Source organism: Schistocerca serialis, chromosome 9, assembly GCF_023864345.2.
Source record: "Schistocerca serialis cubense isolate TAMUIC-IGC-003099 chromosome 9, iqSchSeri2.2, whole genome shotgun sequence".
Taxonomy (NCBI): Eukaryota; Metazoa; Arthropoda; class Insecta; order Orthoptera; family Acrididae; genus Schistocerca; species Schistocerca serialis.
In genome coordinates, this window is record NC_064646.1 from 469,542,607 (window position 1) to 469,614,695 (window position 72,089).

Here is a 72,089-nt window from a genome sequence, read left to right on the forward strand (position 1 = left end):
ATTCACGGCTTCCCATCTCTAGTGGAATCTAGTGAGACCGTTATCGCACAGACAAACAAAGCGATCGAAATGAGGTAACGCCTGATAGGTATGCAACACGCTTAACGAACAGGTAACTGACGAAAGCTATCAGGAAAACTACAATAGTTCAGTTGCAATAGTCTATGTTGGGCCATGGTAGTTTTATAACTCTGCTCTGCACGCATCTACAAAACAACAGCGGGCGCGTTGCGTTCGAGAAGGAACGGCAACAGACTGACGACTTGCACCCGCCACTCGATTTCCTGAAACGGCACTCATATTTACCCAACAGGCCTGTAACTGTGTCATGAAAGATTTTGTAATGAAACGTTGAACCATTTAAGTTTCAGGAATTTATTCTCATTATAAAGTGCAAGTAATTATATACCAATATAAATAGTTTCACTTGTTTTTGTTGTCGTTGTTGTGGTCTTCATTCCAAAGACTCATTTAATGCAGCTCTCCACGCTACTCCATCCTGTGCAAGCCTCTTCACATCTGAATACCCAGTGCAACGTACATCCTTCTGAAGCTGCTTACTGCATTCATCTCTTGGTCTCCCTCTACGATCCCCGCCCCCCTTCCAATACTAAACTGGTGATGTCTCAGAACGTGTCCTAGTTAAATTGTGCTACAAATTTCTTGTCTCCCCAATTCTATTCAGTACCGCCTCATTAGTTACGTGATCTACCCACCTAATCTTAGAATTCTTCACTCGATAATGGGAATAAATTCCTGAAACACGTCGTGCTATGCACAAGAAGGAACGTAAGCAGCGCAGTGTTCTGCCATTAGATCTTTGCCTTACAGGCTTGCAACAAATACACTGGTTTCAGTATTTAAGAACGAAAGTAAATTTGATATGATCTGTTACAGCCAAGTAGCATAGCCCCGTGAAACTTTGACCATATATACAATGAATTGTTACAGTAGACTTAATAGAGTATAGTATAATATAGCATGGAAGCTAACTGAAAGAAACGGCATTATAATTCAAATGCATAACTAGAATGAGGTCATCGTGATTCCCCCGGGCGGTAGTGCATAGTCTCCAGTGTGCTCCCATGCTGTCCACGGGTTGGGAAGGAGTTGTTGCGGTGGGGCGATCCATTCCTGACCAGCTGGATAGTCGTCGATGCATGCGCCTCTCCAATGTGTCCCACACGTCCTCGATGCGATTTAAGTCGGGGGAACGGGCAGGTTCGCCAGTTCGCCGAATATCCTCTCGTTCCAACACCTCCTCCACCTGCGCTGTTCCAAGTGGTCGCGCATTGTCGTCCATAGAAAGAAGTCAAGCCGAGGCATCCCGGAAAGACGAACTTGGGGAAGGAGTACAGATTAACAATAACGTTGACCACTGAGATCTGGAGGTCAGTACGCCCATGTAACATTAAGCCTCCCCACACCGTGACACCTGTATCGTGCTCGATAGCGTTGAACGTACCCTATTCTGGCGAGAGGTTGGAACACAACAATGCACCCGGGAACATTGTCTTCCACTCCTGCCACTGGTGTTCGTTTGCTGCGTAAACTTTGGCTCTGAGCACTATGGGACTTAACTGCTGTGGTCATCAGTCCCCTAGAACTTAGAACCACTTAAACCTAACTAACCTAAGGACATCACACACATCCATGCCCGAGGCAGGATTCGAACCTGCGACCGTAGCGGTCGCGCGGTTCCAGACTGTAGCGCCTAGAACCGCTCGGCCACTCCGGCCGGCGCTGCGTAAACTGTGTTAATACCAAAGAGCCTGTCGTTGTTATGACTAATAAAATAAAAAAAAGTTATAAAAGATAGAATTATTACCAATATAATGAAAATGAGAAATAATGAAGAGTTCTGCCAAAATATACAGAAAATATCAGCATTAAGACAAGCGAAGGTTAGGGGCTGCTAAGTACGATAACGAGAGATGTTTCCTTCCTAACAATAATACTTCAAACAAAGGTAATTTTTATTCAGTTTTGTTACGCTACCATGCTCAAGGATCAATCAAGTCTTTAAGTACGAAGCTAGTTAGGGAGCGGCGCAGGTAGAAATCAAATGGCTCCGAGCACTATGCGACTCAACTTCTGAGGTCATAAGTCGCGTAGAACTTAGAACTAATTAAACCTAACTAACCTAAGGACACCACACACATCCATGCCCGAGGTAGGATTCGAACCTGCGACCGTAGCAGTCGCTCGGCTCCAGACTGTAGCCCCCAGAACCGCACGGCCACTTCGGCCGGCGGTAGAAATCAGACCTATGAACAGCGTACATGTCTAGTGGTATACTAGTCACTGGCTGTTGACATGCCAGTCCTGGCTTCTCAGCCCTTTTCTAGATGTGAAAGTTAGGGGACTACTCAAGTTCGTTAAGCCAGATGAGAAACAAGTTGCGACATTGAGAAACAAACCACCGAAACTTCTTTGATTCTAAAGCTTTGTTAAGCTGTAATGCGTAAGACTTCCTTTTTTTTTTTTTTTTTTTCATTGAAGTAAATGAGGGATTAGAACTGTCAGAACTGCAGCTTATCCAGCATCTTGCCGTCTGGTGTACACTGTGTCGGTCACTGTACTCTTCTGCAGTGGCTGCAAATCGAAACGTCTGGAGTTCGATCGCCGGTCTATACTACATTTTTCTTTTATCACGTGTCGTTTCTTTCACCTATAAAAATGATTTGAAATGGTTTGTGTATACGAAAAGCCATACTCCACTGTGGTTCGGCAACCATATTCAATTCCTGGTGCCCTCGTAACTGTCTGGGTAGCTCTGTTCAAAGCTCTTCTGTCCCACCTCTAATAAGAAACGTGCCTAATAAAATATTGTACTGTGATGTAGTGTCCTAGCAAACCTTCGGTTTGAGAACAGCTTTACTTTTTTTTTTACATTTTTCTGGTAGATCTATATGGCAGACAACTAGCTCTAAGAAAATCTTACTTCCTTCGTAGTCCGTTACTGCTAACGTAACCTGTGAATGAACTCAACTAGGTTCGAGGCTTTCGCTCTATTAAAGCGTAGGCCGCATATTTAACTCTTGCACTTTTTTCTTTACTTGTGTAGCCCACTGCAATTACAATTTACGCTCACGATATTTGTGAGGGTTTTAACAAGCGATAGTCCTACTCAGTGAGGAACGGGTATCTAGAGTCTACCGGTAGCGAAAACCACTGCTGAAAGCAGTGCGCCTGAAATGCAGGCAGCGTTGTATAGAGTCCTAAGAATGCTTCACGCTTAGTATGCTGTCACGCGATCTACCGTAACTAGCTTCTCACGTGACGTTATAAAAGGGAGCCTGTTAGCGATGCACACAGCAGTAATTACATTTCTTTCGGCAGGCAGACGGAGAACCTGTCAAACATGCATACGCGCTTAATGAACTCGCGCAGAACACGGCGCAGCTATCAACGCTGCTGGCTACTGGCGAAGGCAATTAGCGTTCTTTAATCAACGCCCCCTGCTCTGTTGCTTGCGGCACGTCCGACAACTGTGCCTGTCGACTTCGTTCAGTGGGCTGCCAAAAAGTCTGCCAAAATGTAACCAGTGTCTCCCGCGCCAAAATTACACACGAGATAGAGGATCGTAAACCCAGTACTTTGACATAAGGCACTGAAGGTTGGAAACTATTGACAAAAACGACTACCGGTACAGCTACGTAATACTCGAGGCTTTCGCGGCGTAATGACATATCACGAGGTTTCGCGATTGCTGACGTCATCCCGAAACACGATGACAATTAGTCACTTCTATACTTTCCAAGCAACCGTGTTGTGTGTGATGGAAGGTAAAATTATAAACGTCCCCCCTCCCCCCCCCCCCCCCCTCAGCCCCACTTGCCTGCTCCACTCGCAGATTGTGCGTGGGAAGAAGCTCCGTATCAGACTTAATTTCTTCATTTTATAGACCTAGTCATTTCAGGAGACGTATATGGAAGAAAGTGGTTAGCTGCCCGATTGCTCTTGGACCGCATGTTGTCGTAGACCTCTTCTTTATGCATGAGCCTCTCTTGGAGTATCCGCCACTAGACTTTTCGCACTTGCTATACCGATAGTTCATAGCATGGGGGTGTTATCTACTGAGGGATAAAATCAAACTTTTTTAGGCGTAGAAACAAGAGGGTTCGAGTGAGATTCGGTAGCGATACTAATTTATTTCAAAAAGATTTTGTCATTACTGTTTCATAAGACTGTAATAGTAGTCGCATTAGTTGCTAATAATTACATTTGATGAGATACTCGCATTAACGCATGTGACAATGTGGTGGCGCGAACGTATTAACAACACTTCCTCACATAGTCCACTTTGTACCATGAACCTGTGACAGTAAAATCGACACACACACTGAGGTGACGAGAGCCACGGGATACCTCCGAATATCGCGTCGCGCTTTCCTTTGCTGGCGTTGCGCGCGGCAGCATCTCGACGTGGCACGGACTAACAAGTCATTCGTAGTCCCCTCCAGCAATATTGTCATGCTGCCTCCACAGCCTTCCGTAATTCAGAAAGTGTTGCCCGTGCAGGATTTTGTGCACGAACTAACCTCTCGATTATGTCCCATGAATGTTCGACGGGATTCATGTCGAGCGATCTGGGTGGCCAAACCATTCGCTAAAATTGTCCAGAATGTTCTTCAAACCAATCGCGGACAATTGTGACCCGGTGACATGACGCCCTGTCACCATAAAAATTCAATCGTTCTTTGGGAACATAAAATCCATTAATGGCTGCAAATGGTCTCCAAGGAGCCGAACATAACCATTCCACGGAAACACAGCCTTCTCCTTCACGGAGCCACCAACACTTTGTGCAGGGCCTTTTTGACACCTTGGGTCCATGGCTTCGTTGTGTCTGCACCACACTCGAACCCTACCCCAGCTTTTACCAACTGAAATCTGATCTCATCTGATTAGGCCACGGTTTCCAGTCGTCTGGAATCCACCCCCACCCCCACCACCAGGTCGCAGTGCTCAGACACAAAGCATTGCCAGCCTCGACTCTTCCAGTTTCTTCCAATTCAGAAATAAGGTGTCCTCCAACGAAGTGCTTTACGAACAATGTAAGTATTGTGCACCCATTTTAACTTAGTTGATTTTAACGACGGGGAGAGCGGGGTGGCGTTCATGGGGGGAGGGGGGGGGGGGGGGAGGAAGCATGCCTCTGTAACAAGCGTCTGCCCTCACTCTGGATTGTCAGCTTTCTTTCTTCTGAGGAGGAGTTGTAAGTGACACTTACTATACACTGAAAACTGATCATCATTTTATAGGAAAAATGTTTCTAGAAATAAGCAGTACGAATCGTTTCACTGACTCAGTTTGTGATTCACTGACGCACATACAGCAACGAAATATAATTTAGTTTTAATTATTTTAAAAATAAAAGAAATTTTTTTCATTGTGAAGTTCAGTTAGGCGGTGACGAGGGGTGGGGTACCACCGAACATCTGGTTGCAGTTAGCGGTAATGGTCTCAGAATGGTTGGGAACACCTGTAGCCTTATTTTTTGACTAAAGTTCAGTCTTGATCACACTATTTATGTTTTAATGATATAGGTAACCGGTTTCGGTTCTTTTTACAAAACTGATCAGTTGACTGCGTAGCAGCGAGGAGAGCTCCGCCTACCATCCTAAGGGAGCCATGAGTCTGATGATGGTTTTGTAAAAAGAACCGAAACCGGTTACCTATATCATTAAAACATAAATAGTGTGATCACGACTGAACTTTAGTCAAAATATAATAATTAATTGATCACTGTTTTTCAAAAATGTTTACAAAAATTGCAAAAACCTGTAGCCTACTACACGACGAAAATGCACCACCCGTCTTTCGATCTTCTTGATCTTTTCTATTGATACCATTTGCTAAAAGCCCCAGCCAGACGAGCTAGACGAGCTAGACCCAAGAATCGATGGAACGAATGTTCTCTCGCAAACGGATGGCGATTCCTTGAGATTCTTGAAAACAATCACCATCACGTATCTGCGTGTTTTATGTGGTCATTCGACGTTAAGTCGCCCCCGACAGTCACCTGTAGGTATTTTACAGTAGTTACGTTTCCAATGACTTACTGCCAATAGTGTTATCGAATAGTAGTAACTCTCTTATTCTGTTTATACGCAAGAAGCTACATTTGTTTACGTTCAAGAGAAAAGGCCAGTCCCCGCACAAACTGCACATCCCCTGCAGGTCTTCCTGCAATTCGGTACAGTTTTCTAGCGTTTCTGCCATTCTGTAGATCGAAGCAGCGTCCGTAACACTCTCACGGAGTTTCTACTAAATCTTAACATTAGCGGCACTGTAATACTACCTGTGGACACTCCCGAAATTACTTTTACATCTGCGAATTTCTTCCATTTCTGTTTGCTAGAAAGTACCGAATTCAGTCACAGATTTGGTTCGACACTCGTAAGCTCGTACTCTCTTCACTGAACATCAGTACCGGGCTGTAGCGAATGCCAAGGAGCACGGCATCCGTCACATGACTTCCTTGTCTAGATCAGAGTTTTACATCTCTGCTTGCAGAATCCAAAGCAACTCTCCCAACTGCCGGGTCTGTCGTACATTGGCTACGAGTCTACCTCCTAGTTCCTCCTACGTTTCTTCCTACACCTCTCATTTCATGCAGTCCAACATAGAAAATTTAGAGGACCGAGATACGGCGAACTCGTCAGCTATGAGACACACCCGGCTTCCAATCCAGCAATAATTGTATCTGTAACGTCGATTAGTTGTAGAATTTTGGAACACGTATTATGTTCGAGTATAATGACTCTTCTTGAAACTAGAAATCTACTCTGTAGGAATCAGCATGGGTTTCGAAAAAGACGATCGTGTGAAACCCAGCTCGCGCTATTCGTCCACGAGACTCAGAGGGCCATAGACACGGGTTCCCAGGTACATGCCGTGTTTCCTGACTTCCGCAAGGCGTTCGATACAGTTCCCCACAGTCGTTTAATGAACAAAGTAAGAGCATATGGACTATCAGACCAATTGTGCGATTGGATTGAAGAGTTCCTAGATAACAGAACGCAGCATGTCATTCTCAATAGAAAGAAGTCTTTCGAAGTAAGAGTGATTTCAGGTGTATCGCAGGGGAGTGTCGTAGGACCGTTGCTATTCACAATATACATAAATGACCTTGTGGATGACATCGGAAGTTCACTGAGGCTTTTTGCGGATGATGCTGTGGTATATCGAGTGGTTGTAACAATGGAAAATTGTACTGAAATGCAGGAGGATCTGCAGCGAATTGACGCATGGTGCAGGGAATGGCAATTGAATCTCAATGTAGACAAGTGTAATGTGCTGCGAATACATAGAAAGAAAGATCCCATATCATTTAGCTACAATATAGCAGGTCAGCAACTGGAAGCAGTTAATTCCATAAATTATCTGGGAGTACGCATTAGGAGTCATTTAAAATGGAATGATCACATAAAGTTGATCTTCGGTAAAGCAGATGCCAGACAGATTCTTTGGAAGAATCCTAAGGAAATGCAATCCGAAAACAAAGGAAGTAGGTTACAGTACGCTTGTTCGCCCACTGCTTGAATACTGCTCAGCAGTGTGGGATCCGTAGCAGATAGGGTTGATAGATAGAGAAGATCCAACGGAGAGCAGCGCGCTTCGTTACAGGATCATTTAGTAATCGCGAAAGCGTTACGGTGTTACGGAGATGATAGATAAACTCCAGTGGAAGACTCTGCAGGAGCTCGGTACGGGCTTTTGTTGAAGTTTCGAGAACATACCTTCGCCGAGGAGTCAAGCAGTATATTGCTCCTTCCTACGTATATCTCGCGAAGAGATCATGAGGATAAAATCAAAGAGATTAGAGCCCACACAGAGGCATACCGACAATCCTTCTTTCCACGAACAATACCATACTGGAATAGAAGGGAGAACCGATAGAGGTACTCAAGGTACCCTCCGCCACACACCGTCAGGTGGCTTGCGGAGTATGGATGTAGATGTAGATGCTGTTCAGATGCCTACGACCTTTTATATCGAAGTGGGATTGTGAACAACAAATGTTTGCAATGACTATTGTAGCAGATCTCAGAAGAAAAGCAACTAATGCGCGTCTTTCGAACTACCTGGCAGCAATAAGATGAAATTAGTTCAACTTGTGGGCAGAGTAGCGTCGAATCGTTGCTGGTGATGAGGGATGAGAGCGGTTTATGCCTTACGAGTTTTCCATCACTCCAGCCACGGTTATTGCTGCGGTTCATGAATGAAGGAAGCCTCATGTGTGAAAACATTAGGAAATACTGCGCTGGATAATCGACTGACGGTATGTCACGTTCCAGGAGCGGCCTGCAAAAGTCGCGGCAAGCAGTGGCCCTCTCCTCTTCACCGCACTCTCTCTTGATGGACGCAGCAATGTATTGGCAATGCATCCGGGAACCTGCAGTATGTATCACGGAGAACCAGAGCATGTTTCTATGCTTTGGTAAAACGAACATGCTGAGAACTGATACGCAGATTCAGATGACAGTTTTCCTTTAGAATTACATTAATTTGACATTCGATACAATGTATTTTGTTACGTAATAATTAATATAATTTTCTTTCCTTCTACAATTATATTATTTCAGTATCAGATTTCTCGTTTGTTTTTGCCTTTAGATAGGACACAGTAGATATGACTGCAAATAAATAAAAGATAATAAAAAATTGACTGGATTTAAAAAAATTCGCGCCATTGCCTGCAGACGTTGTCCACCATGCGAGTGTAATTGTTGCACCAGTACGCTGCACACTGTTCTCCGATGTCTGGTTTTCAAGAGAATATTGTTGGACGATGATTCATGAATTTTCTCCCATACTAGCGAACACATGTCTGTAACACACGGAACTACGTCCAGTATCATCAATATGCAACCACATATTTTAATCGGTCGACTATTTGCTATACAGGACAGAGTAGCATGGAGAGCTGCATCAAACCAGTCTCAGGACTGAAGACCCCAACAACAACAACAACAACAATATACACTCCTGGAAATTGAAATAAGAACACCGTGAATTCATTGTCCCAGGAAGGGGAAACTTTATTGACACATTTCTGGGGTCAGATACATCACATGATCACACTGACAGAACCACAGGCGCATAGACACAGGCAACAGAGCATGCACAATGTCGGCACTAGTACAGTGTATATCCACCTTTCGCAGCAATGCAGGCTGCTATTCTCCCATGGAGACGATCGTAGAGATGCTGGATGTAGTCCTGTGGAACGGCTTGCCATGCCATTTCCACCTGGCGCCTCAGTTGGACCAGCGTTCGTGCTGGACGTGCAGACCGCGTGAGGCGACGCTTCATCCAGTCCCAAACATGCTCAATGGGGGACAGATCCGGAGATCTTGCTGGCCAGGGTAGTTGACTTACACCTTCTAGAGCACGTTGGGTGGCACGGGATACATGCGGACGTGCATTGTCCTGTTGGAACAGCAAGTTCCCTTGCCGGTCTAGGAATGGTAGAACGATGGGTTCGATGACGGTTTGGATGTACCGTGCACTACTCAGTGTCCCCTCGACGATCACCAGTGGTGTACGGCCAGTGTAGGAGATCGCTCCCCACACCATGATGCCGGGTGTTGGCCCTGTGTGCCTCGGTCGTATGCAGTCCTGATTGTGGCGCTCACCTGCACGGCGCCAAACACGCATACGACCATCATTGGTACCAAGGCAGAAGCGACTCTCATCGCTGAAGACGACACGTCTCCATTCGTCCCTCCATTCACGCCTGTCGCGACACCACTGGAGGCGGGCTGCACGATGTTGGGGCGTGAGCGGAAGACGGCCTAATGGTGTGCGGGACCGTAGCCCAGCTTCATGGAGACGGTTGCGAATGGTCCTCGCCGATACCCCAGGAGCAACAGTGTCCCTAATTTGCTGGGAAGTGGCGGTGCGGTCCCCTACGGCACTGCGTAGGATCCTACGGTCTTGGCGCGCATCCGTGCGTCGCTGCGGTCCGGTCCCAGGTCGACGGGCACGTGCACCTTCCGCCGACCACTGGCGACAACATCGATGTACTGTGGAGACCTCACGCCCCACGTGTTGAGCAATTCGGCGGTACGTCCACCCGGCCTCCCGCATGCCCACTATACGCCCTCGCTCAAAGTCCGTCAACTGCACATACGGTTCACGTCCACGCTGTCGCGGCATGCTACCAGTGTTAAAGACTGCGATGGAGCTCCGTATGCCACGGCAAACTGGCTGACACTGACGGCGGCGGTGCACAAATGCAGCGCAGCTAGCGCCATTCGACGGCCAACACCGCGGTTCCTGGTGTGTCCGCTGTGCCGTGCGTGTGATCATTGCTTGTACAGCCCTCTCGCAGTGTCCGGAGCAAGTATGGTGGGTCTGACACACCGGTGTCAATGTGTTCTTTTTTCCATTTCCAGGAGTGTATTTGCAATAAAGTACATTGGGATGAGTCAACGTTTGCGTGAATATCATTGCTGCATGTCCATACAATGTATGGAGATGGTGCTTTTACTGTTCTCATATTCAAGGATTTTCGTACGTTTTCCTTTTTTTGTTTTAAACCTATGTCTCATCTTCTCTTTGGTCGCGATTAGACCACTAGCATGTCAACAGGGACGATGAAATTAAATCTTCTGGACATGTTATCTGAAAATCTGGCGATAAAACAGCTGATCAAAGCTTGTTGCCGGATGAGCTATCTGAATTGCGCTGTCGTTCACGACACAAGCCAACTAAACTAGTCTTACTCCGGGTCAGAGTAAATTTGAGTTTTGATTCTGTGTATTTTCAGTTTGTGGTGAGGAGACTGAAGGTCGAATCTTTGATGATTTTTTTTATAAATGACGCACCTTCCCCTCTTTCGTTTGTCAAGGCGTTAAGGCGACTGCCAGAGCCGCCAAAAATAATTTCGAACGACTGACCGCATACTTTAAGATGGTCGCAAGGCGTCGGTAAAATGTAGTTTACTGGCTCCTGTCTTTTTGAAGGATGACAATCGGCGCTGTCACCACGGAACCGTCTCCTTTTTATGGGTACGTGGTGTATTAGTCCAAAGAGAAATTGTCCTTAATTTTGCGACGTCTCTTTCCAAAACACAGTATACAATTTATATTCGTCACTTTCTCTTATGGCTCGACACTTGTACCTACATTTACCGGTGACGCAACAAAAAAAAAAAAAACTAGTTGGGAAGCATAGTGACGAAGAGATGGTTACCCTACGTGACAATAACAAGAGTCAGCTTACTGGGTTCAAAGAAATAACACTTTTTATTCACATTCTGCCCGCTTAATCGAGTGAAAATCTCTCTTACAGTAACGAAGAAGGAAAAAACCACGCTGTTGAGAGAGTGAAACGTAAGCTCTGTAATTTGGAGCTGCAACCTCTTCTTGTACTAACCAAACATTTAAAACGAAAGAAGTCTGTATTTCAATACCCATGAAGGATGGGTATGACTGTAAAAAAAAAAGAAGAATCGCGAACTGCAGGAGTTAAATCACGGCTGTAATGTCCGCATCTCGTTGCTGCTAGCGTTGCTGCCTCTGGATCATGGGGTACCGGGTTCGATTCCCGGCCGGGTTAGGGATTTTTCTCTGTCCGGGGCTTGGATGTTTGTGTTGTCCTCATCATCATCATTTGTGAGAGTGACTGGGTTGGATTGTGAAAATAAAATGGAGTGGGTAAAAATTGGGACTTTGTACGGGCGCTTTTGACCGCGCAGTTGAGCGCTCCACAGGCTAGACATCACCATCGCGGTTGTGATTAGAGGGGGAGCCCAGAGGACACGAGTACGACGGGATCAGCTGGGGAAAAATACATGGCCAGGGGAAGGTGGAGGAGGGTGACGCCAGGCCAAAGATCGACTGCGGTTTGTGTGGCCAACCTAGTCAGTGTATTTCAGTAGTGTGGTGCGAGCCGCAGAGGTGATTCCTTCGTACGGCCTTACTCGGCTCAGTCCTCTAGTGGGTAGCCGATATGAATTAAGCCAACGTTCACCCTGCCCCATCTCTGTCTCCCAGTGGCGCCAGCTCAACACGTTGCTAAACCGCGTAGACGTTTAAAAGAACGGTTAACGTAATTTCTGAAGTTCGAACTATATATGTTTTCTTGGAAAGCAGGTTTGCCTCATGCCACATTACATCGAAATCAGGACCTATAAATTTTTCATTGCGCCACAATACGCCGATTCATGAACTCTTGAGCATGGCGAAAACAATTTTCAGATAACTTTTGTCGTTAACAAGATGTTGCGGGAACTGTACAAGTTGTCGTAAGATCCTTAGCGTCTAAAGGATAGCCTGCAGGCTCGTGATATCATAGCAAGACCATGTAACCTCCGTTATTGTTTTAGCAGGAAATTCAGAAGTCAAATAAACGTATAATTTTTTTTTTATATTTGCAGCCATTATGAATCAAGAGACAAGCTGCCAGGGGGCGTTGATTTAAATCAAAGTTGAAAATTTGTGCCGGACTGGATTTCGAACCGGTGTCTTCTGCTTACTAGGCAGATGGTCTGACCATTGCGCCAGGTGGACACAGTGGTCATCACAAGAGCATGGACTACCCTACCACGCCTCCCGTCATGACCCGAAGAACAGAGACAACAGATATGATTAAGGCGACGCTGGCCAGTGATCCCGTCAGTGGAGATACACACCATGCTCGAACTATTACGGGAATCGGAGAAACGCCGCGAGTAATCAGGATAATTGGCAGAGGGCACTACATCAAAAAAGGTTCAAATGGCTCTGACCACTATGGGACTCAACTGCTGAGGTCATTAGTCCCCTAGAACTTAGAACTAGTTAAACCTAACTAACCTAAGGACATCACAAACATCCATGCCCGAGGCAGGATTCGAACCTGCGACCGTAGCGGTCTTGCGGTTCCAGACTGCAGCGCCTTTAACCGCACGGCCACTTCGGCCGGCTGCACTACATCACTAGTGTGTGTGCTACAAGTTGAGAATGTGGGTCTGACGGGAGGCGTGCTAGGGTAGTCCGCGCAGTTGCAAAGACCACTGTGTCCAGCTGGCGCAGTGGTCAGCGCATCGCCCCTGTAAGCAGGAAACCCGGATTCGACTCCCGGTCTGGCACAAGTTTTCAACTTTCGCTATTGATTCAAATCAACGCCCACTGTCAGTTAGTATCTAGTTCCCTTGTGCCTTGATATCTCTATTTATAAAAATGAGATAAATTTTTATAAAAAAATGTTTTTCTTCGCGAAAATTGAGCTACTGCCAATTGCTTGTAGGTACAATGTCGTTTTAAAAACTGAAATACTCATTGTTGCAAGAACACGAATCTAAATCTTTTGTTCCATTTTTTTTAAATATACTTATTCATGGTAATGTTAATAAATCGTGTTCAATACGTTAACGACTTCAGTTCCATCCATTTCTTAAAAATATCATCAATCCATTAAATCATACAGGTATACAGAAAACTTCTACACAATTAAGTAATGAACCTAAGTGCTGCACCATAGGCTTCTAATTCCGAAATTTGTTCTGGCTGGGGGCGCCGTTCCACGGCCTTCCCACTGGACTGCTGCTACAACTGATCTAACTAGACACGTCCTGGCTTTACCGTGGTCCTTGCTACGTTTTCCACCAACTAATTTTCAATTTGTTATGACTTGCATCTTAATTGTACTGAGGTATGTGACGGGTCGAGTTAAATCATTAACGAGTCTAAAGTACCGGTAGATAGCTGGTGGATTTGCTTCCTATACAAAATGAACTGGTCGCAGAACACGGGCTTGGCGTCAGGCCAGACATACTCTTATCTCGAAGCTTCCGAAGAAATGTCGAATACGGAAAGACAGAGGAGCGAAAGAGCACGCCGTGGAGCCCGGCACGCCTGAGCGACCAGCCAGAGGTGCCGGCCCGGGTAGGCCCGGGTTTCTCTCAAAGCGGCCGCTTCCTCTCCACGAGCCGACGAGGCGATGCCTGCTGTCCACCTCATCTCCCCCCCCCCCCCCTTTCCGAAACTCTTCGGCCGTCTGGGGCTACACAGACACTCACGACACTGGCAAATGAACGCACAAATAAGGCATTGGTTAAGCACCCCTGATATGGAGTAACAATGAAGACTGCTCAAAGCGAATTGCAGTTACATGTTACATCAAATACGCCGCAGAATTAGACCCTCTACTAGTTCACATTTACCTAAAATCTCCGGTCGTGACTGGAATAGAGCACACGTCAATCCTGTTTACAAAATCTGTAATGCTCGTACATAAGATGCACACAGTTACACACCAGTGTCGCTGACGTCCGTTTTCTGTAGGGTCCTGGAGCATACTGTCACCAAACTTCTCTCAGGGAGTCAGCACGGATTAAAAATAAAAATAATAATAGTAACAATTCCACTCGTGTGAAACGGAGTAGGCTTTAGTCAGTCGTACACGACGCCTTGTAAATAGTACAAGGTGTTCGGAAATTCCCGTTACCAACTTGTGGGACTTGAAGAGGGCAGTGTGTACGTAGTATACTGAATAGGAACCCATGCACGGAAACGTACCGTTTCTGTTCTACGATAGTTTCAATTCAGACGTGTAACTCATCGACTTCTGCTTGATGAACTGAATTAGGCGGGGCGCAGTACAGTTATTAGGTAGCAATTCGTAACGAAACATCCATTTATTACTTAAACACATTTGTTTGATTTAACACTTAAAACATGTTTACACTATTCCAAAACAAAGCATATTGTACGTACAGAACAGTACTGATGCATTACAACAGCGGCTCCTTGTGGCGACCACCAACGTTGTTAGCACACACTGTACCTATGAAGCGCGTTCTGTTACATACTCTCCGTCCTTTTTGTGCTGCGGCCGTAACCCGTGCCAGCAGATCTTCCTCTGTCTCTACGGGAGTCTTGTATATTAGACTTCGCATACGACCCCACACGAAGTAGTCCACCTCGCCTATCCATCTTCCACCATCGCCTGTTGAGATGTCTCCGAACCGCACGTGAGGAGTGAGGAGGTGCATCATTATGATGAAACCACATTTCCTGACGGACGTTCAGTGACACAACTCCCAAGAACAGGTCCAACACGCTTTGTAGGACCAGTTAGCTTGAGTGGCAGGAGGTATGGCACATCTGGAATGAAACCGTCGCAGAACGGAAACTGTACATTTCCGGACAAGGGGTTCTTATCAAAAGTATTATGCACTCACTCCCATCTAAAAGTCCTAGAAGTTAGTAACGGGAATTCCCGCACACCCTGTAGATGAGGGTGAACAGGTAAATCGAGTCTTCCCACATTTCCGAAAGCTATTCAACTACTTATAAACATCCAATCATATCCAGTATCTCCGCAGGTATGTGATTTTCTGTATGAACATTATTTGACTGATAGAAGGCAGTGCGATGTACTGGATGATTAATGTTCAACGGGGATGGAAGTAATATCGAGCGTGTCCCAAAGGCCGGCAGCCTTGGCCGAGCGGTTCTAGGCGCTTCAGTCTGGAACCGCGCGACCGCTACGGTCGCAGGTTCCAATCCTGCCTCGGGCATGGTGTGTGGTGTCCTTAGGTTAGTTAGCCGTAAGTAGTTCTAAGTTGTAGGGGACTGATGACCTCAGATGTTAAGTCTCATACTGCTCAGAGCCATTTGAACCATTTTGTGTCCCAAAGAAGGGTAACTGGATTTCTAATCATCTGGCAACTGTGTTTATAGTTGCCACGTCTGATCTAGCTCTGACAAGACCACCCACCCACCCACACACGTCTTTCCATCCGGCAAGGCATCAAGCGCGTTAGAATCTGGTCGGCATAAGTGTAGTTAATACATTCTTCTAGTAATGATCAGAACCAATACTTCCGTCATCTTCATCCACTGTCTTCATTGCGTCACAGTAGATTCTCAGTCATGGGCAGCAGAATAGCTTCTAGTGTGAACTGTACCATACACGAGGTGATTGCTCGGACATGAAGATCCCCTACACCCTACTCCATTCCTTGTATAATTTTCCCGGGAAATAATTTCTGTGTCATTGTGACAGCGACAGTTTACTTCAGAGTCATGTGTTCCGTGTAGTACGCACCACGCGCTCGGAGAATGAGGGCACTGTAGTTTTGAGGTGTACTTATCTGTAATTCTCTTAATTGCTAATGCAGCGTTCACGATTACACAACTGAGACAACTTACCATACACAGTTTATAACACGCTGAAACACCAACTTCAGTTACTTCATTATAAAAAACTCGCCGTCACATTGCATGTGCTATTAATGCTGATTTGCCTTTACAAGCCGTGTCACGTATCAGATGCCTAATATTGCGTTCACACCTCTGTAAACGTAACCCAGGAAGATTTATGGTTTCATCTTCATTGCTGTAACGCAATGGCACTGCAGACATGTTTACAGTCAACAGAAGACGTATCAGTATATGTAAATACGCCAACTATGTGTTCGTTTGTGTCTTAGCTCATAATCACGGCTTTACAGATACTGAACTACTTAGCTGCTCGTGTCGGTACATTTATCGCACAGCAAGGCACACGCGGTACGCCCACGCAGTTGGCACGCTTGTGGTGAAAGAGAAAGCAAGTGACACACGACGTTCCTACGTCTAAAGAATTTGTAGTAAATTAATATATGTAATGTTTGTTGTACGTGTAATTGAAAGACAGGCGCTCTTGTAAACTGCGCTATAACACTGGTGTGGAAGCAATATTGCAGTGTGTTTCGTGTGGCTGTCCGCCGAGATCTAGTCAAGGTACAGGATTTCACTGGATAAGCTGTTTCGCATATGTGGCCGGAGGCTTTGCTCGATATCATGCAGATTTTCCTCATATGTCAGTTCGGTCTGTAAGTTGTAATGGCTGCGATAAAGTTTATTATCACAAAAATCCGTCTTTAAGACACTGATTCAGTTCCGGAAACACATTTGCTGAGTGCTAAGAAATGGTGGTAACAGTGGCGTAAGTTTGTAACAATGTTGATAGATTTGGTTCAAATGGCTCTGAGCACTACGGGACTCAACTTCTGAGGTCATTAGTCCCCGCGAACTTAGAACTAGTTAAACCTAACTAACCTAAGGACATCACACATATCCATGCCCGAGGCAGGATTCGAACCTGCGACCGTAACGGTCTCGCGGTTCCAGACTGCAGCGCCTAGAACCGCATGGCCACTTCGGCCGGCTGTTGATAGGTTTCCCAGAAGTGCAGAGGAGACACACCACCTTCTTACCGGACTTACCTCGTACTGCAGCTGTTTAGTAATAACTGGGTACCATAGCACACGGGTGAATCGTGCGATTCTTCAATTGTCGGTATCACCCACTAATGCTTTGACAATGCTGAAACTTGGCTGTGTTACCACAGCGACAGATAAGCTGAACATTTGTTGTAGACAAACAGTTTGTACTCGGGGTAATCGTGCGACGTGAAACTTAACACGCGACCGACTGATTCTCACTGCAGTGTGGCTTGCCACGCTCCACAAGCCTAATAGGAATGATCGGCGAGGGCTGTACACACTTCCTGGCCAGTGTTTTGCAGTGACTGTAACGCAGGTGACATCGAGTGAGCCGAATTTTCATAACCCTAACACAAAAGTTGTAAGTGCAGGGAGTTTGTACTTCAAACTTTGAGAGCTGTACAGGATGAATCCGCCAGGAAAATTTTCAGATTATTTTGATATAATGGACGGGTGCTCTACCGTGGTTCCTTACGAGATGATAATGCAAGGCAGTTCAAACGGCTATGGATTACAGCAGTTACTCAGGGTTGAACAGCATATACTGAGATAACAAAAGGCGTGGGACAGCCATATGCGCGAATACAAATGGCGGTAGCGTCGCGTACACAAGTTATAAAAGAAAAATACATTGGAGGAGCTGTCACTTGTACTCAGATGATTCATGAAAAAAGGATTCCGACATGATTATGACCGCACGACGGAAAAAAAACAGACATTGAACGCGGTACGTTAGCTGGAGCTAGTTTGTGAGAGTCCATTTCGGAAACCGTTAGGAAATTCAATATTCCAGATTCACAGTGTCAATGGTGCATCGAGAGTACTTAATTCTAAGCATTACCTCTCACCACGGACAACGCAGTGGCCAACGGCCTTCACTTCACGAGTGAGAGGAGCTGCGTTTGCGTAGAGTTGTCAGCGCTAACAGACAAGCGACACTGCGTGAAGTAGCTGCAGAAATCAGTGTGGGACGTATGATGAACGTATCCGTTAGGATAGCGCGGCGAAATTTAATAAATGGGATATGGCAGCAGACGATCGACGCGAGTGCCTTTGTTACCAGCACATCGGCTGCTGCTCCTCTCCTGCACTCGTGACCATATCGGTTGGACCCTAGACAACTGTAAAACCTAGTCTGGTCAGATGAATCCCGATTTCAGTTGGCAAGAGCTGATGGTACGGTTCGAATTTGGCGCAGACCCCCCGAAGCCACGGACCGAAGTTGTCAACAAGGCTGGTGGCGGCGCCGGCTGTGTTTACATCGAATGGACTGGCTCCTCTGGTCCAATTAAACCCACAACTGACTGGAAGTGGTTATGTTCGGCTACCTGGAGACCATTTGAAGCCATTAGTGGATTTTATGTATCCAAATAACCATGACACGTCAGTGGACCACAGTTGGTTAGGATTGGTGTGGACAATTCGAGCGAATGATCTGGCCATTAGGATCGCCTGACGCGTGACACGGATTTCATCGAACATTTTGGGAACATAATCGAGGGGTCAGTTCGTGCCCAATATTCTACACCGGCAAGACTGTCACAGATATGGACTTGCTGCACTACACCGGGCAAAAGGACGGCCGACACGATATCAGGAGGTATCCCAAGCCTTCGTCACCTCAGTGTGGACAGCTGCGTCAAACCGGTGGTTGGTGCTAAGAAGAAGAAGACGACGACGTACCTATGATGTACTGGGTTTGTTATCCTTACTGTCTTTGTTTCTATGGAAACAGCTTCACAACAGTGAAAAAGCCTGTAATACGCAATCACATAACCGAACAACAGAATGCAACTACCCTCAGACACAGGCATAATTACTGCGGGCACAGCTCAGGATCGCATCGCTTCGTGTTGTCCTTCCATTGCTTTCAGTGAAGCCACACACGTGGTGCGTGTCGGCCAGCTCCTCGCCAGTAAACCTATCCACACTGCTGTTCATCACTGGTAATGTACGACGCACCGCCAGAGAAACGCACGCGAGACACAACTGAGCCAGTACCGAATGCACGCTTGAGGCTGGAGAATAAAGTCAACAGCAACGACCGCCAGTGACTGGAACAAGGCTGTTTCGAGCCTAGACCCACACATCGCATATGTTCGGCATTTGCACTGTTGTCTGCAGTGCAATAAATAAATAATAACTAGGGGCAAGCGAGCGAAAAAAATGTAATGAGGCATATGTTACGTGTCTGTTCTGTCGGACATGTACGAGTGTGTAGTATATCTGTTAGGTTGACTGGCATCCTCAGTGCGGATGAACAGTAGGGTAAAAACCTCTTGCTGCGAGCAAATGAGGAAAATGGGTAGGGACCCTACTTTGTAGTGTGGGATATTTGAGAACTTTGGTCGGCCGTGAAGCGCGCAGTCATGCAGGAGGCAAGCGACCATTATTGTAATAATCAATTGTCAGCGAATGTCTGTTTCACATTGTTGTTGTTGTGGTCTTCAGTCCTGAGACTGGTTTGATGCAGCTCTCCATGCATACAACTTGAAACGCCATATCTGTGTGCAGCATTGCTGGTGGGTATGAGGTGAAGGATGAATTCCGAAACGCTTCATATGAGCAACAAAGTCACTCCTTGCATGAGTTTTGACTTTTACCATTGCGCCCCAGTGCAGAAGTACTATTTGTTTTCATTTCAAGTTTGACGTCGGATAACAAATGACAAAATTTCATGATTCTCGGCCAAAGGGAAGTACCCTACAGGTTCAAATGGGCGAGTTTGCGAGTATCAAAATATGCTACACAAATGGCCGTATCTTTTGACTGCACTGACTTCGAAGCTTCAATTCATTACACCACCGGGGGACCATTGACCTCAGTATGTGACGTAAATGTCAACTCTATACGTCTACTCGTTCGTGACAAATAGGGTTTTAAACAGTCGCAGAGACAGACAGACGGTCAACAAAGTGATCGTATAACGGTTCTGTTTCTACCGATTCAGGTACGGAATCATAAAAATGTAATGACTGTGTCACGTGTCACCGGAGACATAGGATACGTTATGTCGAAATACTCAGAAAATGTCGCCGAACAATCTTCGAAATTTTGTCGTATAGTTCGGGTTTGGCTCGTAAGGTGTTTCGGAGGTAGGAGGGGGTAAGAGAAATTACACCGAGCACTTCGGTTTCTACCACCTCAAACACGGGAACCGCATCTAAGTTAAGAGGTCACGGAGAAGCTCGGCTAATTACTTGCCGGTGGCCCCGCCTGCCGTGTTTAAGGCGCATTACACAAATGCACTAGTTAGGAGGTGCGCTGAAATAGGCGGAGACGGGTTCGATTCTTCTGCGATACCATTTTAGTACCAATTCTAAACTATCGGAAAAAAGGAAGGACAAATTATCTGCCGCCAATAGTTTTTTCTCGAACATTCGCTTTGACATCCGTTTGCTGTACGTACACCGAGGTTAGCACGACATCTACTTCACAGACAACACTGGTTTGTTAGCAGATGCCAGAGCTAATCAGCGGACAGCGAACGTAACGTGCTGCCGGAATCGCCCCGAGCACAAACAACCGATGGATTCTAAATTTCGTACAACAAAAAAACGTGGCAGCTCTACTTCAGCAGTATCGGCTGTTGAAAACATCCTCAATGAAAATGCGAACATGCTCGCGTATCCGTCATTTATGGCACGGGGAATTAACGCCAACAGAACAGCTCCTTTTACACACATCACCTCGGTCCCAAGAGTTGCGGAACCTGTACATAAAATTGGAATAGAGATCAACATAATCATTATTTCTGCCCTTTTTATTGCTCATGAAAACCACACATTGCATGTTGTACCACCATACAGCGAGACCTACAGAGATGGTGGTCCAGATTGCTGTACACACCAGGGCATCTAATACCCAGTAGCACGTCTTCTTGCATTGATGCACGCCAGTATTCGTCGTGGCATGCTATCCACTAGCTCGTCAAGGCACTGTCGGTCCAGATTGTCCCACTCCTCAAAGGTGATTCGGCGTAGATTCCTCACAGTGGTTGGTCGGTCACGTCGTCCATAAACAGCCCTTTTCAATCCATCCCAGGAATATGCTGGCCACTCTAGTCGAGCGATGTTGTCATTCACAAGATCTGCACGATGGAGGCGCGAATTGTCATTCATGAATGCGAATGCCTCGCCGATATGCTGCCGGTATGGTTGCACTATCGGTCGGAGGATAGCATTCACGTATCGTACTGCCGTTACGGCGCCTTCCATGACCACCAGTGGCGTACGTCGGCCCCACACAATGTCACCCCAAAACAGCAGGGGACTTCCACCTTGCTGCACTCGCTGGACACTTTGTCTAAGGCGTTCAGCCTGAGCGGGTTGCCTCCAAACACGTCTCCGACGAGTCTGGTTGAAGGCATATGCGACACTCTTCGGTGAAGAGAACGTGATGCCAATCGTGAGCCATTCGGCATGTTGTTGGGCCCATCTGTATCACGATGCATGGTGTCGTGGTTGCAAAGATGGACCTCGCCATGGACGTCGGGAGTGAAGTTGCGCATCATGCTCCAATTGTGCACAGTTTGAGTCGTAACACAACGTCCTGTGTCTGCACGAAAAGCATTATTTAACATGGTGAAATGGCTGTCAGCTTTCCTCCGAGCCATAATACGTAGGTAGCGGTCATCCACTGCAGTAGTAGCTCTTGGGCCGCCTGAGCGAGGCATGTCATCGACAGTTCGTGTCTCTCTGTATCTCCTCCATGTCCGAACATCATCGCTTTGGTTCACTCCGAGACGCCTGGACACTTCCCTTGTTGAGAGCCCTTCCTGGCACAACGTAACACGCAGGCGCGATCGAACCACGCTATGCACCGTCTAGGCGTGTTGAACTGCAGACAACACGAGCCGTGTACCTCGTTCCTGGTGGAATGACTGGAACAGGTCGGCTGTCGGACCCCCTCCGTCGAATAGGCACTGCTCATGCATGGTTATTTACATCTTTGGCCGGGTTTAGTGACATCTCTGAGCAGTCAAAGGGACTGTGTCTATGGTACAATATCCACAGTCAACGTCTATCTTCATGAGTCCTGGGAACCGGAGTGGGACAATTTCTTTTTTTTTTTTTTTTTTTTTTTTTTGAAGTATGTACATTAGCCTAATGCCCTCTGCTGTCCATTTGATTCTGTGTCACGTTTGCAGGACTAAACTTCACGCTGGTGGTAGAAACCTTGCTCAATGCCGATAACATCGATCACTATTCAGACTCGATTGGAGGCTGTGGTCACCAAGACTGATGATGTTTGTTCTGCGGCTGCATTTATCGTTTGCTATCCACTGACGTTGCTACTATGTTTACAAAGACAATAGAAATTGATGCGTTCTTTTTTTAAGAAAGTCAACTGCTTCCGAAACTTTATCTATTGAACTATTGCTGGATACATACCTTTTCCAGAATCACGCCAGAATGTTAAAACACGATTTTGAGTATATCGTAAAAGTGATTGTTTCGGGAACTGATCAGACCAACGCCAGTATGAAAGACTGTGCACCAGTTTCAACTACATTGACGATCACTGTTTTGCCTTTTGGCTTCATACAGAAGTTTGATGTATCGGTAGGTCTACTTCTAAAGCGCACTTTTTTCCAATATACCTACTGGTACCAAACGTTATCAATCCAGGAATTTATTAAAATAAATTTGAAATTAATAAACACATGTCTGTTAGTATTTTATTGTGGTCCACTAGTTCGATGACAGAAATGTGAATTTCAATAAAAGCGATACATATACGACCAGAGTTAAGAGATGTGTAATGTAATGTATACAAAGAACGTAATCAGTGAACACGGAAACATACTTCACGAAGCTTACAAACATTTAGAAGTATTAAAGACGTATGTGGAATACTATTATGGCTGGCTGCTGCATAGCTAATCCGACGGAAGCAGAGAGAATATCATTTTTCAGACTGTGGTCTTTGTATATAATAGTTTCTGTACTCATAGCTTTGGTCGTAGAGGTATCACATTTATGAAATTCGTGTTTCTCGAGTTCTCCACCGCAACATTCCTGTAGACGACACAGTGCGACCGATTTTCGAACTGAAGCGACTTAGTATTACTTCGCCACTCACATAACGTGACTTGTCACTGCAGTGGCTTCGGCGAGAGGAAAAGGAAGCTTGGGAGCGAGTCAGAGGGAAGCATCAACAGACAAGGACAGAGTGAGGTATTGCCCGGCCGTTTGAAATATTCTGCACTGCTAGGTGCCAACACCGGCTACACCTCAGCCTGCTCCACCACCTATATGGCCGTGCCATGTTCCAATATTACCCTGCACTGAACGCATATTGCAGCAATGTTGCCGGCCGGGGTGGCCGAGCGGTTCTAGGCGCTACAGTCTGGAACCACGCAACCGCTACGGTCGCAGGTTCGAATCCTGCCTCGGGCATGGATGTGTGTGGTGTCCTTAGGTTAGTTAGGTTTAAGTAGTTCTAAGTTCTAGGGGACTGATGGCCTTAGAAATTAAGTCATGTTCACGAGAACACTATTGTGGCCACACACATCCGTAAAATATGACCCGTGCAAACTCAGCTTTATAGACAGAACTTTACTCTTTGCTACATTCTCTACTATTCGGTGTTTTCGTCCTTTAACGGGTAGAACACGGACCGCAAAGAGTGAATTTAGATCCTTCAGTCAGTAACCTTATAGTTCTGAGTAACAGAATGTAAAGTGGACACCCAGATTTCGACGAGACAGTTCAGACTCTTGGGGTCGTTTCTCTCCATTGGGTTCTCCTGCGACGCCTAGACGTTCTTTTTAGAAATCAAATCAAATTATCGATCATTTGTAGTTCCAATATATAACTTTTATATTTCTAGCATTGTAAAAGCATTTATACTTTATTTCAATCTCAACGTACACTGAACAGTAGACAGATCATTGTAGTGTATTTTTGGACTACAAAGTCGTTCTTCTGAACTATGTACCTACATAGGATGAGGAACAAAAATGTCACGAGCCCCTTACAAATGTCTTACCCAAACCGGAAAATTAATTATAATGACTTGTTCCAAGAGTGTTTTAATATGCAGCAATTTGTGACATTTTACTAAATAGGGCGTAGAAGATACTGTCATTTATATGAACTGGGTACAGGCTTTCCAGCACTTCACATCCAAACATCTATCTAGTGTAGTATGTATTCCCGGAACAAATGCAGCTGATGAGCGTCTCTTTTTCTTTCACGAGGTAACTCAAATGAAAGTCGGGACTTCGAAAGCAATACTGATGGTGAAAGTTAATTTGAAACACACTTTTTCGGAATTCTATGTCTTTTCAAACTTGAAGGGAAACAAAGATCTGTTGAATCAGATCCATTCATCTCACCTCAGACGTATGGGGGTTATGAACAACTGGCAAGGAACGTCTTTACAGCGAGGTCGCAAAAGGCCAATGATGTTCACGGCATTCGATGCCACACATATTGTGTACTATGCAACCAAAATATTGGCTGCTAATGGCAACAGGGGCCGGGGCTACAGGTTTCCAATGGTGAGCACAGCATGTCGCTTCGGAGCGTTGTTGAACTGCTTGAGGAGAGCAACTCGCAACAGTGCTACAGTGCTAGTGGTGTTTCTACAAAGCAGAGCAATGGCAACGATCAACAAAGTAGACGTCGCATTATATCTAAAACAACAGTTGCCGATGTCGTCATTTCGTCGGAAAGGAACCCAAGGAACTTGGCAGAGAGAGAAAGAAGCGGCAGATGAAATATTAGCATTTCTGCAAGATGGGTCGTGGAATGTGTGTTGTTATTTTCGCTTGACTGTGTGTACGATGTACATGAGGAGGACAATGACGACAATACGTGCTTAACAAGTGAAAGTGATACTCAAAGAGGTGTCGAGACCTGGTTCAGCATCCGTTTCGGATAGGGAGCAACAAATCCTGTCTCCGGTTAAAAGGTAGTAAAGGACGATCGTTGTCCGAGGACCGGGTACTAAACATACGAGGGTAATCCCAAAAGTAAGGTCTCCTATTTTTTTATAAGTACATAGACCTGTTTATTTCTACAATGGTTTACATCAGTTTACAGCTTGAACATTTAGCTACTTTTCGACATTATCACCATTTCTGTCGATGCATTTTTGTAGACACTGTGGCAGTTTTTGTATGCCCATGTCATACCAGCTCGCCACCATGCAGTTCAGAAAGTTATGAACCTCTTCTTTCGCCTCGTCGTCGGAGCTGAATAGCTGGGACCACAATTGACGCTGACAGGTACTGAGAGACTCTGAAAAAACTCAAACGAGCAATTCAGAACCGGAGAAGAGGAATGTTGGGCAAGGGCGTACACATTATCCATGACAACGCTCGCCCACACATAGCTCGGCAAACCGCTGCTCTCCTGCAACAGTTTCAGTGGAACATAATCACCCACCCACCCTATAGTCCTGACTTGGCCCCCAGTGACTATCACCTGTTCCGTAGGTTAAAAGAACATTTGGCCGGAAAGCGATTCAGCTCCGACGACGAGGTGAAAGAAGAGGTTCATAACTTTGTGAACAGCATGGCGGCGAGATGGTGTGACATGGGCGTACAAAAACTGCCACAGCGTCTACAAAAATGCATCGACAGAAATGGTGATTATGTCGAAAAATAGCTAAATGTTCAAGCTGTAAACTGATGTAAACCAATGTAGAAATAAACAAGTCTATGTACTTATAAAGAAATAGGAGACGTTACTTTTGTGATTACCCTCGTAATTACGTACATGGAAGATCATACGGACGTAGTAAAAAAATAAGTTACGAATAGATTTCGAAGAAGTCCGCTGCAATATGACCGTCTTTTGCATACGAAGAACTACGGATATTATAGGGGAACATGCGCATTTGTTACAAAAACTGGGGTTTGTGCGTCTAAAGGACGCTCGACGCAATTTAAAGCATATGCATGATAGTGACCTACGTTAGGAACATCAAATTGCGCTCGACACAGATTACAGTGATTTCAAGGGAAGCAGTGGGTGGTTCCATAACTTCAAACAGTGCTACAGAACTGGAAGGCGTAAGATAACGAAATTTCAAACAAAGCGTCAACTTGACTATGCATAGCAATCTGCGGAATCGGCCCGAAAATTTGTACAAGAAAAACAAATTCATCCCATCGTACAGTAAGCAGTTTGTTTTCAACTCCGACCAGTGATGACTTGAAGAGGAAATGCGTATGCAAGGAACCCTGGAAATTAGAGGCACCAAGAGAGTCGTATCAAGGTCAGTTAACGTCACGCCTCAACGCATTCGTATACAGTTATGTGACTGTTAATCTGTCTGGTAAATTGGCTGGAAAGCTATTTATGGTGCTGCGAGAAGTTGGAGGTGCTCTGTCTCCTACGATTCTTTGTCTTGATCTCGCAAGGGCAGTAGGGAATATTTACGTCACAGCAAGAAAAAGCAGGAAAATGGGCGTAAGAGAACTACAACTATAGTATGAGCACTGCTTTTGGCCGGTAGCCGGTCAAAGTAGCTTGCTTTTGTTTGATTCCTGGGCTGCGTATAAAAATCACACTCCCTTAGAGCAAACTATCCCTCCTGAAAAAGTGTGTGACATTGCAGTTCATACGGCACGGAATCACTGGACAAATTCAGCCTCTGGATGGTTCAAATGGCTCTGAGCACTGTGGGACTTAACATCTGAGGTCATCAGTCCCCAGAACTTAGAACTACTTAAACCTAACTAACCTAAGGACATCACACACGTCCATGCCCGAGGCAGAATTCGAACCGGCGGCCGTAGCGGTCGCGCGGTTCCAAACTGAAGCGCCTACAACCGCTCGGCCACACCGGCCTGCTCAGCCTCTGGATGTCTGTTTTTTCTGTGCCTATAAAATATATTATCGCACTACCTGCAGCTACGCCTTAAATGTTAGCCACTTGCACGACGAGCTCCACGACAGACTTTTTCGCATTCGGTTGCATGCCGTCACATTCTATCAGTTCTTATCACTCTGTTAGACCAATATGATTCTATATTCATACTTTAAGAGTGGATATCTAGATGAAAGGTCTGCGCGGTTTGTATCTCCCAAGGAGTTCGCCTTCGATCTTGATGACGCGAACCTTCGTGATCACCTCTGTTTTGAACATTTCTTGAATGTCCACGATGTCCGTTTTGTGAAGTGTAATTCATACTTCTCTCAGAACGTTTATCTCTACATCCCCCCCCCCCCTCCCCGGACACTTAACTGGCTCCCTCCTTGTGCACATGGTGGATCATGGATCATTATAATATTTATCCTGTCATAATTGGTAATACATCACTTCGAAATGAGCCTTGGTAAACACTGAACTTACTACTTCACATCAAGGGGTTCCTCAGAAGAGTTAAATCTGTGTGTAGCTATCCAAACGAGTGTTGTCTCCCATTTACTAAGTTTTATGTTTTAAGTGTGTTATAATTAAACAGTAACTCTGAATGTTCCTATGTTTTTAGATTATGTTTGTTATAATTTGGTGCGCTTGTATTCGCTCGGTTGCAGGTTTCAGTAATGTATAACAATTACTATAGAGCATTGTTGTGTTGTGAGCAGTGAGCAGTTACGAAGTTGGTCCCAGCTTCGACTGCCAGAAATATGTTCACCGTTGAGTCGTGGTAAAAATTGCTGTTTTGAAGAGAGCGCCGCAGCGCGTAGTGTGAAGCAGTCGCCCTTAGTTTCTGACGGTGGCGTCGCTCTGGCAATCGCAGCTTTGGTGTCTCCCTCTGGTGGGAAAGGGGAATGGTTGCCTGTTCACGTGCATTTAAGGGGCGCTATGAGCTCGCCAGTCGGTGATTGGTCAGTCGGGACAGTGTGGGGCAGTCAGTCTCTGTCAGTCGTCCGGAGTGCTAGTATGTGTTAGGCCGCCAGTCTGCTCGAATTTGTTCAGGAAATGTTCATTGGCGGTTGGATCGATCGGTTGGTCGGTCGCGCACTGAGACACACAAGATGACGTGTCCGTCTTGAGCGTCGGTGCATGTGTGGTCGCCACGTGAGTCCAGTGGGCCGCGTCGTATAGCGAGGGGTAGTGGCTTCGCGGCCGACACGAGAGCAACAGGAGTCAACCCACGACATCGGTCTGGCCGGTGCGAGCTGCGACGCCGTGAGACGGGAGATCGGCGCGCCTTCCTGCGTCCGTTGAAGCGGCTGGCAGCGGACGGTTCGGGAGAGCGTTTTGGGAGTGCTGCGCCAGGTCTTCGCCAGACATCGCAGTATATTAGAAGTTAAGTGATTCGTGGTATGTTGTTTCATTTACTTGTTAAATTCTAGTTGTTTTCTTGGTCAGTCTCTCGTCCGCATTTGTTAGGCGGTTAGTGTCTGTCTTTCTGTCTGTCTGTCTGTCTGTCTGTCGGTCTGCCATACGTTAATAGCTGCCTCTGTCACATTGTCGGATTCGGTGTTAACGAATTTATTGCTTGAAATGTAACGGCCGAATTCCTGAAATATGTTTTTATCCTGGCTATCATCTTGAGAGGCAGTATATGTGTAATGTATAGCATGTTTGGCCAACTTTGTATATTTTATGTAAGACTGCATTTCATGGGTTTTTAATTAAATGGTCATTTTAGTATATAAAGTTGCCACCCTTCCACCGAAAGTATTTTTTTTAATCTAGTTGCACCTTCGGTGGCATGTTAGTCTTTTAATGTTAGTGTTTTGTACTATTTCCCTCCTACGCGGTGTATAGTTTATGTGCTTGTGTGAGTCGTTAAAATTTTTAGTTGAAAGTAATCTGGTGTGTTGCAGATTTACACCAGTGTAGTCTTTCAGAGGTTGTTGTAAGCGGTCATGACTACGGCCGAGTCAAAAGGGAGCGGCAAGGTTCTCAGCCCGAAAGCTCATACAGTCTAAAATTGTTCTTTCTGCCTCTGAATAAATTGTAACTTGATATTTAGAGGGTGCTTTCTGATTATAATTTTAAATCTGTTTCAAAAAAGAAAAAAGGGCTTTTAGGAATAAAATTTCCATTTGTTGAAAGAAATTTAATTTGTTTTCATCAGTTACCCACTGGCAACTACTTCCATGCTCACATAGTCTGATTAAATGTGTTATTGTTCTTGATGAATTGCTAGTAAATAAAGAAAATTCTTTAAAAAAAAAGGTTTTGAAAGTAAATTCACGGTTCAACCGTATAGTATGCATTACAGCACTGTGCTACGAACAGTCTAAAATTCACTCGAAATTAATTCCGTGTCATATATAACAGTGTATTTTCTTTTCTGTTGCGTTAAGTTTTGTGTTTGTGTGTGTGTGTTTGTGTGTGTGTGTGTGTGTGTGTGAGAGAGAGAGAGAGAGAGAGAGAGAGAGAGAGAGAGTGTATGGGCAGGGGTTGCGCAATGCTTCCCGCCTGGAGCGCGTCACGTGATGGTGCACCTGGCAGTCGGCACAGAGCGGCTGAGGTGGAGCTTCCGGGCTGTTGGGAGTCATCCCTGTACCTGGCCTCTGCAGCCGTCTGGAGGGCTATTCTCGCAAGCGTTAACAGGACAAGCACGCAGCACTGACTTGTGACAGTATTGTTGCCGCTGCGTTGTATCCGAAGACAGGCTTATTGCAGCTCTCCACCCTAGTCTGTACTATGCAAGCCTCATCATCTTACCGTAACCCATATACATTTGAACGTGCTTACGGTATTCAAGCCTTTGTGTGCGTCTATAATTTTTACCACCCTTCCCCCCCCCCCCTCCCCTCCGAGCTTCCTTCCGTTACCAAACGCCGTGATGCACAGAATATGTCCTGTCAATCGACCCCCTTTTTAGTAACTCAGTGCTGTTTTAAAATTTGACTTTTATTGTTAACCAGTGGTATCTCACATAATCACCCATTAGTTTACAAACAGATCGTAAAAAAATGCCAACTTTATTACGTGAAAGTTAGCGTTGGCTACAATTTGCATGGAGGCTTAGCTCAACTACATTGTCTCACATAGCGTCATTTATCTGCTGGCAGTCAGTCACATTCGGAGAATACTATTTACAACTGCTTTTGCAGATGGTAGTCATGCTTCCATAAGCTGTAGATTTCGTGGATGTCGACCGACGATTGATATTGTTCCAAAAGAAGAAAAAAAGAAAAAAAATCTGTGGTGTGTGCAACATGATTGAAGTCCATCGGCATGTGACTTACGGTGTGCAACGTGATTGAAGTCCATCGGCATGTGACTTACGGTGAGACAGGCATCTCCAAGACTGCATGGCATTCGACTCTTTATAAACATTTAGCCATGACAAAGATCCGTACCCGATGCATGCCGCGAAATCTCAAAAAATGGCCTACGTCAATTGGTGGACGGAAAAGTTAAAACCGTACGCAAAAGGCGAAATTTGTATACATGCGTGCGAGCCGGAAACTATACAGCATTCGTACTGCTGGGGTCTCCCAAGCTGAACCAAAACCAACCATAGTGTTTCATTCGCGAAGCACTTCCAAGATAATGATCGATTATTTCTTTGTTCGCACTGTACGTGTCATGACTGTTGCTTTAGATGATCGAAAAACAGTTAATGTTGATTGGTACACCGATCAGCCAGTGCATTATGACCACCGAGCTAGTATCGATACAAACCCCACCAGGCGATGGCAGCGTCATCCGGCGACGAATGGCTGCCAGTCAAGCACGGTGCTTCTAGTATCAATGAGCGTGGGCAGACTGTAATGGCCCAGAGGCTTGGCACGAGGATTTCGGAAACTGCCCGACTTGTCGTGTATTCGAGGAGTGCTGTGGTAAATATGTTCAACACGTGGCGAAACCAAGCTGAAGCCAGTCCGTGATGTCGGACGTCGTGGTCTGGACAGACTGGTAAAACAGGACAGACGGCGAACTGTGGTGCAGCTAACATCAGACTTTAAGAAGTGTGTCTCAACACGCAGTGCACCGAACACTACTAAAGATGGGGGGCCTCCGCAGCCGATGACCCGTGCATGTGCCAATTAACACTGCGGCATCGGCAACTACAACTGAGGTGGGCACGTGGCCATCGGCAATGGACGTCGGTGCAGTGCCAGAGCGTTGCACGGTCTCACGAATCCCGATACCTTCTTCAAGCCGACGTGAGAGCGCAAATCCCTCTCTTCCAGGGGAACACCTCCTTCACACCTGTACTGCGGGGTGGAGACAAATTGGCGGCGGATCTATTACGCTCTGGACATCATTCACGTGGGGCTCCACGGGTCCAGTAGAAATAGTGCAGGGCACCGTGACAGCCAAGGAGTTTCGTACACTGGTTGCAGACCATGTATACCCCTTTATGAAAGCCATGTTTCCCGACGGCAGTGGAATTTTCCAGCGAGATGATGCACCATGTCACAAGGCCAGGAGTGTGATGGAGTGGTTCACGGAATATAGTGGTGAGTTCCAATTGCTGTGCAGCCCCCCCCCCTCCCCAACTCGCTAGATCTGAATCCGATCGAACACATATGGAATGTGATTCAACGTGGCGTCAGAACTCATCGCCTTCTCCCCGAAATTTACGCGAGTTACGTGACGTTTGAGTGTGCAGATGCGTCAACTCCCTCCAGTGACCAACCGACGCGTCACTGCTTCCATCCCAAGATGCGTTGCCTCTGTTATCCGTGCCGAAGGTGGACATACCGGCTATTAGGTAGGTGGTCTTAATGTCCTGGCTGATCAGTGTATACACGTCATCGATGAAATCAGGGGAAGAAGTAGCATCACTGTTTCCAGAATGAGATTTTCACTCTGCAGCGGAGTGTGCGCTGTTATGAAACTTCCTGGCAGATTAAAACTGTGTGCTGGACCAAGACTCGAACTCGGGACCTTTGCCTTTCGCGGGCAAGTGCTCTACCAACTGAGCGACCCAAGCACGACTCACACCCCGTCCTCACAGCTTTACTTCTGCCAGTACCTCGTCTCCTACCTTCCAAACTTTAAAGAAGCTCTCCCGCGAAACTTGCAGAACTAGCACTCCTTAAAAGGATACTGCGGAGACATGGCTTGGCCACAGCCTGGAGGATGTTTTCAGAAAGAGGTACTGGCAGAAGTAAAGCTGTGAGGACGGGGCGTGAGTCGTGCTTGGGTAGCTCAGTTGATAGAGCACTTGCCCGCAAAAGGCAAAAGTCCCGAGTTCGAGTCTCGGTCCAGCACACAGTTTTAATCTGCCAGGAAGTTTCAGCATCACTGTTCGTTGTGACAAACCCAGCTGCCACATATCACACCAAACAACTGATTCCTTGGCAGACAATAAAAACTTAATTGTCTCCTAGACAGACATCATCATCATCTCAAAAAGCTGTTGAATGCTTCCAAAATCATGGGTGGAATCAAAGTTTCCACAACTGGTGCGAACGAGTACAAATATGTACACATTTCAAAGGAGGATATTTACAAAAACGCTCGTATTATTTGTACGAATAAATGTTTTTGTTTCAGTGTCTCAGTAAAAAGTTAAACAACAGTTGTAGCATTTATACCCAACAAAGACGACAAAAGGAAGGAAGATTAATGGTTCATGGCCCATCCAGGACGAACCCATTAGAGATGGACCGCAAGTCGAATTGAGGAAGGAATTCGGTTGTGCTCTCTTCAGGGGGATCTTCCCAGCATTTGCTTTATATTATTTAGGAAAACCACGGAAAATCTAAGTCCCGGATGGCCGGACGGGGGTATTTGAACTGCCGTGGTCTAGGGGTAGCGTCTTCGGTCCCGGGTTCGATCCCCGCCACTGCCTAAATTTTGATAAATAATCAGCATTGGCGGCCGAAGACTTCCGGCATAAGAAGTCAGCCTCATTCTGCCAACGGCCTTGTCAAAGAGGGCGGAGGAGCGGATAGAGGTTCAGGGCACTCTCTTGTCCTAGGGGTGGGAAATTGCCCCTAAAGGCGGAAGAATCAGCAATGATCAACGACATGAGGATGCAGGAGGCAATGGAAACCACTGCATTAAAGACACGTAACGTGTATCCACAGGACATGTGGCCTGTATTTGAAGAAGTGTCATGATGATCTCTCCCTTGTCAAAAGATTCCGGAATAGTCCGCCATTCGGATCTCCGGGAGGGGACTGCCAAGGGGGAGGTTACCATGAGAAAAAGATTGAATAATCAACGAAAGGATAACGTTCTACGAGTCGGGGCGTGGAATGTCAGAAGCTTGAACGTGGTAGGGAAACTAGAAAATCTGAAAAGGGAAATGCAAAGGCTCAATCTAGATATAGTAGGGGTCAGTGAAGTAAAGTGGAAGGAAGACAAGGATTTCTGATCAGATGAGTATCGGGTAATATCAACAGCAGCAGAAAATGGTATAACAGGTGTAGGATTCGTTATGAATAGGAAGGTAGGGCAGAGGGTGTGTTACTGTGAACAGTTCAGTGACCGGGTTGTTCTAATCAGAATCGACAGCAGACCAACACCGACAACGATAGTTCAGGTATACATGCCGACGTCGCAAGCTGAAGATAGAGAAAGTGTATGAGGATATTGAAAGGGCAATGCAGTATGTAAAGGGGGACGAAAATCTAATAGTCATGGGCGACTGGAATGCAGTTGTAGGGGAAGGAGTAGAAGAAAAGGTTACAGGAGAATATGGGCTTGGGGCAAGGAATGAAAGAGGAGAAAGGCTAATTGAGTTCTGTAACAAGTTTCAGCTAGTAATAGCGAATACCCTGTTCAAGAATCAGAAGAGGAGGAGGTATACTTGGAAAAGGCCGGGAGATACGGGAAGATTTCAATTAGATTACATCATCGTCAGACAGAGATTTCGAAATCAGATACTGGATTGTAAGGCGTACCCAGGAGCAGATATACACTCAGATCACAATATAGTAGTGATGAAGAGTAGGCTGAAGTTCAAGACATTAGTCAGGAAGAATCAATACGCAAAGAAGTGGGATACGGAAGTACTAAGGAATGACGATATACGTTTGAAGTTCTCTAACGCTATAGATACAGCAATAAGGAATAGCGCAGTAGGCAGTACAGTTGAAGAGGAACGGACATCCTTAAAAAGGGCCATCACAGAAGTTGGGAAGGAAAGCATAGGTACAAAGAAGGTAGCTGCGAAGAAACCATGGGTAACGGAAGAAATACTTCAGTTGATTGATGAAAGGAGGAAATACAAACATGTTCCGGGAAAATCAGGAATACAGAAATACAAGTCGCTGAGGAATGAAATAAACAGGAAGTGCAGGGAAGCTAAGACGAAATGGCTGCAGGAAAAATGTGAAGACAGCGAAAAAGATATGATTGTCGGAAGGACAGACTCAGCATACAGGAAAGTCAAAACAATATTTGGTGACATTAAAAGCAACGGTGGTAAAATTAAGAGTGCAACGGGAATTCCACTGTTAAATGCAGAGGAGAGAGCAGATAGGTGGAAAGAATACATTGAAAGCCTCTATGAGGGTGAAGATTTGTCTGATGTGATAGAAGAAGAAAGAGGAGTCGATTTAGAAGAGATAGGGGATCCAGTATTAGAATCGGAATTTAAAAGAGCTTTGGAGGACTTACGGTCAAATAAGGCAGAAGGGATAGATAACATTCCATCAGAATTTCTAAAATCATTCGGGGAAGTGGCAACAAAACGACTATTCACGTTGGTGTGTAGAATATATGAGTCTGGCGACATACCATCTGACTTTCGAAAAAGCATCATCCACACAATTCCGAAGACGGCAAGAGCTGACAAGTGCGCGAATTATCGCACAATCAGCTTAACAGCTCATGCATCGAAGCTGCTTACAAGAATAATATACAGAAGAATGGAAAAGAAAATTGAGAATGCGCTAGGTGACGATCAGTTTGGCTTTAGGAAAAGTAAAGGGACGAGAGAGGCAATTCTGACGTTACGGCTAATACTGGAAGCAAGGCTAAAGAAAAATCAAGACACTTTCATAGGATTTGTCGACCTGGAAAAAGCGTTCGACAATATAAAATGGTGCAAGCTGTTCGAGATTCTGAAAAAAGTAGGGGTAAGCTATAGGGAGAGACGGGTCATATACAATATGTACAACAACCAAGAGGGAATAATAAGAGTGGACGATCAAGAACGAAGTGCTCGTATTAAGAAGGGTGTAAGACAAGGCTGTAGCCTTTCGTCCCTACCCTTCAATCTGTACATCGAGGAAGCAATGATGGAAATAAAAGAAAGGTTCAGGAGTGGAATTAAAATACAAGGTGAAAGGATATCAATGATACGATTCGCTGATGACATTGCTATCCTGAGTGAAAGTGAAGAAGAATTAAATGATCTGCTGAACGGAATGAACAGTCTAATGAGTACACAGTATGGTTTGAGAGTAAATCGGAGAAAGACGAAGGTAATGAGAAGTAGTAGAAATGAGAACAGCGAGAAACTTATCAGGATTGATGGTCACGAAGTCAATGAAGTTAAGGAATTCTGCTACCTAGGCAGTAAAATAACCAATGACGGACGGAGCAAGGAGGACATCAAAAGCAGACTCGCTATGCCAAAAAAGGCATTTCTGGCCAAGAGAAGTCTACTAATATCAAATACCGGCGTTAATTTGAGGAAGAAATTTCTGAGGATGTACGTCTGGAGTACAGCATTGTATGGTAGTGAAACATGGACTGTGGGAAAACCGGAGCAGAAGAGAATCGAAGCATTTGAGATGTGGTGCTATAGACGAATGTGGAAAATTAGGTGGACTGATAAGGTAAGGAATGACGAGGTTCTACGCAGAATCGGAGAGGAAAGGAATATGTGGAAAACACTGATAAGGAGAAGGGACAGGATGATAGGACATCTGCTAAGACATGAGGGAATAACTTCCATGGTACTAGAGGGAGCTGTAGAGGGCAAAAACTGTAGAGGAAGACAGAAATTGGAATACGTCAAGCAAATAATTGAGGACGTAGGTTGCAAGTGCTACTCTGAGATGAAGAGGTTAGCACAGGAAAGCAATTCGTGGCGGGCCGCATCAAACCAGTCAGTAGACTGATAAAAATAAAATAAAATAAAATAAAAAATGCAAATCCACGAGTGCTAACCACTGTGCCACCTAGCTCGACGCCTTTTGCTACGTTAGGAGCAATATGCAAATATCAGAAACGAATTCGTTATTGACGAACTACTTTGCTCACGCCTTAGCGAATGGCAAATATGTTAATTAAGCGTTTGAATAGTGCAAATGGCTGGGAGGTGACCCTACCACCAAACAAATGAAATAGTAAATAAAGGGGTGAAATCTTCACGAATCGGAGAATGGCAACCGTTCCCGCGTGTGATGGAATCTGCAGCCCGTGGAAGTTATATTTCTTCTGGAATGGCTGGCACCAAGTGTTTATAGTGGCTCGAGGACAACATGTATCTCTCCGAAAGCCTCGTTCAACGAAGAACTATAGTAGGGGCAACTTAAGAAGATCCCCGACAGCTGAACTGCGCTTGGCGCGGCCGCCTCAACAAACTACGTAACGCGATTTAGTATACTCTTACGCCTCTGCGGCAAAGTCTCAATGTCGTCGCAGTTCTATAGACGATTATTTGTCCCCGCTGCAGCCGTTTACACTTCGCAGCTGAACGCTGGCATGTCAGGAATTTTCCCTCGCCGGCTCTGCTATAGATAGGCGTGCCGATCCTTCTAGCTACCCCCCCCCCCCCCCCCCCGCCCAAAGAAACGTCAGTGCTATCATCTGTCATTTACTATTTTACAGGTCATACTACATGTAATACAGAAACAAGTCACCGGAGTCCATATACGCTAATGAGACTGCCCAGCGCGACGTTGGATGTCCCCTTGTGGCACTGCGGGCACGTCACGCGGTCTGGGCGCTAATGACCATAGAAGTTTTGCGCCACAAAAAAAAAAAAAAAAAAAAAAAAAAAAAAAAAAAAAAAAAAAAAAAAAAACAGGTCACGCGGTAACGAAAGTGTGTAAGCGGAGCAGACATGGACGGGGGACCACCCTAGCGAAGATATGAGTGGCAAATGGGGTTCAAAAATGGTTCAAATGGCACTAAGCACTGTGGGACTTAACATCTTAGGTCAATCTTTCCCCTAGACTTAGAACTACTTAAACCCAACTAACCTGGAGATATCACACACATCCACGCTCGAGACAGGATTCGAACCTGCGACCGTAGCAGGCTCGCAGTTCCGGACTAAAGACACCGCTCAGCCTGCACAGCCGGAGTCAAATGGCGAAATCTATCTTTGACAAAGGACTGTGAACGAGTATCTCGAAAACGGCGAAGCTGGTCGAATGTTGACGTGCTACTGTCGTGAGCATCGGTTTGACATTAGTGAATCTCCACGTTCAGGAAGATCTTTGCGGTTTGATAAAGATCGTAATCACTAATCAACAATGACCTACATCAGTGTACTCGAGAACAGGCAAATGTGATGGAGCGTGATCTTTCCATCATAGTGCGACATTTCCATGAAATGGGGAAGGTTCAAAAATCGGGCGTATGGGTATTGTATTGTATTGTACTGTGCGGAACTGGGGACCTAGAAACGATGGAGAGGCTTCGTTCGGCCCCGCCGTAGACCTCAATGGTTCGCAACCCCACAACAGGCTACAGCTGTCCACTCACCGCACCGCCGCCCCACACTGAACCCAGGGTTATTGTGCGGTTCGGTCCCCAGTGGACCCTTCCCGGGAACGTCTCACACCAGACGAGTGTAACCCCAATGTTTGCGTGGTAGAGTAATTGTGGTGAAGGTGTACGTGGACAGTGTTTGCGCAGCAATCGCCGACATGGTGTCGTCGAGGCGGAATAAGGGGAACCAGCCCACATTCGCCGAGGCAGACGGAAAACCGCCTGAAAAACCATCCACAGACTGGCCGGCACACCGCACCTCGACACTAATCCGCAGGGCGGAGTCGTGCCGCAACCGGCAGTGCGTTAGGCCACACGGCTAACCGGGCGGGCGTATGGGTACTCATGCTGTAAGCCAAAATCACAAAAATCAGCGGGTGGTCATCTCTGCTTGCTCGTCATCAGTAGGCTCGTGAACAGCACCGATCATTCCTACCCTGTACAGTTACTGGTGATGAGAAATAGTGCCTTTATGGTAAAATAAGGAAACCAGAGGAATGGTTAATCCCAAATAAAGCAGCAATCCGCCTTTCAAAGATCTGTGCCCATGAAAAAAACATAGTGTTATGAATCTGGTGGAACAGCGACGGCGTGGCGTAGTACGAATTGCTTCCCCGAGGTGTAACGATCACTGGTGACATTTATTGTCAACAACGACCTGGGAGACTGCGTTAAGTGATGCAATCCACGATGACGCCCGCCAGCATTCTGCCATACTGACAAAAAACACTACACAGGAGTTGCATTTCGCACCCACCTTAATCACCTGATCTTGCGCCCTCAGATTTTCGTCTTTTCCGTTCCCTACCGAAGAACCTTCAAGGAACTTCCTTTCCGGATGAAAATCCGCTCCGAACATGGCTCGACGAATTCCTCGCCTCAAAATCAAATGATTTCTACAGTCGCGGAATCCCAGAAATGGCAGAATATTGTAAATAGTGAAGGAGAATATATTATTGCTACTGCAGTGTTTGTTGTGTGTATCTGTTGTGTTTTTATGAAACTTATGAAAAGACGCTACAAACTTATGCACCAACACTATACTGAACTCCATATTAACGTTACGCAAATCAGGATTGGATCTGATCATGAAACTTTCTCTACGCTTTAACCGTTACACTCTCAACCGCTATTAAATCTCTGTCGTATCTCTTAAATCGCATAACTATCTGTATCATTTTCTTTACCGGTAACGTATTTTTTGCGCTACGTAAATGGGACTCTCGGCAGAGTAGTACGTCTCACTAAGTTTCTGCATTTGTTGTTATAATTGGTGAAACGTATGTACAGGGTCTCCGAAAAGTCTTTCCCTGATTACATAAATTGATAACTCAGGCTAGAAGTAAGATACAAATATGAAACTTGTGTCGAATTGTTTACAACTATCAAAGTTTTTTTTCTGTTTTAGGTTCGCAGTATGTAAGTAGTGGATGAGGTGCAGTGCCCAAGAAGCCATGTTAACCAGTCAGGAGAAGGCACAGTGTGTCCTGTGGTACCGTGAGACACGATCACGAACCACAGTGCAGAGACCCTTCCAGACAACATTTGGAAGGAATCCACCTGATGTCAAGAGCATTAAAGTCTGGTATGAGAGGTTCAAGAACACAGGATCGGTTGCTGACCTTCCGAGGTCTGGTCGACCGAGAACACCAGCAGACAGGGTGGAAGCTGTAAGGCAGTCTTTTCTGCGAAGTCCGAAGAAATCGGTGCGCAGGGCCTCACGAGAATTACAGATGCCAAAAAGCTTTCTCCATGACATTTTACACAAACGTTTGTTGTTTCGTGCATACAAAGTGCAAATCGTTCAGGCCTTGTTGGCCGATGACAGTACACGCCGATATGACTTTGCGGTCGAAATGCTATCACGTATTGAGGACGATGACGGTTATCTCAGACTAATTGCCTTTTCCGACGAAGCGACCTTTTTTGTCAGTGGAGTAGTGAATCGCCATAATGCGCGCATTTGGGGTTCACAACCCCCTGGCGAGGTCATGGAGTGCACCAGAGGCAGTCCAAAGGTGAATGTTTGGTGCGCGCTATTGCACGATCGAATTATCGGGCCATTCTTCTTCGCTTAGGCTACCATCACACCTGCAGTGTATCTGGACATGTAGCAACTGTATGCTGTTCCTCAGCTGCTTCAGTATCACCCCGGATGTCTTGTTTCAGCAAGACGGTGCACCGCCTCATTGGGGTTTGGACGTCCGTGCCTATCTCGATATGACCTTTCCTGGGCATTGGATTGGTCGTGATGGGCCAACGGTTTGGCCACCACGCTCTCCTGACATAACCCCATTAGACTTCTTTTTATGGGGTTATGTCAAGAACGAGGCCTACCGAACACGTGTACCAGATCTTGACACCCTGCGGCAACGGATAACCACAGTCGTTGAATCGATCCCTCCAGTGATGTTGGCTAATGTGTGGACGGAAATTGAATATCGCCTAGATGTGCTACGTGCTACCAAGGGGGCTCATGTGGAAGTTTACTTACGTGTGGAAAAAAAAAAAGAAACTTTGCCGGCCGGAGTGGCCTAGCGGCTCTAGGCGCTACAGTCTGGAACCGCGCGACCGCTACGGTCGCAGGTTCGAATCCTGCCTCGGGCATGGATATGTGTGATGTCCTTAGGTTAGTTACGTTTAAGTAGTTCTAAGTTCTAGAGGACCTATGACCACAGCAGTTAAGTCCCATAGTGCTCAGAGCCATTTGAACCATTTTTTTTTAAAAGCTTTGATAGTTTGTAAACAATTAGACACCAGTTTCATATTTGTATCTTACTTCTAGCCTGAGTTATCAATTTGTGTAATGAGGGAAAGACTTTTCGCACATTCTGTAGTTCTGGTTTAAATGGTTGGTTCAAATGGCTCTGAGCTCTACGGGACTCAACTGCTGAGGTCATTAGTCCCCTAGAACTTAGAACTAGTTAAACCTAACCTAAGGACATCACAAACATCCATGCCCGAGGTAGGATTCGAACCTGCGACCGTAGCGGTCTGGCGGTTCCAGACTGCAGCGCCTTTAACCGCACGGCCACTTCGGCCGGCGGTTCAAATGGCTCTGAGCACTATGGGACTTAACATCTGTGGTCATCAGTCCCCTAGAACTTAGAACTACTTAAACCTAACTAACCTAAGGACATCACACACATCCATGCCCGTGGCAGGATTCGAACCTGCGACCGTAGCAGTCGCGCGGTTCCAGACTGATCCTGTAGTTCTACACTGCCGTTTGAGGTATTAATCAAGTCAGACAACAAAGCTGTCACAAACCGCTTTCGAGCCAGCAAACACTTGCCTGTGTAGTATGTTTGTGAATCGTTGTGCGAGGAAAGCTCGTGATGGGTGAAGTGGGCCATCCCGGGCTCTGCACTATTATTAAGTGTCAGTTTCCCGCCTAGCAGTAAAATGGCTCTGAGCACTATGGGACTCAACTGCTGTGGTCATAAGTCCCCTAGAACTTAGAACTACTTAAACCTAACTAACCTAAAGACACCACACACATCCATGCCCGAGGCAGGATTCGAACCTGCAACCGTAGAGGTCGTGCGGTTCCAGACTGTAGCGCCTTTAACCGCTCGGCCACTCCGGCCGGCGCCTAGCAGTAAACTTTGATTCTGTTAGGGTGCTTTCATTGTGACGGTTATTTTCGTTACTAACCGCCTACAGCTGTTCCTGACGAAGCTGGGTGGAGAGCACGTGCCGAGTCGCCTCAGTTTACAGACTGACTGATGGTATGCCCGTTACTCATACCTCACACTCCCGAGCTGAGCTGCAGTCGCCTCGCGATAGCCCGCGCCGTGACTCACCACCGGCTAACGCAGAAGGCAGCCAGCACCATCCGCCCCTCCCTGCCGCTGTGCCAGCCACCCGTGCGCGACAGCCAGCCGTGTCAGAGCGACCAAACACTCTGCAATCTCACGGACTGCATGTATTCTGGTTCCGTTGCTTTCCTCGATATACAGGCTGTTTCACAACTTCTAATACAGGTTCCTATGAGTTGTGGAGATGACTTAGCAAATAAACTTTTGATAAGGAATCCATGTCCAAAAGTGTGAGATGACAAAAGTCGTGGGATAGCGGTATACAGATGGCGGTATCATCATGTACACAAGGTACAACATGGCGCTGCATTGGCAAAGCTGTCATTTGTAATCAGGTGACTGACGTGAGAAGGTTGCCGGCGTGATTACTGCCGCTCGACGGAAATTAACAGGCTTCGAACGCCGAATGGTACGCATGAGGCATTCCATTTCGGAAGTCGTTTGGAAAGTCGATGTTCTTAGATCCACAGCGTCAAGCGTGTGCCGAGAATACCAAATTTTAGGCATTTCGTATCACCACAGACAGTACAGTGACCGATGGCCCTGACTCGACCGAAAGCAGCAGCGTTTGTGCGGAGTTGTCAGTGTTACCGGAAGAGCAACACTGCGCGAAACACCTGCAAAAATCAAAGTGGGACGTATGACGAATGTACCGGGTGATCAAAAAATCAGTATACATTTGAAAACCGAATAGATCGCGGAATAACGTAGATAGAGAGGTACAAACTGACACACATGCTTGGAATGACATGGGCTTTTATTAGAACAAAAAAAAAAAAATACAAAAGTTCCAAAAATGTCCGACAGATGGCGCTTCATCTGATCAGAATAGCAATAATTAGCATAACAAAGTAAGACAAAGCAAAGATGATGCTCTTTACAGGAAATGCTCAATATGTCCACCATCATTCCTCAACAATAGCTGTAGTCGAGGAATAATGTTGTGAACAGCACTGTAAAGCATGTCCGGAGTTATGGTGAGGCATTGGCGTCGGATGTTGTCTTTCAGCATCCCTAGAGATGTCGGTCGATTACGATACACTTGCAACTTCACGTAACCCCAAAGCCAATAATCGCACGGACTGAGGTCTGGGGACCTGCGAGGCCAAGCATGACGAAAGTGGCGACTGAGCACACGGTCATCACCAAACGACGCGCGCGTGAGGTCTTTCACGCGTCTAGCAATATGGGGTGGAGCGCCATCCTGCATAAACATAGTACGTTCCAGCAGGTGTTTATCACCATCTGATTCTCTCTCTCATTACAGCTCCTTTTATACACGATTGTCATGCGCAGTCACTGACGTTTTGCTGTTCAGCGCCATCTGTCGGACATTTTGTGAACTTTTTTTTGGTTCTAATAAAACTCCATGTCATTCCAAGCATGTGTATCAATTTTTACCTCTCTATCTACATTATTACGTGGTTTATTAAGTTTTCAAATTTATACTGATTTTTTGATCACCCGGTATATACTTACATGGATATGGTATCTGCTCTTTCGGGCATGTCCGAAAGAACAGACACGATATCCATATAAGTATATAGTTTTGGCAATACCGGCCATGAGCTTCCTCTCCAATGCGGATGCACACATATTACCCGAACTCTTATGGCACTTGGTAAGAATGTCTTCCACGAGTAATGGGTTTTGGTTAGGGACACTACGTGAGCAGTGTGTGGACATATAAGGTGAGAATGTGGGTCTCGCGAGAGGCGTGCGCGAGATAGTCCCTGCAGTCGCACTATCCTCTGCTCCCACTATCCTCTGTGCCCTCGGTGGCTCCATGGATAGAGCGTCTGCCATGTAAGCAGGAGATCTCGGGTTCGAGTTCCGGTCGGGGCAGACATTTTTACCTGTCCCCGTTGATATATATCAACGCCCGTCAGCAGCTGAAGGTATTAATATATAATTCTAATTATGACGCATGTATCCTTTGGGACAGCGCGGCGACATCTGGCGTTAATGTTCTGTGGCACCACACGACCGCCGCCAGTGCCTTTGCTTCCAGCACGACATCGTCTGCAGCGCCTCTCCTGGGCTCGAGACAGTATCAATTGGACCCTAGACGACTGGAGAACCCTGACCTGGTCAGATGACAAACTATTCCTGTTGGTCAGAACTGATAGGGTTCGAGTGTGGCGCAGATACCACGACGCCACCGACATAAGTTAGTAACAAGGTAGCGTGCACGGCTGAAGAATTGTGCGGGTTGCGTTTACATGGAATGGACTGGGCCTTCTGGTCCAGCTGAACTGATTATTGACTGGAAACGATTATTTCCGGCCACTTGGAGACCAAATGCCACAGGCTTCCATGTTCCCAAACAACGATGCGCCATGTCACCACCGCTACCGTTCGCCACTGGTTTGAACAACATTCTGGACAAGTCGAGTGAACGATTTGGCCGCCCATCGAACACATGTGGGACATAATCGAGAGATGGGTTCGTGCTCAAAATCCTGCACCTACAACACTTTCACAATTACGGATGTCTAAAGAGGCAGCGTGACTCAGTAAATGTCTGCAGAGTAGACTTCCAACGACACGCCGAGTCCGTGGCATGCCAAGTTGCGACACTTGGTCTCACAAAAGACGTCCGACACGATATTACGAGTTGTCGCCTCAGCGTAAACCCGAAGATCCGATCACTTTCAAATCTCCCCCTTCACGGTACGTACACAGCTGATCCGTGTGCTCTGCACGAGCCCACATAGCATGGGAAACGTTTGGATTACTTATCTTCGGGTTGCACTCGGGCGAAAATACTGCAGTATGTGACGTTTTAATTACAAGAGGAACTGACGACGGCACCTCTGCGCTTGATGCTTTCAACAGCGCAAGTATAGTTCGCATTGGTTGGATGCCGTTTGGCAAAAGATGAAAATCCGGACGTCGGAGCCCTTAGTTCTCCGTCATCTGTGGGAATCTAATGCACTATTTATCCGAGCGAAATCTCAAGTACACGTGTACCTAGCTATGTTTTGTTTAATTTCTCCAACGTGGCTTCTTCGGACAATAAAGTTAACTGAAAAGCACGCTCGAATTTACAGAGCACTATTGAGTCATTGTGGAAATAGGGTTCAGAAGTTCAGTACATTGATGGAAAAAATATGGAAGCGGACTACTATCTCACAAACAGGTAACATGTAGCAGGGTGACTATTCTTCTGGAAAACCTGGAATTCTCAGGGAATTACATTTTACATGGAAAATCGGAAAAATCTCAGGAAATTGTAAGAATTTGATAAAATCTCAGGGAATTCTGCGTTATAAATCGCAAATTTTAAAATATTTAATATTTCAAAGTACGTTAATTATAGAATATTATTCCATATATATTATCGATGTTTAAAAAATGCTTATGGCTGGTAAATGTCTTACCTGAGAGGAAAGAAAAGTCGTTACTGTAGCATGCTGACCCCCCCTCCCCCTTCCGTTAATTTCCATTAATTTGTCAAGAGCTTCTTGGCACCATCTTTCTTCTCACACATGGAAATCTTAGGGAATGTTATTTCGAAGCTTGAGCAACCACTCTGTGTAGGCCTTAGTATAATTACCTGAAAAAAGATCGCGTAATTTGAATTTCTAAATTAATTTTTGACGTGGAATGGATGTTAGACAACTAATTTTGTAGCATTTGTCTAAAACTCTCAGAATTTTCCCAATTTCGGAACTTTACCCAATAGAATATCAGGCAACAAGCGACGTGAGTCTATTGTTTTCGCACATCTAAAAATACTGGCTGAAACAATATCATTGGACGAGAAATGTAGTAAAACGCAACTAAACCTCAAAGTCACTAGGTAATTAAAGCGTGTATTTTGTTGTTTTGCTTTCAGACGTTAAATTGCAAGTTCAGACTTGGATATGTTTAATCGGTTTCCACGTAAACATTATCATCATTTCAGCCATAATCTCTGTAGAAATAGCATTGTGCATAGTAACCTTATCACACCTAGAGATACGCACTATCTGTTTACCAAGAAGACATATGATTGCAAGAACACAGGGAGAACATGTTCCCGATGTGGCACACTGCTTTTATTGCATGCGAAAAGGCGTCGTGTGGATTACACCTGAAACAAAGCATCAGATGTCGCTCTAAAGTAGGCAGACTTGTAATGGATCCATGACGCCCTGCACTGTCGTTCGAGCTAGTGCAGTGGTTCCCAAACTGGCGGTAAATGTCCCCTTAGGAGTAAAATAAAATTTTGTGAGGGGTAGAAACTAAACTATTCGATTCTGTTTCAGTCACGGAACTAAATTATTTTCGAAAGATCATTACTATTATCATATTTTTAATACTCTAATATTGATTATGTAAGTCATTAATAATTACTTATTCTCAATTAGCAGCATTAATGCGAACGGGTTACAGGTTCCTCACGTAGTCTACCCATTAAACATAAATGCTTTCCTTCGTCCCACGCACCGCTGAGAGAAAAGTGAGACACATATGCAACAAATGCTAAGTATCGCACGAAAACGACTTCTCCAAGTTGTAGATAGTTCCTGCAGTAGTCTAGAAATTGCTTCATTACTCACTTCGAAGCAGATAAATTAACTGACAGCAAGACTCAGCAGTAACTACATAAGGGCTACTATAGTGGTGCACACATTATTATTATTATTATTATTATTATTAGTAGTAGTAGTAGTAGTAGTGTCTGTGGTCTACACAAAGTATTAACAGCCTTTAGTGTTCCAATGTTTGCCAGTTTAGAAGTAAGAGGTGCAGCAATCAAGTGATTTGTGAACGGTAAGTATAGTGCACATTTATTAAGTTGGTGTATTGTAAACGGGGTTGCAGTGTAAAAGTCAAGCAAGTGCCCCAAACAGAGAGGAGTAATGCAAGGGAAACATGTTTTGTAACAAGTGTCTGTCCTCGCTGTGGATAGTCAGCTTTCTTAGGAGGAGTTATGAGTAGCACCACGAATTCCTTCGTCATTCATTCATTCATTCATTCATTCTCTCTCTCTCTCTCTCTCTCTCTCTCTCTCTCACACACACACACACACACACACACACACACACACACACACACACACACACACACACACGCACACACACTCTTAAATATCATTCATTTTTCATCATTTAAAAACACAAGTGCTACAAGAAAAGTCTTTCATTCTAGGGTTTAGTAAGGTGCTAAATTTGGTGATAATGTGGAGGACGGTCGTTCAAAAGACGGGAGGGTGGGGGTGCTAGCTAATGTGTAACTGCATTCAGGGGTAATGTTCTAAGAAAGGTTGGAAACCACAGAGTTATTCGATGGGTACGAGCAAGCCGGCAACAAATCGTAGTTCTTGCTCGACCGCCACATGCCAGGCCGCAAGTTTGTGTCTTCCGCCCCCCCCCCCCCCAAATGCAATATGTCCATCACAAAGTTATTTTATTCGAAATACAGTAGTTCATAGGCGAGGCCGCGGCGAAACTAATGAGAACTTTGTGTGGTTTTAGTTGTGTGTAGAAATCAAGCTTAGCTCCCACTCGCCCAACAGTGTAGACAGCAAAGCACTGCAGCTAATAACAACCTAGTACCGATCATCGTCCAGCAGCAGTTATTGGACATGTGACGCAAACAAGCAGAAGTTAAAAACTCCAGATAGGAACTCACAGCAATGTTCAAGAGCGGCCGAGTCACAGAATAGACGTTCACGTAGCGGACCGGTACGAATTTTCATAAACATTTGCGTAAGAGACAATTTTCAGATCAAAGTTGCAAAAGAGCAAAAAAACTAAAAAGCTGCAATACACATACTCTAATAAGAGTTCTCCGACGTTTCACATCAATGAAAGTTGAGAACAAGAGGCTGCGCGATACTGAAAGAGTAATCTGGAAACAGGCATCGCGGGTGACATGCCATGGTACAGAAGCGCTCAGAGCACGTGTCGAGGGTCATCAGTTTGCACAAAATCTGACGAGAACAAGGACAGAAGAACGGAAGAAAACGTCAGCGAAAAGAATAAGAGAGTGTGGGGAAAAGAAGAAAGCAAACCCAATAAACGTAACAATGTAAATGATCATGATGGCAATAATATCATTAACGGGTTTCTTCAGCTAGGAGTTATACGTTATGCAAAAGTTTATCGAAATTGACCCGGCACTCCTTCAACACTTGATCTGCAGCAGGGGTTTCCAAACTCTTCCACTGAAGGAAGCCTTTCAGAGGCCCTGCGCTTTGAGGCAACCCCTTGTCTATTTTGAAAAATGGTTCAAATGGCTCTGAGCACTATGCGACTTAACTTCTGAGGTCATCAGTCGCCTAGAACTTAGAACTAATTAAACCTAACTAACCTAAGGACATCACACACATCCATGCCCGAGGCAGGATTCGAACCTGCGACCGTAGCGGTCACGCGGTTCCAGACTGAAGCGCCTTTAACCGCACGGCCACACCGGCCGGCGTCTATTTTGAAGATTAACAAAATTTTTAAAAATAACGCAGAAATAAGGAAATAAAATTGTATAAGGAAATAAAAGGAAAAGGAAATAAAATTGTATCGTCAAAATGTCGACAACCATGTTAGTAATAGTTTTTTGCTGAGAACTTACTTCTCGCGGAACACAGTTTGGGAAACCATGAACTAGAGTGATAGGCTCGGAAAAATTAGAGCGCTTGAAACAAAGCACGAAGCTGTCTGAAAGCAACACCGCGAATGCAATAGGAAGGCAGGAAACTCGAACATACTCGCAGAGAGAAAATTATTTTCCTAACGCCATATTCCGTGAACTAAATACTCTCTTCCGATAACTGTTTGCGCCGAAAGTACTTTCGAGATCCTACCCAAATGCTTTTCATGCGCCTACGGGCACCTCTCCTGTTGAGTCATAAACCCACTTCCTGCGTGGGCAGCACAGGGAAGGCAACCTGAGTGCTCAGCAAGGGGGCGGGCGCAGCAACAACGTAACTGCACTGCTCACATAAACAAAACGGAAATCGGAGTATTATATCTCTGGGCTTCCGTGCTATATTTCTTCAGATAAAACAACTGTCTTTGTCGTTGTTGTCGTTGCTGCTGTCTTCAGTCCAAAGACTGGTTTGATGCTGCTCTCCACGCTATTCCATCCTGAGCGAGCCTACACCCTGCACACTGCGTACTGCACTCATGCCTAGGTCTCCCCACACTTACCTCCATTACCAAACTGACGATGCCTCAGTATGTCTCCTATCAACCGATCTCATCTTGTGGTCAGGTTGCACCGTAATTTCTTTTCTTCCCAATTCGGTTCACTATCTCCTCATTAGTTATTCGAACTACTCATCGAATCTTCAGCATTGTTGACTAGTACCACATTTCAAAAGCGTCCATTCTCTTCTCGTCTCAAATGCTCATCGTCCACGTCTAATTTCCGTGTAAGACTACACGCCAGGCAAAATTTTCAGAATAGAGTTGCTAACACTCCAATTTAAATTGGATCTTATTAATTCCTTTTTTTCAGAAGTGCTACTGCCAGTCTGCATTTTACCATCATCAACTGCTTAGCTACTCAACAGGCAAACAACGTCTACTACAGTTAGCGTCTAATTTCCTGATCTAATTCCTCAGAAGCATCTTATTCTACAACAGTCCATTATCCTTGTTTCGATGATTTTCATCTTATGAGACAGCATCGAACAAAATTTAATGTCAACAAATGTGGGATCCTGGTTACAACTAGAAAGAAAGATAGACCAAGTAGCGGAGTAAGGATTGGAGGTGAACAATTGAAGAAGGTGGAAAGTGTCAGGGACTTCGGAAGTGTGATTGATAAAAATGAAAGAAATGAGAAACTCACAAAAAAGCAAATACGTAATATATAGAAGTTACCACACTCCAGTACTGACCTATGCATCTGAAACATTGGTAATGTAGGAAAGAGATGTAAGCAGATTAAAGGCACGTGAAATGAAGTTTATCGGAAGTAGGATAGAACTAACAAGGAGACAGAGGATGAGGAATGAAAGGTTAAGGGAAATAATGAAAGAGGATCCCTTGAAGAGCAGGACAGAATCAACAGGACCAAGTCGGTATGGGCACTTAAAGATAATAGGAAAGGAGTCACAAGAAGTTCACGAAATGGAGATGCGATGGAAACGACCAAGAGGAACACCAAGGAACAGATGGCTGAAAGGTGTGGAGGAATGTGTTGTGAAAAGAGGCGAGAATTTGACCAGACTGAGCACAGAAAGATGGGAAAACAGGACTAGAGGACGAGGCTTATGTTCCATACAGACGCTGCCTGGGGCTGGAAACTGTTCAAGATGATGACGATTATGTTGCTCATTTTATAATCTCTTTTTTTGAAGTTACTGCACTCCGTGCAACTGCTTTTCGAGTCTTGTCGTTTCTGACAATTACCATGTTATCGGCAACCACAAAAAGTTTTTTTTCTGCTTCTTCGACCTCAACTTTAATGCCCTCTCCAAATCGCTCCTTGCTCTCCTTCACAGCTCGATCAATGTACACAATGAACAACAAATAGCTTGCAGAGAGTACAGACTGAATAACATTGCAGATAGGCTACAACCTATCTCGGTCCCTTCTCAACTGAGCTTCCCTTTCATGTCCTTCAATGTTTACAACTGCCATGTGGTTTCTGTCTCCAAGTCGTAAATACCCCAACGCTTCCCGTATTTTGGCTCTGCTGCTTTCAAAATTTCAAAGAGTGTGTTCGAGTCAATAGTGTCAACAACGCTCCCTAAATCAGAAAATGCCATAAACACAGGTTTGTAAAATTCTTTGACCTGTCTTCTGAGATAAGTCGCTGGGTTAGTTTGGCCTTGCCTGTTCCCACATTTCTTTGGAATCCAACATGATCTTCCCAACGGTCGGTTTCTACCAGTTTTTCCACTCTTCTGTAAATAATGCATGGATTTGCAACCACGAATTACTAAACTGATGGTTCGGTACTTTTCACACGTGTCATCACCAGGCTAATTTTGAACTGGTATTATTACGTTCTTCTTTTACTCTGAATTTATTTTGCTTGCCTCGTTTAGTCGTAGATGGCTCTATCAAGGATCTCACCGATTCTGAGACCAAGTTGTCTTCTCAGAGGTCTTTCAGTGCTCTGTTAATTTCTTCCTGCAATCTCCCGTCTTATCTTCATCTATCCCCTTTCTATAAAATGCCTTGTGGTTCATTTTCCTTCTATATATTCACACACTTTCCCGCTTTCCCTTCCTTGCTTGTAAAAGCATATGCCTTGCAGGTGATTCCATGGAACCACTGTGCTACATGTCTGCTCCTGCTGTCTTGCACTTCACCTCAAGAGTTGTCAGCAAGCTATCATCCCTTCAGAATGCCACAGTTTTGTCAGTCTGCACATATTCTTCTGACATTTATTACGAAACTGATATCTCTGTGCTCTACAGTTCACGCCAAATTTCTAGCTATGTCCCGAGTCCATTACACAATTTGCATGCGGCAGCATCTCAGCAGAAAAGAGGCAGTACAAGCAGGTAAATAATTGCACTCCAGCAAGAGATACATCCAAATAAAATATCTATCTGCACACCAACTGTGTTGAGTTCTCCCCATTTACGTATACATCGGAAATATTAGTTGGCACCAGATCAAACACTTAATTCTGCGTCTCTGAATTTCGTTGCATCGACTAGCGTATTTTAGGAGTGTTTGTCGGAGCACTGATTTCTCCAGAAGATAGCTCGAAATGATGCCCACAATCTTGTCTCGGTGGGGTCGGCAAACAATAAACCTAAATAGCCACATAAAAAGTAAAACTAACCTGAACCCGAAGGTGCTTTACAAGACATGGTGCTAATGGAGATTGTACACTCTGCATTGTATAGTTATTCTGACACGTTACAGGGGATAAATTTTGAGACGGAGCGGCATGGCTTCTCATGTGTACTGATACCTACGTGCTCCTCCGTTGAGTCTACTTTTTCACTTTTTGAAAAGGGTAAGGTAACGTTGACCATACAAAAACCTACCTTTCCAACTGCACAGAACTGAATGTTTATAAATTCCATCGGCGCGGATAACTGATTGTTCAGTTACGGAAGATGGCACGGCTGGGAGTGAGGCGTACGCTCCAGCGACGGGTGCGGAATCAGGGCCTGCAACTGATGAGACGACGGCTGACCTTTCGGATTTTCTGCCCTCCTGCGCCCACTCCCCCATATCGGGGCGACGGACTCCGCTGCTTTGCATTGTTTGACGCAGTGCTGAGAAAGCGCAAGCGTTCTAGCCTTGCCGTGCAACAGGTGTACGACTTTTTCCTACAAGAATAGCTGGAAAATGCGCCCGTGAGCTGGCAGCTTAGTGCACGGTGCCGGAATTTAGGCCAACAACAGACCGCCCTGGCACCGATCCGGCCCCGTTATGCATAAGCCTGCACTGTCTTTGATAAGTTCTTCAGCCAAGTGCCGCACACCATTACCGATCGCCTGTTCTCATGCCAGACTGCTGCAAGAGCTGCGCAGAATTTGTAATCGAATGTTGGCTTCGTTTCACTGCACAAAGAAACGAAGTGGAAATCTTTCGGTATCTGGCCTCTCTCGAATATGTATTTCACAATTGTAATATACTTTATCTAAGATGGATCTAAATTATATATTATTAAAATATCGCAAGCCTTTCTGTGGAAGCCGCGTCACACTACTGCCAGTATTTAGCGAATTTGATGTTTTTTTTTCACTCTGCGTGTTACGCTAGTTTCATCCTGTACGTAATAAATAACAACATTACCCTGACTGTAGCTGAAACTGAAAAGAGCGGTGTAATTTACGTCACTCTGCAGTTGCTACCAATGCGGATATCTGACACGAGTAATATGTGATTACAGAGAGAGCCGTGTTGCCGAAACGAAAACCAGTCTACCAATATTCTACTCATCATTCCTTCACTTTATGTGAAAAGGTTCCTCTGAAAGGAGGAGAATTCATCAGCACCGCACTTCCTAACAACGGCTACGGTCAATCACACTCATATTCAGCTTCACTTTCACTCTAAAGTTTTCCAATGCTATATTATTTTTCATTACGAATGAAACACACACAACACTGCTATAATATTCTACAATATTTATTATTAGTTTCAGGAAACAGTTTTCGGCTGTTATGTTATCATCAGGTACACAGATGAGTATGTGGTGCGGTGAAAGTTTGAGTTTAAACTAGTGCACCTACAGAGTACCTCCAGTCCCAGAGTTGAAAAATGCTGATGTTAGAATTAGGAATGCAACAACAGGGATTATTTCAGCGTAAATGCGACGTAAGATTATTTAACTGAGGTGAAATATGTCACATATCGACAATTGAACTATAGACAAATTACAACAGTTGTTCACAGCGTAAAATAGTTGAACAATAAACTCTGGTGACACAGTCAGCCGGCCGGAGTGACCGAGCGCTACGGTCGCAGGTTCGAATCCTGCCTCGGGCATGGATGTGTGTGATGTTCTTAGGTTAGTTAGGTTTAAGTGGTTCTAAGTTCTAGGGGGCTGATAACCGCAGAAGTTAAGTCCCATAATGCTCAGAGCCATTTCAACCATTTTTGACACAGTCAAAGATGTGGCTGAACAAAATAATCTTGTCTTTAATAGGTCTTAAATTAAAAACAGATAAGATATATTAGTGATATTAAGCAGGTGACCAAAGCAGCTGTGATTACACAAAAGTAACAGCTACTAAGATTTCTCTCGTTGTGTTATAAAAATTTTACTTTGTGCCATCTCAGTTGCTTCACTCACCTGCTTAATATCACTATTATGTCCTGTCTGTTTGTATTTAGTATCTATTAAAGACATGATTATTTTGTTAGACCACATCTTTGGAATATATCACAAAAGTTTATTGTTCAGTTATTTTCTCCTATGAACAACTGCTGTAATGGGTTCATAGTTTATTAGTTAATGTGTCACTTATTTTATCTTAGTTACACAACCTTACGTCGCATTTACACTAAATAATCCCTCTTGTTGTATTCCTAATTCTAACATCAGCATTTTTCATCTCTGGTAATGGAAATACTCCATAGAAGCACGAGTTTAAACTCTTTGATCCAACAAAATTTCATGCACCACGTACTTACGTACATGTGTAACAGCCGAAAACCGGTTCGTGAAATAAATAACAAATACTGTAGAGAATAAACCAGTGGTTTGTGTATTTCATTCATAATGCATAGAATATTCCACCAAAAACCGATGGAACAGTCAATCAATGCAATATGATGAAGCCCGTCCGTTAATGGATGCTATTGTTTTCAGCCAAACAAGGCAACAAAGGTGTGTAAGAGCTCTGAAATATTCTGTCAAAGTTTCACGCGAATCACACGCAGTGCAGTCTTTCATTCTTTGGTCTTCCAAGACAAGTATTTTGATAAGATACATAAAAAGTTAGCCAGCTTACATCCGTCTAGATAGGAAGCCTTGTCGCTACAGCACAACCTGCAAAACCAGTGTACCTATCCGCCTGTCACGCCACAAACGCAGTTAACGTCTGAGAATAATCTGCACATTAATTAATAAAGCGAAGATCTGGCATATTTGTCTGCCTATCGCATATGTTCTCTAGCACCTTCATTTAATTCGAGTTATTCGTTGACGTTTAACTGCGAGTGAAATTCATTCCTCCCGGAGCTCCTGCATGCATTAACAGCGAAAGAGCCGTGGTCACTCTGCTTTAAGTCATCATTTACTGCGGAAAACCTAAATCATCGAGGTTGACGGGGGAGCTTAACCGCTTCCCCGGACAAGACTGTAGCGAATTATGGACAACGCACCCACGCTCTCTTGGAGTCACGAGAAGTGCCCCAGTACACCGGGCTTTTGGGATCGGATAAAACCGACCAGAACCCGCCCAGACGACGCGCCCCGCGGTTCTCAGCCGTATTTTATAGTAATGCATCTCGCAGCGAACAGCCGAACCCAAAAACGCCGACTAACGTTAACAGTTCTTAAGAGTGTTGTTCTCCTGCTCAGTATCAAACAGCCGGCCGGCGGTTCTGGGCGCTGCAGTCTGGAGCCGAGCGACCGCTCGGTCGCAGGTTCGAATCCTGCCTCGGGCATGGATGTGTGTGATGTCCTTAGGTTAGTTAGGTTTAATTAGTTCTAAGTTCTAGGGGACTGATGACCTCAGACGTTAAGTCGCATAGTGCTCAGAACCATTTGAACCAGTATGAAACAAAAATACTTACAGATGCAGTAATATTTTAAGATGCGCTTTGTTTTATTTCACGTTGGTCCGTTTGACCGTGAACTAACAAGAGGCGGCCACGACGTTGGGATCACGGATTTACTTCAAACTTTGTACGCCTTTAGTAGGCCATTAAAAGAACACACTGTACAAGTAGCAAGGTGCACTACCCTGGCAATTAGGAGAAAGTCGCAAAAGAAGTTTTACGCGTCTGTCGTGTAACTGATGTATCTGTGCGCAGGTACTAGATGTAAGAGTTCCTGGTGGTCAAGCGGTTTGCGTTCGCGCATTGTAAAACGGACGTGTATGAAGCGACGGCTCGGCTCAAACTTAATTTTTAATCGATACTTTTTCATCACTGGTCATATTATTTAATATATATGACCCATGTCTATTTGAATGAAGTTTTAGCGATTTTACGTTATTTGACTGTTACTATTTTTAATTAATTTCGTTATTAGAACAAACATATTTATAACTACGTAGAAGCAAACGAAGAAACGCAAAGAGTTTTCCTGAAAATGCATGCCTGTCGTGATATGCTAAATCGCTTAAACGTGCAGTCCGGCAAACTACCCAGATGTTCTTTGCACCTCGGTCCTTCGATCTGCATACACAGAGGCAGCTGCAGACGCAGAGGCCGGCCCCATTTGACAGTTCACCTGCGCAGCGGTGAGACGTTGCCAATGTAGCAAGAACGAATAGTGTAGGTGAAAAATTTTTGACTATCACAGAGTTTACACTTGTACTACAAAAATGCGGTATGAACGGGAGTCGAACCGTCGCCTCATACATGTTCACGAAGTTCGAACGCTAACCACTTGACCACCATGAACTCTCACATACGGCACCTATGCACAGATGCGTCTGTTGCACAACAGACTCATAAAACTTCTCTTGCGATTTTCTCGGAATTGCCAGAGTAGTGCACCTTCCTACTTGCACATTATGGTGTTTCAATGGTGTACTAAAGGTGTACAAAGTCTGAAGTAAATCCGTGATCCCAACGGCGAGGCTTCCCCTTGTAAGTAACGTTGACCGCCTACCTCAAGGACAAAAGGGTAAATCACAAGGCCACTGTGGGATTGGAGGGTGTGAGAGGCGGAATGTTTTATTGTCTGTCTTCCAGAACTGAAAACTCACGGGTGTGCTCGACTCGAACAGATCAGCTGCTATGGCACAAATTTTGACACGAAAACAATGTGGATTCTCGTGAATGCGCGTTACTGTGATGGATACTGTCGTCCACATCTGTTGCAAGGAATATGAAATTAAATTAAAGTTGTTGTAATACACTGCAATGAGCAGAAGACAAAAAAAAAAGATATTCAAAACATTTAGTAAACTTTCGAGATTGTATTTCTCATTGCATACTGCGTTTAAATACAAATAGAGTTACTGGTATTAATCAATTAGTCATCTGCTCACACAGGTAACATAACACTTCGCCAGGCAATTACAGAGTCACAGCTTTGGGATCGTTAAATGTGGCAGCAATCTGAAATACAGAACAATCGGTACGAAGTGTTCCCCGTCGACTTTATACGACCAATACTTGCCAAGTTATCGCGCCCTTTCTATAACAGGTCTATGGCGACTCATAATGTAGTCATTCAGGAATCATTGCATGGTTACGGACGTAACATTCATACAACTTGGACTGAAATATTAAGACGAAAATAAGATACAGATAGGCCTCAGTGTGACGTTATATATAGTGAAGGTTTGATGACGTCAGCTGCGTTGATTTATCACTAAAACAAAGGAACAGGAAGTGTGACAGATGTAATAAAACATTCAATTTTCATGCCATGACACTTATGTAGTTTACCAATAATTATAAGAATAATAATATCTGTACGTGTGTAATAAATAAATATGACTGACAACACTGCCAGCGACCTGACAAGGCTGTGTTTTTCTACCTGTGTAGATCGATGCGTTCATCCCTTCCATATGATCATTCCGAGTTTCAGTTGCGTACAGCCACCACGTGATTTTTGAGACCGTCATCAGTGAACCTGTGTGTTACGAAAATGGAACAGCGGAATTTAGAGAATGGTATCCCATGAAGTTTTGTGTTCAACTCGGGGAACCCGCGACTGTGACCTTTGAAAAGTCGGAACAGGCCTATGGGGAACACTCATTATCAACAGAACGAATCTTTCGCTGGTACCAATCAGTTTGAAAAGGCCGAGAACGCGCTGAAAATGAACCTCGCTCAGGGAGACCTTCAACATCAAAAACGTGTGCGTGGTCTTGTGAGGTCAGACCGACTTTTAACAACAAGGATGATGGATGACCTATTAAACACTTTCACCATACATTAAATTTGACCAAGATTTTAGCTAGCCGGTGTGGCCGTCCGGTTCTAGGCGCTTCAGTCTGGAACCGCGTGACCGCTACGGTCGCAGGTTCGAATCCTGCCTCGGGCATGGATGTGTGTGATGTCCTTAGGTTAGTTAGGTTTAAGTAGTTCTAAGTTCTAGGGGACTGATGACCACAGATGTTAAGTCCCATAGTGCTCAGAGCCATTTGAACCATTTGACCGAGGTTTTGCACAGGCGAAAGGTTTGTGCCAAAATGGTGCCGAAAAACCTCACAACTGAGCATAAGGACAATCGAAGAAACGTGCGCGTTCATCTTGAGAGGATTCCCGGTGCCTACGAATGGTTCTGTCGTGTGATGAGACATGATGAATTCTGGATTTTTGATTACGGTCCTGAGACAAAGCGACAAAGTAAGGAGTGCCACACTGGGACATCTCCTCGCCCGAAAAAAAAGCTCGAATGCGTAGATCAAAGATCAAAATAATGCTAATTTGTTTTTTCGACAGTAAGGTATCGTGCATAAAGAATTAGTTTCTTTAGAACAAACTGTCACCCAGTGTTTTACGAAGATGTTCTCTGAAGACAAGTGGATGTTGTATCATGGCAACGCCCCATGTCACATGGCCACTTCCATCACGGAATTGTAGACCTCAAAAGGCATCCCTGTTGTTTCACAGCTCCGCTGTTCACCTGATCTCAGTCCTCGTTACTTTTTTCTTTTCCCGAAATCGAAAAATATGTTAAAAGGACATCATTTTGGGACTCTGGAGAACATTCAAAAGAATGTGACCGGCATGTTAAAGATCCTTGGACTTTAAGACTTTTGAGCGCTGTTACCGAAACTGGGAACGACGACTCCGTCGTTGTATAACTGCCGAAGAGAACTATTCCTAAGAGGACAATGTTATTTTTTGAAGAAAATAACAAGTTTGGTAGATAAAAAAAATCATCTCATTACTTTTCTCACAAATCTCGTATGCGGCCCGAGGTGCTTCCCCGCAATGTCGGTATTAGCTTTCGAGCAAAAAAGATTGCCGGCCACCGAGCTGGGCAACGCGGACGAGAGAGGATGAAGGCGGCGAGGGCGAGATGCCGGATTGCAGGTACGTAGCCGGCGCCGGCGTTGCCATGCCAACCGGCCGGGACGCGCCGGCCAACCGGTCCGCGGCACAACGCAGCGCCTCTGCTCTTCCGTGAGCAAAGCGGCTCTCAACCGTCCGCGCAGGCTCCACGCAGCTCCGTTCCCGGCATCCGACGGAGCACCTTCGTTTTATTTCCTTCACTACAACTTTCTCCGTTTTAACGTGCTAGCAGGGTCTCATGAGCCAATGATAATGATGATGATTTGGGTTGAGGGGGCGCTCGACATCAAGTTCATCAGCGCCCTGGCGACAAGTCAGCATTGAAATGAAATGGTCGTATGGCATTGTTGGCCGGGAGGCCCCATTCGGGGGAGTTCGGCCGCTGTATTGCAAGCCCTTTTTAGCTGAACCCACTTCGGCGACTTGAAGTCAGCATTGAAATCTCATGGGTGGGGACGAAGGCTGTTTGTAATGAATTTAAGTCTGCCGCCCTTCCCCACAAATTTAGTGATGAGGCCTGATAGTGCACAAAATTTCACCACCCTTGTAACACTGGAATCGGCATCTGTGAGGATGATGGGCAGATCTACAGCGAGACTGAGGGCTGCCCTAATATCAGTGTATAGGACACACGTAGAGAAGATGCTGAACTGAAAGTGGAACACCACAAACTTCACAGAGTGGTGGATCCTCCCGCCGGAGGCTATGCCCGATGCGCAGCCTGGTAAGCAGAGCCTCCTTCCAACGGCGAGGCTGACACGAAGTCCGCCAAGTCTTTGTGGTCGATTTGAGTGACCGCAGTTTGTTGTCTGCCACCTGCAACCATTCAGTCTCCCATTGACGCACAATGTATCTATCAGCAAATGAGATGATGGCGTGCAACGAGATGGGACATCGATGGACAGCACATGCTTCCTTGCGGCTTTGTCGGCCATGTCATTGTCCTGTGTCCCAATGTGGCAAGGCACCCAGCAAAAGGTCACCTCCTTGCCACGGTGCTCTAAGGCATCACGGCTGACCTGAATCAGCGGGTCTACTGGTTACATTTGGTGAAGTGCTTAAAGTGCACTAAGACAGATATGAAACCTTGTACGGTGATGTCTGTTAACACTCTCCAGTGCCATCAGAATGCCATATAATTCATCATCATAATTTATAAATTGTTTTGGAATGTGCACTTTAAAACCCTATCAGCGAAAACCACAGAACAACCGAGATCATTCTCTTGCTGGGATCCATCCGTATAAATAACGATAATACTGTGGTACGTTCTTAAAATGGACGAAAACAAAGTTATAAAAACAAAATCTGGAGTACAAGCTTTCTTGTACTGTGTTAAGCTTAAAATCACTTTGGGCCTCTGAAGACGCCAGGTGGCAATGCGTTCCATCCTTGGCAGAGTATTTTGATGCCCGAGACATCCAGATCCTTCAGTCTGTAGCACGTATACCAAATGGCTTGGTCGAATGGGGCCGATTCCTGAACAGGCGTTCAAAGGTGGTTCAAATGGCTCGGAGCACTATGGGACTTAACGTCTGAGGTCGTCAGTCCCCTAGAACTTAGAACTACTTAAACGTAACTAACCTAAGGACATCACACACATCCATGCCAGAGGCAGGATTCGATCCTGCGACCGTAGCGGTCGCGCGGTTCCAGAGTGGTGGTTCGCCAGCCTCTGCACACAGACTGGGAACCGGGCTGGTCCGAAAGGCTCGTGAGCCGAATGCGCTCTCCTCAATCTCTACGCTACTGCCAGATAATGTTGGTTCCGGTAATCCAGATCCATGGCTTGAAACGCGGACATTTCACTGTTCCTTGTCTGTGTCGAAGAACAGAAATATGAAGATCTTGGTTTCGATCCAGTCACTCTTAGGATTTTTTTCCAGACACACACCTTTCTGTCACCTCTGGCAATAACTGGAATATTAAAATCAACGACTCAGAAATCTTTTACACACCCGAACAAACTCAACAGGCTGAACTCTATACGGGGTGAATCACCTAAAACTTGCACCGCAGATATTGCGGAAATGGAAAGCGCTACTGATGTGCGGTTTTCACAGAATGGATTGGTAGTCACCGGCTCGTAATATTAGCCAATAAACTTATTGTAATAATACTTAGAAAGTTTTTATTACAAACATACACTTTTTAATGGCACAGTATCTATTGACATTAACAAACTAAAAGTAGGGTAAATTAGAATGTCAGTGGTGTTTGTTACAGGATTCTAGTGCGAGTCGTTTACGAGACATCGCATTTTGGAAAGTTCCCACAGTGACACTTGCACAATACCTGTGGCAGCACACTAAAGAACAAAACCAGCGCTTACACTAGTGACGTGGGTTCTGACCAGTAACGAGACAACTATAATTACGGGTTCTGTTCAAAATGACCACGGCAGCGGCAGTGGAACGACGGCTGCACACGTTCCAGCATAATCAGCTATGTTCGAGCAGGCTGCAGCTGAGCCGTGTGTGGCTCGTGTTCCCGCCATCACGTATTTTACACCCTCCTTTTAACGTACTTCCACCTCACTACGTTAACTTAAATTACTACTGTCACTGAGTTGCTGCTTTGGCTGACCGTGAGCGGCGCTAGCAGCAGCAGCTATCGATATATCCCCTCTCGTAGTATCTTTGCTCGACTGCTGTTACTTCCCGGTCGTTGTCTGTCGTGAGACAGTTCGGATCGGGAGTTCGCGTCTTGAGTTCGGGTCTGCCAGTCGGTTGAAACGCGTTTGGAGTGCAGCCGGACCAGTCGGGGAGTGGTAATGCGGCACTAGTGCAGTCGGGTGGAGCAGCAGTGAGGTCTGCGTCGACACGGCCCGCCCGACCATTGCCGCCGCGCATCACTTGAGCAGGGCCACGGTCTTGCTGGATGGTCGGTCGGTCGTCCTACCGGAAGACGCGTTTTGGCTCGCCGATCGTGCATGCATGAGTCGGCTGTGTGTGTCTGTGCATCGAACTGTCTTCGTGTGTGCTTGGTTACTGTTGGGTATCGCGCAGGTCTTCGCGAAGCTGTTTATCAGATTGTGTGTGTAGTTGGCGTTATTTCTTTCGACAAGTTATTTTAAATGTTGTCGCCCTACTGCCTCTGAGAGGTTGGTCGTCTCATTGGGCGACGTGTGATTGGTTCTCCGAGCGCTTCTGGACCCTTTCAATTACCATCTTGTGGAACTTGGACCGGTCCTTTCCTGGTGCAGGGACGTCGCTTAGCCAGCGGGCGTGTTTCCTCTGCACGGTTGCGTCCGAGCCAGTATTTCCGCCGTCGTGTGTCTGGAAGTGAGTGGGAGACGCACCAGCAGTGCAGTCGCGACGGAGCAGCAGTCGCGGACGGACCAGCAGGAGTCGGTCGGTTGCTGCGGACCAGGGAAGGTATCTCCGTGCGGTGCAGTCGGTCGTTAGTGTTTTGGTTACCTGCCCTGGCCACTGACGTTATTTCAGGCAGCGTCCTTTCCTCACCTGTTGTCGCTGTCCAACGTGGTGTGTAATTTCCACAACTAATACATACTCCATTGTGGATTATCACGTTTGTAACCTTTTCTGTTTGAGTACTCACGTACTGACTGACGGGAAGCAAGTCGTTGTGTCGGTCGGTCCGTGGCTGTCCCCTCGTTGGGTTCCGACGGATCAAATGTAGATGGGCTCACCACCTGTCTCGCCTAAGTGAACGAGAGCAGACCAGCCTCCCTGGAGGTTTCTGAGTGCCACCGGTGTTTAATTATGTTTTCAGCTACTTTAAATTTAAGGCTTATGGTTATTTTTTTATTTTTCCTAAAAAAATTTTTTTCAAAATTAATTCTTAAATTTATCTTAGAAGCTTAAACATTGCGGCCTTCTGCCTTTAAAAGTCTATGGTAATATATTCTAAAATTTTGAAATTTAATTGTGGCCCTCAGCCATTTGTATTGCACCTTGCATATGTTTGTTCTATCTACTTTGCTGTGATTTTTTTTAAAAATTATTTAATGCTACCTTAATTGGAATTCATCTTGTTGATTTAAGATTTCTTGTTTGGAGGCCATCAGCCGTGAAAGAGTTGCATTAGGTAAAGGTCCGGCTATGTGCCGGTTTGGTTGTAAAAGTTATTAAATGACAACAAATTACATTTAGAAGATGAAACTGACCTCAACCTATTTGGTTGTTTCCACAATCCTATTACCTGTTCTGCCCAGTGGGTTTAGCGGGCGTATCAGCAGTAATACGTAGTTGCATATCGTCGGGTGTAGTCGGTATGTCGTTGTGCACAATGTCGCAACAGCAGCAAGAACATCAGTTTCCCCCGCTTCTATCGTCACTTGTTTCCCTGTTACATTTTGTAGGTGTTACAGTAGCACTTTCACGTAGTGCTTGATAAATAACTGACGAGACGGTTGACGCATACTGGGATGCCTTACGCATACACCGTGCACGAACGAATTGTATTCTTCCTACACTCTCCATACACCACGAGCATGTCGGCTTTTTTCTACTGTGGTCGGTCGACTCACGGCCTGCTACTCCGGCTGTCACACACTGACTAGCAATACACTCAGGGAACACACAACCACACTGTTAAGCGAGCATAACAACATCGTAGATAGCAACTACGCAGGCTGAATGGTACAAACTAGTGTCAGTGTGGAAACGTTCCAAAATATGGTATCCAGACTCGCACTAAAACCCTACAACGAACACCACTGACATTGTAATCTACCCTACTTTTGATCTGTTAATGTCAATATGCATTGTTCCGTCTAAAAAGTGTGTTTGCACAGAAAATACGGTTTCTGAATATTATTACAATTTTTTATTGGCTAACAATACGAGGCCCTGACTACCAACCCATTCTGTAAAAACCAAACATCAACAGCACTTTTCATTTCCGCAGTATTTGCTCTGCCAGGTTTTGGTGATTAACCCATGTCAGCGTTACGGTCCGTTTGTTACGTCACCAGACCGCTGCACAAGATAGCGAAGTCGTGCTATGGTGCTCGTAGTGGGGATGACCGGCGCTGTTTCAATCATTTAGCACTAAGACCCACAAATTATCTAATTTCAATCCTCCTCCATTTTCGCTGAAATTGCTTATGTCCTTTTCAGTTTCTATGGTCTCTGTCATCCTTTCGTAGTAATTATTAGGTCTTGGTAAAAGCACAGTATCAGACTATGGCCTCTCTGTACATACTAGTGTTGTCATTATTATGTCTTGCTAAAAACAATGTCAACAGAAGAGGCGGACTGAAATTAGACCGATTTTGGGCCACAGTGCTAAACTAAACAAACAGTGCCAACTCTTCCCCACTATAAGTACCACGGCATATGTCGGCCCAACTCCCCGATCTTAGGTAGCGGTCTGATGAGGTTACGAACCGACCGTTGCGTGGATACGTGAAAGCCGGCCGGGTTGGCCGAGCGCTTCTAGGCGCTACAGTCTGGAGCCGCGCGACCGCTACGATCGCAGGTTCGAATCCTACCTCGGACATGGATGTGTGTGACGTCCTTAGGTTAGTTAGGTTTAAGTAGTTCTAAGTTCTAGGGGACTGATGACCTCAGCACTTAAGTCCCATAGTGCTCAGAGCCATTTGAACCATTTTTTGATACGTGGAAACAGTCCGGTTTGCAGAGCTTGTTAGATCGTCTTACAGCTTTCTCAGTCGTTGACGCCTCTGATAATGTCTCCAGCAGCGGAAGATGAAACGTTAGGCAGAGAATTATGCCTTGGACCACAGCCTTATGACCAAATCAAATATCTTGACTATAGTTCAAAGTAGCGTAAAGGTTAGCAACTTGCTTTAAAAGAAATGTAAAACTAAATGCTTCACACAACGAATAACGTAGTACCCAGTTAATACTAACCGATGACTCACAACACACACAGATACGTGGGTGCACCAATTTGTAGTAATATGAAATAGAATGCTTATATAGGCTCAGTCGGAGGTGGCAGACTTCGATTCACCGGCAGGGTACTGGAGGAATGCTGTCAGTCCAAAACGAGACTGCTCACGAGTCACTATCTTAAAGTGTTACTCAAACGCGTGGGAACGATACCAGGCAGGACTAACAAGAAGGGCGGCAAGAGAGCAGCAAGAACGATCACAGGAGAGCACCACGAAGCCGTTCAAATCTGCAATGGGCAGAATCTTGAAGATAGACACAGGCCCCTACCACCACGCCTCACTGACTGTTCGGAGGGCAAGAGGGCAAACTCCGAACGCGCCGCATTCAGATGCCGATGCGGTCGCACTGCACACCAGTGCGCATATTTCCCAACCACATACACTACTGGCCATTAAATTTGCTACACCAAGAAGAAATGCAGATGATAAACGGGTACTCATTGTTCAAATATATTGTACTAGAGCTGACATGTGATTACATTTTCACGCAATTTGGATGCATAGATCGTAAGAAATCAGTACCCAGAACAATGATCTCTGGCCGTAATAACGGCCTTGATACGCCTGGGCATTGAGTCAAACAGAGCTTGGATGGCGTGTACAGGTACAGCTGCCCATGCAGCTTCGACACGATACCACAGTTCCTCAAGAGTAGTGACTAGCGTATTGTGACGAGTCAGTCGCTCGGCCACCATTGACCAGACGTTTTCAATTGATGAGAGGTCTGGAGAATGTGCTGGCCAGGGCAGCATTCGAACATTTTCTGTATCCAGAAAGGCCCGTACAGGACCTGCAACATGCGGTCGTGCATTATCCTGCTGAAATGTAGGGTTTCGCAGCGATCGAATGAAGGGTAGAGCCACGAATCGTAACACGTCTGAAATGTTACGTCCACTGTTCAAAGTGCCGCGAATGCGAACAAGAGGTGACCGAGACGTGTAGCCAATGGCAGCCCGTACCATCACACCGGGTGATACGCCAGTATGGCGATGACGAATACACGCTTCCAATGTGCGTTCGTCGCGATGTCGTCAAACACGGATGCGACCAACATGATGCTGTAAACAGAACCTGGATTCATCCGAAAAATGACGTTTTGTCATTCGTGCACCCAGGTTCGTCGTAGAGTACACCATCTCACGCAGCGTCAAGGTTCACCACAGTCATGGTCTCCGAGCTGATAGTCCCTGCTGCTGCAAACGTCGTCGAACTGTTCGTGCAGATGGTTGTTGTCTTGCAAACGTCCCCATCTGTTGACTCAGGGATCGAGACGTGGCTGCACGATCCGTTACAGTCATGCAGATAAGATGCCTGTCATCTCGACTGCTAGTGATACGAGGCGGTTGAGACCCAGCATGGCGTTCCGTATTACCCTCCTGAACCCACCAATTCCATATTCTGCTAGCAATCATCGGATCTCGACCAACGCCAGCAGCAATGTCGCGATACGATAAACCGCAATCGCGATAGGCTACAATCCGACCTTTATCAAAGTCGGAAACGTGATGGTAAGCATTTCTCCTCCTTACACAAGCCATCACAACAACGTTTCACCAGGTAACGCCGGTCAACTGCTGTTTGTGTATGAGAAATCGGTTGGAAACTTTCCTCATGTCAGCACGTTGTAGGTGTCGCCACCGGCGCCAACCTTGTGCGAATGCTCCGAAAAGCTAATCATTTGCATATCACAGCATCTTCTTCCTGTAGATTAAATTTCGCGCCTGTAGCACGCCATCTTCGTGGTGTAGCAATTTTAATGGCCAGTAGTGTAGATCACAAACGAAACAAATGTTCACTCCCGTTTAATAATTTTTGGCGCGCTGAAGACACGACAACATTTTTATCTGCAACAAACTGTTGGACATACGGACAGACTTTTGTACTCGGATTGCCACGTAATCGTGGCTAATTTAGTTCGGTAATCGAAAAAGGCGTTTCACGTACACATGTTGATCGAAATAAACTCCACATTTACAACCTCATTAAGGAGACTTGGAAACTATTCCGGAGGAAAACAACAAAGACCTCCTAATCCATTTTAACGTAATAGAGTTTGCCTTTTAAATGGACATTACACTGCAGACCGGTCAGTTCCATTTGCGAACGGACAGGGGCACTTTCAGCTGAAACAGTAAACGGTCCCGAGAACAGATGGAACACTCACCCAATGTCTTCAAAACGCATTCCTGTAGTTCTTCAAGGTTACAATGAATTCTTCAAACGTAGTGTTTTCTTTAACGCCAGTGAGTTTAGGTAAGCCGAGATTGTTATTTTCCAGTATTAGCTTCTTGCACAATGCGATTTTATTTTTATATCCATCTTCATAAATAAGAAATAAGTTGAAACTTCCTGGCAGATTAAAGCTGTGTGCCCGACCGAGACTCGAACTCGGGACCTTTGCCTTTCGCGGGCAAGTGCTCTACCAACTGAGCTACCGAAGCACTTGCCCGCGAAAGGCAAAGGTCCCGAGTTCGAGTCTCGGTCGGGCACACAGTTTTAATCTGCCAGGAAGTTTCATATCAGCGCATACTCCGCTGCAGAGTGAAAATCTCATTCTGAAGAAATAAGTTGTTTCTCATCTTGCAGTGTCTCACTGGCAGCAGGTTCGCAATTAGTTCCAGATGAATTTTCCTAATTTTTCCTCCATAAATTCAACAAAAGCGGGTTTAAATCGAATAATCTTTCCAGGCATGCTCCTTAACTTAATCGTTTTACTTTGCAATAATATATAAAAAATAATATATTAAGTCTCCAACTCTCTGTTCGTTACAATTGGGTACTACTGCGACGATGAGTGTGCAACTTCAGAAAATTTATTATTCGTATCATTAATTTCGTAACGTTGCCCATGCCTGCAAAAGAAGCACAGAGTGCGCGCTGTGGCCGACCAGCAACTGGAGGGTACCCAACGTGTGATGCCACGCCAGGCGCGCCACAATAATTTGCAGGGTATGTACATCGACGTGACAGACGTCACGGAACAACGATATGCACATGTACAGATGGCGGTAGTGTCGCCTACACAAGACATGAAAGGACAGTGCATAATCGCAGCTGTCATTTGTCCTCAGGTGATACCTGCGAAAAGGTTTCTGACGTCATTGTGGCCGCACAACGGGAACTAACGGACTGTGAACGCCGAATGGTATTTGGAGTTACACTCATGGGACATTCAATTTCGGAAATCGTCAGGGAATTTAATATTGCGAGAGCCACGGTGTCAAGTATGTGCTGAGAACAACAAATTTCACAGGTTACCTCTTACCACGGACAACGCAGTACGCGACGGCTTTCACATAACGACCGAGAGCAACGGCGTCTGGGTAGAGTTGCCAGTGCTAACAGACAAGCTACATTGCGTGAAATAACCACAGAAATCAATGAAGGACGTACGACGAACGTACCTGTTCGGACAGTTAGGCAAAATTTGGCGTCAGTGGGCTACGGCAGCGGACGACCGACGTCAGTGTCTTTGATAACAGCACGACTGCTTCTCCTGGGCTCGGGACCACATCGGTTGTATCCTAGACGACTGGAAAACCGTGGCCTGATCAGGTGAATCACGATTCAGTGGTAAGAGCTGACGGTAGGGTCTGACTGTGGCGCAGACCCCACGAAGCCATCGATCCCTGTTATCAACAAGGCACTGTGCAAGACTGGTGGTGGCTCCATAATGGTACGGGCGGTTTTTACTTGGAATGGACTGGGTCCTTGAGTCCATCTGAACCAATCATTGACTGGAAATGATTATGTACAGCTACTGGGAAACCATCGAATATTTATTGGGCACACTCAACGTGCACAAAATCCTGGACCGTCAACACTTTTCACAATTATGTATGGCTTTAGAGACAGCTTGGCTCGTTATTTCTGCAGGGCACTTACGAGATATTGAGTACACGCCATGTCGAGTTGCCGCACTACACCATGCAAAAGGATGTCCGACACGATATGAGGAGGTATCCCATGACTTTAGTCAACTCGAATTATGTAGGTGTGAAAAATGCTAAGTTTCACCGCAGTTCGGGGTCCAAGCTTCCACTGCATGTCCCCCTCCCCCTCTCAAATTGGCTGGCTAAGTCGTGGCTTTATATCTTACTCGACTACTCTTGGCGCCTAGAGCTTGTTATTATTGTTCTGACAGACTCTTGTCAGTGGGCGACTTTCTTTACGCATCGGGGATAAAAACGGGTGTGTTGTGGGAGCTGATGGTGTGCCATTTGGCACGTGAATGATGTAGTGTGATTATGAGGGCCCATCATTTTCATAAAAACTCTGAATATAGTAACACCATTATAGAACTAACAGCAATTGGAGGATTTATTAATGACTAGAGCAAAATTCATAATGGATGTTCTTAATAATGGTCATTTGGTACCCATTCTTCACTGCCGAGGATAGAATGTTGCATAGTATTTACAAAACAAAACAATAATATAAATATTAAGAAGACACAAACTAGTTTCTACCTTTTAAAAGTTGTATTTAATCCGAATATTTAAAGAGTGCGTTACCAAAGTGAAGGCAAAACATTTTGCAATTAGTCGGCACTACCGTTGCAGACGAAACGTCCGCCGTGAGTGAACACGCTGGAAACACAAAAATACAATAATAATAACAGTCAAACCTTCAGAAATCACTCTTCCATCTTGGTACTTGAACATCAGTAGCATAAAAAGTGATCCATGTCGTCTGCCATGTAAACATTCTGTCGAGCTGTGATGGCTCGACTTCCCGCACAGCGAAAGTAACTTTTAACCTGCCTATAAGCGTTGGCGCGGCCAAGTTACGCGTTCATCGCATTCCACACCACCTTCGAACCGGAGGAATGCCAAGTTGTTTTATGACAATCTACTGCAGACCGACAGTGTCCATGTCCCGCGAAATACAGCAACATATCATTTCCCACAATAAAGGCGAAACTCACACGACTATACATAAAACGTTCCCCGCAGTATACATCAGTACTGATAAACATTAAAAAAAAGTTGGTTTCAGTGGTAGGCGAAGCAAAATATGGTAATACGAAACAGTCACTAGTCTCGGATTACAGCTCTACCAGTAGCGGTAACAAGACAATAATTTATTTTTGAATTTCAGTTCACTGAGCATATGAGCAGCTACAAAGCAGTAGGGCGTATTCACGATATGAAGATAGGGTCTTTCAAGTAATTGCCCGAGATCGTAACAAGAATGAAAATAAGGAACTACAATGCCAGTAAAAAAATGCTCTAGTTACTACAAGAGTGATCGTTACACTGAGACGACACCATATGCTCTATCCAGAAGTTAGACATATGTGATCATAGTGAAGCTGTGATGGACTGGCTCTTCCTAACACTTGACTTTGATAAGCATCTACTGACGGATGTCTCCTGATTACGGCTGGCAATCTGGCTTGAAGATGATGGAAGAACTACTAGATAGAGTTAAGGAGTGTCAATTAACAAGAGAAAGATAAAGATCATGATAACTGGCAGAGATGAGTGACTACCAGTTCCCGAATTTCGTTTTAAAGAGTTGGAGAGACATTATCACTTCAATACCTACTTGGAAAATCTGCGTCCGGTGCTATTTTTCCAATTTTTTTTTTGGTTACACCTCTCTATGGTACATTCATACATGAACAAAGAAATGAATCCATACGGAAATCACACTTCTGGAAATTACCCGAAAATACGGCAATTAAATGCACACCAGTGATAAACTCAGTGCATTGTAGTCGTATCAACTGAACGGCAAAGTATTTTATATAAAAAACTTTAATTTTGCCCCTCCCTTACTTATTTTCGCGTAAAATCGAAAGTCAAAGAATCGGTATTCCTCATGACCGTTGATGGCACGTATTTCAGTCAATACTTCATAACAGACTCTCAGTGTCCGACAGCTAATGAAAAATGTAGGGAATTCAGTACCTCATTAGTTCTCTGTATCTTGGACTATATCAAAGCTTTCGAGTGTGTTCGATGGAAAGAACTGTGGAACATATTAGCAGAAATGGGCGTTCCTGATAATCTTATTACCCTTATCAGAAATATTTGCTCTGATAGGCAATAATCAGACTAGATACAACTACTTCAACTTTTACGTAAAGGAGTGAGACAGGGGTGCGCTCTATCGCCACTTCTATTTCAACATCTATGGAGAATATGTTATGAGAAAGAGAGACAAAGAATCAGTAATTTAAAATTTGCTCATGAATCATAAGTGAAGATGGAGGAACTAGTAGATAGAGTTAAGGGAGAAAGCGAGAAACTTGGAGTGTCAGTCAACAAGAAAAAGATAAAGATCATGATAACTGGCAGAGATGAGTCACTACCAGCTACTGATATACTGTCAGAATATGAAGCAGTTGATCGCTTTGTGTATCTGGGCTCAGAGGTCCAAAAAGAGGGTGGCTGTACACAGGAAATACGACTTAGTGTCATTTTGGGTAGGGATGCTGCATCGAAGCTGATTGATTTGGAAAGGCCGACTACTAACCAGACATACTAAACCGACAGTGTTTCTGGTTTTCCTTTATGTAGTTGAAAAATGGATAACAACTGAAGGGGTCTGCAAAAGAATTGATGATTTTGAGATGTAGACATATAGGGGGTCGCTGATAATATCGAGGATGAAGAAGCGGACCAAAAAATCAATCCTTCAAGAATTCAGGGTGGAGAACAGGTTGTCCAGTATTTGTTTCCAGCGAATCCTGCAGTTCTTTTGTCACATATTGCGACGACAGGAGGATAACCTGGATAAGGCAAATTTGACGGGGAAAGGTAGCGGGGAAGGCCACCGAGACGATGGATGGACCAGATAAAGGACAAGACACACAAAACGTGGAGCCAGATGCAGAAGACCGGGAAAAATGGAGACAGACTGGCAAGAGGACTGTGTGATGGGTCACCAACTTCCATATATGGAAGACGGAATGTTGATGATGACTATATAACAGCAGTATCGTGTAGGTGCAGCAGACAGAGTGAAGGGTTAGAATACCAACTCGAGGTGGAAGGTCCAGTTCCCAGTTTTATTTTGCGTACTACGGCATTTGGCTTTTAAATTGTTATAGAGCTATTCCAGCACGCTTTGCTTCACAGCACAAGCAATTACTTAATATTAACACGGCCTTAAGAAAACAGTTCTCTGTTAAAGACCGATTTTGGTTTTAAGTGTTCAGTTTCATTTCTCACCACGGACTACACCTTTACTTCCCGGCACACTCTCTGCAGTTCCCCACCAGTTCTCTACGCTGAAAGTCTTCAGCGACGATAGGTAACTGTTGCTTTACAACGAATCCATAACGTTCCACTAACGAAGAAATACAAATAGTAAGTGAAGTAACAAACGATATATCCAAGTACTGGATTTAATGCGCTCATTAAATTCAATCTATTTCAAAGCCATGTCGTTTATGAAAATATCTTAAATTAGTGCAAAGTAATAAATACTTCAGTTTGGGCACGAATGTATTAGCAAAGGAAACAAACGGTATTTTTTAGTCGAGGAGTATTCAGCAACAGACATTCGCATCTCTTGCATCGCTACTACAAGAACGGAGTACGTGGCCTCCTGTTTATGAACACTGCAGAGTGCGGACGTCTGGTGACAAGCATCAGCGAGCACATGGAGGTCGAATTATGACGAAATTCCCAACCTCGTACCGGCTATGCGGATTAGATTTGACAGAGTAAATGGAAAAGATCCAAAGAAGAGCAGCGCATTTCGTCACAGGTTAACTCGGTAGGCGCGGAAGCTGCGTGGTGTGGCCACATCCGCTGCCTGCTACACACAACAAGGCTTGTCACTCCACAACTGCTGTCAACGTGTAACGCGGAACAATGTTGGAAGCGGCCGCCGCGAAGTATGACGGAATGGGAGTTGTTCTGTCGCCAGCTGACTGAACTGCGGTACACCACAAGTTCCGTAGCCCGGAATTTTAACTCGTGCCCTAAACTAACACGACTGCATGATATGCAGTGAACCCGAGAAACTGCGATCAACAATCTGCGGCAGAACTAAAACCAGTAAATAACGATCACTTTGTTCATGCCGTTTAAGGTCAATCTACACGAGCAAATTAAATACAGGAAAATTTGATATAACGTTTGTTTGCA